General features: G+C 40.4%; 2 protein-coding genes across 4 annotated transcripts; both read right to left on the bottom strand.

Annotated features, from left to right (window-relative positions):
• Positions 1-50,047: 50,047 nt before the first annotated feature.
• LOC120728696 (cytochrome P450 4V2) lies at positions 50,048-56,058 on the bottom strand. Its single transcript, XM_040023762.1, has 11 exons — positions 55,741-56,058; positions 55,526-55,638; positions 54,854-54,939; positions 54,481-54,671; positions 53,871-53,940; positions 53,662-53,788; positions 53,386-53,559; positions 53,077-53,179; positions 51,606-51,740; positions 51,240-51,419; positions 50,048-51,138 (listed from the first exon to the last, which is right to left on the bottom strand). The coding sequence occupies exons 1-11, from the start codon at positions 55,931-55,933 to the stop codon at positions 50,960-50,962; spliced, it is 1,551 nt and encodes a 516-aa protein (XP_039879696.1). The 5' UTR covers positions 55,934-56,058; the 3' UTR covers positions 50,048-50,959.
• A 4,112-nt stretch (positions 56,059-60,170) lies between these two features.
• On the bottom strand, positions 60,171-66,515 carry tlr3 (toll-like receptor 3). Of its 3 annotated transcripts, none has more exons than XM_040023758.1 (5): positions 65,937-66,515; positions 64,559-65,026; positions 62,857-63,051; positions 60,846-62,698; positions 60,171-60,474 (listed from the first exon to the last, which is right to left on the bottom strand). In XM_040023758.1, exons 1-5 carry the CDS (start codon positions 66,108-66,110, stop codon positions 60,243-60,245), a joined length of 2,922 nt encoding a protein of 973 aa, XP_039879692.1. In that variant the 5' UTR covers positions 66,111-66,515; the 3' UTR covers positions 60,171-60,242. The 3 variants fall into 3 exon arrangements, with proteins under 3 accessions (XP_039879692.1, XP_039879694.1, XP_039879693.1); XM_040023760.1 differs by having other exon boundaries at positions 65,960-66,067; XM_040023759.1 differs by lacking the exon at positions 65,937-66,515 and adding an exon at positions 65,710-65,923.
• Between the last annotated feature and the right edge of the window lie 5,574 nt (positions 66,516-72,089).

The following is a 72,089-nucleotide window of genomic DNA, read 5'->3' as shown; positions in this document are numbered from 1 at the left end:
TTTCTGCGCTGCAGTCAACTGTCTCAGTTAAAGGCAGTATGTGAAACATCTGGGACAGGATAACACATTTTACATACTGAATGAGGCATCCCCAAAAGTCAAGGACAAATTAGCAGCTCAAGCACATACAAATACAAACATTGCTCAATTAATAACAAATAAATATTATCCAATGTGAAACTAGCAATAAATTAACTGAGGTCACATTTAGAAAAAAAAACTTTAGTATGAACTCAGGTTAGTTATGAAGAGAATTTGATTTTCAAATAAAAGTGCTCACCATAAGGGAACGTGTAACGCTACCCTTTTCCAAACAGCTGAGGTGGTCTGATTAAGATGGCTCCTGGATGCCTTCAGTGTTTGGGCATTCCAAGCACATCAACTGAGAGGTTAGAGCCAGAACACATTGAAAGGATTATATATACCATCTGGCCTGGGAGCAACTTGGGTTCCCCCTCAGATGTCCCTTTTCTTACCTACTCCACTAACTTTCCTTAGCCAGGTGGCACCGTGACAAGTACCTGAAGAAGTGGCGAAACAACAGGGATGAGTTAATGTTCCTGCCTCTGGATACACACACGTGGATGGTGTTGGCTATCTGGACACCTTTGGGTTGAAATAATAGGAGAACTAGATTTAATGCTAAATATGGATGCATACATAAGGATAAACATTTATAATTGGAAACACCAGAGAGTCCATTAATGATGTTACAGAAGAGCAGTGGCCAGGCTTGACCCCTTGAATACAAACTCCTTAATTATAAGGAAGCACATTTTTTTCCCAACACCTCCATTTATATGATAGGATACATGTATATTTAGAAATTTACACTTTGGAAAGAAGCCAAAAGCTTTTTTAAAATTTTTTATTTTAAATGTAGAAGTGCCACTTCTCAGATATGATCTGAGAGCAATGATCTTTGGCTGATAACCCCGATTCGTGAAAGACAGAAATAGTGAGTGTAAAATAATCCTACCTAAAAGGAAAAAGCAATTCATAGTATCCAATTACAAGTAATCCCATACACAAATCTGATTCGCTCCTCACACGGGTTTCAGACAACAGCCTCGGGCTCACATCTGTGTTCATGTGCAAACAGAACTGAGGCCAAACACAAGCTATCAGCCATCAGCTTTCCGCCACTGAAAGGCTTCACTTACTGTGCAATGTTTGAACACAGAGCCCAGTGATGCGAGCTGCCAACGTTCAAACTCCACTGTGAATGAAATAATGGGGTATGGCGGTATCTTGGGGTTCTGCCCGTAATTCTGAGCCTCTGGGAGCCTCTGGTGCTGATTGCTCCTGCTAAATAATTACTCGCATCTATTGAAAAATGCATGCTAACAGCATTTAAAGCCAACTTTAGTGGAAGCTAAAAGCGCACAATTTAATCATTAAACGATTGAGCACGAAAGGTTCCCATTACTTTGACACTTCCTGGGATGAAAATATTCATAACTTTAATGAGCACTCCTGGAAACCATGTGTACATGTTTTCATAAGCACTAAAAGAAAGCTCTTCCTCAGCTGTGAGGTGGATACAAAACGGGCTTTAAAGCTCAGAGCCGTCTGTTCACCGAAGATGCTTCACAGCATTACTTGCAAAAAACATTTACATCCTTAGTTTGTTCTTCGAATGGCAGATAAACTAGACACCACAGCGATGCAAAATGCTGCAGATATTAACACACACGCGCACAGACAAACACAGACATTGTTTGACTTAAGATGGCATGGATGTTTACACCGACGATTGCCAATTATCCCACTGTGTGTTGACAGTGAAAAGCTAACACCTACACAACAAAGTCCACTGGCTGTGATGTAAGCTGTTCGGTACATGCTGCAAAGAAAGGGATGTAGTGGGAAAATAACATAAAAATGTTTCCATAGGATGCTAATGTGAACGGTGCAAAAATGCAAAATATAAGAGATGAGAAAGCTTATCCTGTGTGTGTGGGAGGAAATATAAAAGCCTACAAAAAGAGCTTTGTCATGATATACAGTTAACTTTCTCCGTCATCATCTGTCTCTGCAAAATGCTTATCATCTGCAAGGGCACATGCAAGTAAAAGATTATTTTCAACTTTCTTAAAAACCCCATGCATATCAGTCAGGAGAAAGTTTTGCCGGCACTCACAGTAACAGGAAGCCACTTGCATATCATTCGGGAGTGCTCTGAATCCAAAAAGAAACTCTGTGATGGGTGATTGACGTACCCAATAATTAGCTAGTTAGAAAAGCAACTTGCTGGCCTCTGTGCAGCGCTCTGCAGGAAATTGTACTGCTGAAGCGTGTCTGTTTAAATCCAGATTTCATGATAAACATTCCAAGCAAGCAGTGTGCACAGAGTTCATAATCTGCAAGGTCAGAAATTAAAGGGGCGCCGCTAGACTGCATGAAGAGGAACTGTTGTTCGCTCGTTTTACTCTGCAGTCACATTAGAGTGGCAAATGAATGACCAGATGGGCAGGTGGCATATCAGAGTGATACTTGACCTGTGACTTTGTAAACAATGTGATTGGTGTGGCAAACGTGACGTGACTGTAGACCTCTTTGCTGTTATAGTGTAGCTGTAGTGCAGTTACCGTCTCCTGAGGCGTCTTCCTGTTGTCTCGATAGACAACAGGAAGGCTGTGAACAGCCAGTATGTTTGGGGCATAGCTCATTAGTTAAAACAGGTCTTCCACTAATTGGTAGGTTCGTGGTTTGATCCCCTCCAGTCTCCACTCTGCGTGCCTAAGTGTCCTTGGGCAGGAGATTGGATGCCATGTTAAATAGAAAGTCCTCGTGTGAATGGGTGAATGGGGCATGTTGTATAATGTGATCAAACAGAGTAGAAAATTGCTGCATAAGAACCAGGGCCTCAATTTATATTTGTGTTATGATTTGGAGATGGCACTGACAAAAAGACAGGTGGCAAGTCTTGGCAAGTTAAAGATTTTAAGATTTTCATTAGGAGTAACACTGAACAAAGGATGTTGAATATGGAGCTGTCAGGCAGGAGGAAAAGTAGAAGACCACACAGACAAGATTCATGGATGTAGTGCAGGAGGACACGTAGAAGGTTGAAAGGAATGACAGGAATACATTGAGAGGGCAACAGATGATAAGCAACCCCTACAAAGTGTGCCAAAGAAGAGTTTTTCCTCAGTATTTGTACTGTTTCCTGCCACTTTTTTTTATTTTAGGTGACTGTATTCATCCCTTTTTTTTAGAGGTTAGTTTCTCATGTTCTTTGTTTCCCACCCTCGTTACTGCCTTGATAGTGTTCACCTGTATTCTATTATTACCGCTCTCTCCATGGTATGTATTTCTTCGGTCTTCCCTCAGTCTGTGTTGTAACATCATGTTTTTTGCCACCTGTTTACAATTAAAATCTTACTCTTCCTTGAATCACATCCTTGCTTTAAAATGTAAGACTTTTTAAAGTGCATAGTAAACTGAGTAGTTTTCAGAATTATGGTAAAGTTTCCAGTTATGGACTGATGCTGCTGGGAAGGTAACGTCATTCATGCTCACATTTAGGTTACATCAAGTGTAGTAATGAAACTCTTTAATCTCTATGAAATGTTCCATTTTAATACTATAACTAGGGGCTGTAGAGCAGCAGATGGACAGTGGTCCATCTAATACTTGTTTAAAAAGAGGATAATGCAGTTGCTTAATCTGCAAATAGAAGAAAACCTCACAGGCACAGCTGCACAGGTGAGCACAGTGTTCCCTCGATGGATCGTAGCGCTCCCCCACGTGTGAAAATGGGATCCTATAATATGAACACAGAGAGTGAGAATACCACTCAAATTCAAACAGAGGCTTTCCTGACATGTTAGTCATGAGATGCCGTAATGCACAGATGCATAATAAAACCTATTAAAAGCAAAGCTGTGGAGAAGTAATGTCCTACATTCTGACTATGTTTTAATAAGGCTCCAGTGTCCGTTTCAGTCCGAGCTCTTTCTGCCACCTGTCTGTTCTCGTGTCATGCCAGCACAAACAGGAAAACCACAAACACCCACAATGGTCACAGCTGTTTATATTTATATCAACACCATATATATCATACATATATATATATATATATCAACACCAGCTGTTTATATTTTTCTTTTCTGCTGGAATATAAACACCTAGAATAAAAATATCTACAGAAAAAGATATTTGTGCTTTTCAAAATTTAAATTGTCAAATTTTTTTTGACAAGATTTAGCTCCAAATCAATTACATTTAAAAATGCAGTACTGTGTAAAAGTTGTTGTGATCATTTATAGCAGTGGTCAGCAGAGATGGGCAGTAATGCGTTACTTGTAACACGTTACTGTAATCCGATTACTTTTTTGAGTAACGAGTAAAGTAAGGGATTACTATTGCAAAAACGGTAATTAGATTACTGTTACTTTCCCGTAGGAACGCTGCGTTACTGCGTTACTAAAACCGTGAATTTCTTGCCAGAATGTCTCATGACAGTGACGTAAGCGAGTGCGACGTTTGAGGCAACAGCTGTGTGCAGATCAACAACGGATAATGTATCGAGTGCGGGAGAGCGTATGAGCGTGCAGCGTGGAAGTACTGACCTTACTTTGAGTTTGATTCCATAAAAAGTGACAAAAACATTAGCGTCCGCTGTTCACTGCGTGGGAAGAAAACTTCTTTTTACAGCGAAAAAAAACCCCTAAACTTCCAAGCAAGCACCGAGTGCGCTACCACGTAATGGGAAATTCACAGAGAAACTGCCGTATCCTTCCACTGACCGCTGCGGCACACCTGCACCAGGGTAAACCTCCGCCTACCCAACTCCTGCTTTACAGGTGAAAATAGAGCAAAAAGACCGCTGAGTCTTTGATTTTATTTATTTTCTGCTGTGTTTTACTTGCATTTATTTGAAAGAGTGAGTGTAAACACAAAAAAAAATATTTTATTTTATGTGCTGGAATATGCAGAAAATAGGTTTAAATGTTAAACAAATCTCTTCCAGTCAGTGAATGTTGCATATAATTTAATTTTTGCTTGATGCATAAAGTTAAAAGATTTAAAACTGATAAAACAAGTTAAAAAAAAGAGACTTTTCCATTTGATTACATTTTGTATGATGGATTATGCAGAAAAAGTAGAATTGGGCTGAAAGATCTATCGCTTTATCACTTATTCAGGTTTTTAAAAAGTAACTAAGTAATTAATTACTTTTGAAAATAAGTAATCACTAAAGTAACGTGATTACTTTTTTGGGGAAGTAATCAGTAATTAGTTACTGATTACTTTTTTCAAGTAACTTGACCAACACTGGTGGTCAGTGTGGAGTATTGCAGCAGACAGGCTACACATCCCCAACTTCTCACTGAGGTCACTTTCTCCATGCCCTGCTCAAGTAGTGTGCAGCATTGTATGTCCTCACAAAATGATGGGCCCATTACTGCCTAACATTGTGTGTGTGTGTGTGTGTGTGTGTGTGTGTGTGAGAGAGAGAGAGAGAGCTGCGATTTCTTTACATCTCTGAGATTTTCACTTTAAACTGTGCAAATTTGGTAATAACACAACAATAACAAAAAACCCACAAAAAGCCCTGTTTTATATCTTATGCTGTGTGGTCAACCATACAGTATCTGACAAGTCATACTCTCGTCAGTCAAGGACAACGGATGATCTTATTACAGGTGTTGCACTCATCTTTTCTGTCCCAGTCAGCAGTGTGTGAGGTTCATATACACTGTAGCTCTGGAATTCTTTCCTCATCCCTTCTGGTTCATGGTGCACTTTACGCTGTGACAGATGTAACGCGTACTTATCCTTCCCAAAGTCATAGACGTTATGAGTCAGCAAACCAATGTCAGTGAGGAGACACTGATTGCAAAGCGTGCTAGCTGTTTTTTAAAAGCATGACAGGTGAACCAAGGTCAAACAGCGGGAGGTAGAAAATGGTGAGGTACGTCAATATTTGTCACGTGTGCACGGCCACATTTGTTCACCCCGACAATCACTTTGGAATCCTTTGCATCCCAGAACGTGAAAGGACACCAGAGACAGTAAAATTCATAGATTTTAAAGGTTTTGATTGACGTGTTAAGACACATGTTGTACAGAATACCCGACTGGCCTATATGACACAGAATAATCTAAACACAATGCCCTGCAAAAGGACAGTGAGCTATGTTTCCAGTGTGCTTAACTACCTTATGATACAGCACCACAAATTACTGCGTGCATAATTGAGACTAATTTAAGACTTGTGCTTCACATTTACTTGAACCAAATAAACTGGTTAATGTATTCAAACAAATTCCAGGCACCATCTATCTCATGGCTTCAGGGCTCTGGCACAGGTCTTGGTGTAGATCTACTTCTGACAGGATGCCCTTGTGTTTGAATGGCTTTAAATGTGTGCGCGTGTTTGTGTTGTCATGCATATGTCTGTATATGTGTCTGTGTAGTTGGGCATGCATGTGGTTGAAATGGGCCAAAGTGAAACCCAGAACAGATAGAACTTGGCTTCAGTTTTCTGCCCTGCTGCGCTGGAATCAGAGCTCTTTGAATTTATAGGGTTTTTTTCATCCTCAGATTGGCATTTGTGAATACACAGGAAGGATTTTATGTGCTATTTAAGAGGCATTGTGCATATAAAGTATTTGGTGGAAACTCATTATTATTTATTTGACATAATAAATAAGAAATTATAATAAAGAACTTCTTGAGTATAAACAGGTAATAATTGTCTTTATACAGCTTTGTGCAACAGAAGAACATATATATATATATATATATTAGGGGTGCAACGATACACAAAATTCACAGTTCGGTTCGGTTCGATACTGTGGTGTCAGGGTTCGATATTTTTTCGATACAAAAAAAATGTTCATGCCTTTTTAATTTGTCATTTATTAAAATTATAAATATATATTTTAATTCAAAAGTACAGTTTTTAAATTTAATGTTGCTGAAACAAAAGTAATTAAAAAAATAAATATATCTGATTGAGAAATCACTCATCTTTGGAAAAGAGAGTTTATTACAGAGAAATGTCTCTTTCCAAAATAAAAGCTATACTATATGCTTCTTCTGGGCTATATTCTCAGCAGCATATTAAACATATCAGGTCCCCATAAGGAGAATCATGTGCTAACTGCTGTCTAAATGACTCGGGTAAAGTTTGTAGCATGTGTGCTTGTTGTTTTTGTCTGCTTCCACTTGTCTTTGTACTAGGATGATGTCGGCGTAAATGTGCAGTCATATTCATTGTGTTCCCACTAGTGCTGTCAGCGTAAATCTCATTGAAATGATGTCAACACTGCAAATCTCCGTTAACGAGCAAACAAACAGACCACTTTTCTCTTTTCTAAAAGCACTTTTCTCCTGAGGGAAGTCTCCCATCTAAATTTTACATTGGTTGGGAAGGGTATCCAGGCCGGCTACTCCTTAGAGGAAACTTGGAAAGGTGTAGAGAGAAGATGAAATAATCTATCACCCTAAATATGAACCGCAAAGTATAAATATAGTTGTAGTTAAATAATTAATCAATTAATTTTGCCTCTGTGCGCCAACACCAAGAATCAAGATGCAACTGGCATTAAAGACTTTCGGCTTTAATTTAAGTTTTATAAAAACAGTCTTCCATTTTCACAGAGTCTAAAGTCATTGGACAAACTAGCGTGGCTGTAAACATTTGTTTTTAAAACCTCAGTGAAAATCTTTTGCAGTCAGTGAATGCCAAGTCTCGAACCCATGGACAAATGCTGTGTTTCGTCCCTTTAGATACTCTGCTAGGCTTTTACTGCAGCTGCCTTAAATTGCTGCTTACATGTGCTTTGGTTTTGTATTTAATCACTGCTTTGGGTCATTGTCCATCTGCACTGTGAAGCACTGTCTGATGAGTTTTGCAGTATTTGGCTGAAATTGAGCAGAGAGTGCAGCTCTTCACAGTTCATCAGGTTTGTATCAACAATCACATATCAATAAGCACTGGTTTCATTGGCACCAATAAATATCCATGCAATAGTATTCCACTATATATTTTGGTTTTTCAGCCTAATGATGGCATCAACAACCCTTTGGACTTCACATTGAGGGTTTTCCTGAACAGCTACCAAGTGCAATTATTTCAACACTGGGAATCAATTCTAGACCTGTTTTCAGTTGAATTTGTCCTGAAACATTGAGTTGAACAGGCCTTAGCTGACCATGAAACTGCTTCTCAGTCAATTTTCCAGTTCATCTATCCATTCTCTTCTGCTTATTATAATCCTTTTCAGGGTCAGGGTCAGGCCTATCCCCGCTGTGTCAGAGGCAGGGTACACCCTGGACAGGTTGCCAGTGTGTCACAGGGCTAACACACAGACACAGACAACCATTCGCACTCACATTCACACCTACAGGCAATTTAGAGTTTCCAATTAACCTAACCCCACTAACTGCATGCCTTTGGACTGAGGGAGGAAGCCAGAGTACCATGACCTTCTTGATGTGAGGCAACAGTGCTAACCACCACGCCACTGTGCTGCAATTTTCCAATTATTTTACAAAAATTGTTTCTTTTGGACCTCACGATATGACGCACATGACAACTTTTCTGCTATCTTAATCTGTTAACTTAAACCTGATGCAGAAATCAGTACATTCACACCTCCACTAACTCCTTTCAGCCATATTATAGAAGGCTGTAGATAATCCAGTGAAAAAGATTGTTCTGTTCTCTAGCAACAAAGCGGTGATATATACATATATAGAGAGATAATCATTAGCTTCTAGTGCAATTAATGAAAACATCATTGAAAAGGCTCAGCACAATAAAAGAGAAAATTAATGGTACATTATACCAGAATCTAAAACAGTGTCTCCATTTTAAATAAACACAATTTATTATTGGTGGCAAAGGTGTCAATTTTCAAAGAATAGGAACAATGGTTACCTGATAGCATCTGAAATGCTTCTAAAGTTTATATTATTTCAGCTTTTATTTTTATATTGTGACGAGTACATCAAAATATTAGGGGAGGGAAATATCAATACAGCATGCTATAGAAAATATTTTGTTTGGTGATCTTGCATCGATATAGGGTCGCCAAATATCTATATTTTATTACATTACAACGCTCTCGAATTACAACGGGCAAGAGGGCTCATCTTATCTGATAGGAGGCAACCTTTCTGCAAACAGCTGCAATCATTCCAGAGAGATTATCGAAGGTTTGCAAATAATTGCTATCTAGTTATTCCAGACAGATTGCCAAAATGTTCCAATTGGTCTGAACGAGTGAGCACAACTCGAGGGGCTCCATTCGCTGCCAGCTGCTTATATTGTGGTTATATATTGGTTAAGGAAGACTGCTGAGTGCAAAAACTTAATAACTGAATGTGAATTTCTGTTAAATGTGAATTTCAATGTAGATCTGTGAGATAATTTCTCACAGTTAATTGCTTTATTATCAGAAACAGTCAACTAGACAAACTGCAGACTAATAGCAGACTCCCTACATCATAATTATGCCAGGTTTTAGTGATGCTTGTAGTTGAAAGCATTTATATATATGCATTAACATCCATGAGCACATGAGCTTTGGATTTTGTATGTTTTACGTATATCTTCTCTCTGATTAGTAGGTTTTTACTACTAAGCAGCATTGTTTAACAGCTTATTATCGTGAAGTTGGTCTTCCACTCCCTTGATGTCACATTCATATATCATCCTGAGGACGGGTGATATTAGGAGGGCCATTCTACTGTGAATTAAGTCCCATAAAAAATCTACCATCTCCACTACAGGAGTGTTTTATTGGTTTCCCATGTCAGAGAGTTTTAAAGTGCTGCTGTATCATCTTGAGAATGGACTCTTGCTGTCTGACTGAGACATTTAGATAAGAGAAGAAAAAGCTGAAAAATAACCTTAGGTGTTACTCAGAAAAAAAGGCTTATGAACAATTTGATTGTCATCATAATCACGGACCTGAAATGATAAACAAAAACCATGTTTCGCTTTCAAAATGATCGAAATCTCCCTGAATGTTCCTCAGAATGGGCAAAGCATTTTTTGATCAGGCCTACTGGCGGATGACCAAGACGAGGCCTTTCAGATGTCACGGGAGGCACATGACTGTGTCATTTCTCTGAAGCTGGCAAACTGATGTGGCACGGGTCAAGCCCTCTTAAAACAGACCATCAGTATGATGAGGGAACTGCCAGTCAGGCATTAAGATAAGAAATCGCTTTAAACTTTTGGTCAGTGGCCCTAAAATAGACTGAGAAGGTCACATGAAAAAAGTACAAAACGATCAAACAAACTATTAACCAAAGTATTAACTGAAGGTCATAGTGCTGAAATTCTTATTTTGAACTTCTAGCACGTACACTCGTGTAACAATTTCAGTGTGAACATAAAAAGCATGGCATCTAATATCTCTGTTAAGAAACACTAAAAACGCCGTGACAGACAGTCACTCGTAACTCACTTAACGAGGCAGGAAACAGATGTCACAACAAGTGCAGCTCGGTGAAGAGTGAATTGAGAAAGATTGATGTGGCGACTGGCAGTATCGCCATGCTGCAGCCGAGAAGATTTGCTTACTTGCACTGCATTTAAAAGAGTAATAGGGTAAAAGACAGACATGAATGCTGAATGCATTGCACACACTCATCCCTTTTTTTTCCATTAAAATGTGTAGATAGATGATGTTAGCTAAATTTGCACTTATTTTTTTTGTAGGTGGTCTTGCCCACTCTTAGAGCAGGCAGAGGTGTTATAACAAAAAGCCTTTTATGCCTCGTATCTCTTTGCTGCATTTCGGGGCAGTTCAGTAACTTTCTTTCCTTGCTTTACCCTGCAGATGCTTTCATGACATGCATGATGTTTAGCAAAATGCCAGGCAAAGACAAAACGGCTGAGAGTTTGGAGTTTTACGTTGCCTGGCTACAAGAAGAGCTGCTGCCTTTCAGAAGATGGAGAGGTCGGCGCTGGGTGCTGAAAGGGAGGAAATGCCACACTGCTCACAGTTACGCTGATGTAACCATAGGGTTGCTGGAGCACACTACCGTCTTTAAAGTTTTAGAGGAATCTTAAGGAAAGCTTACTGTCGCTCTCCATTAGTGAAGTTACAGTTTCCTCACCCCAGGGCCTGCAGTGTTCATCTTGGCAACACGAAGACCAGCAATATGAGCTCTGATTGTAATTAATTAGATAAATTGACTAATAAACAGCACAGCTGAACGTTGCTCACTGCCTCATCCACTTCAGTAAAATGTTCACCTTTCACTCTTCATCAGCCTGTGCCATCTACCGCTGCGCCCCTGCATCTCAACACAGCAGTTTCTTCTTGCTAATGAGCTAACACTGCAGATTATGTATTCCAGCAAGATGTTACTCACTCGCATCCTGCACCTCCGTGTGCAGAAGGGATTACATATCAGTTCACAGGAGGGACAGAGTCAGATTTCCATCTCATCTTTGTGTATTTATCACAGGTGGTGACATATTTTGTACAAATAAAATATAATTCAGCACATTTGGATGTTGTTTTAGAGTTTTTTGCAAAGTGTTTACTTTGCAGCTATACTGTGGTCTTTTGCAACATTTATCCTTAAAGAGCACATGAAACACTCACATATTAAGGCTAATTTACATGATTGAGCCCTGCTTTCAAAAACTGACATAGATGTAACACTGTATGTGTAGCTGGATATAAGAAATAAGTGCTTACAGTTTGAGTTTTGAGAACATGCGTAGCGCCATCTTCTGTTAGTTCATCACCGGGTTGGTTGGGTGGTTGCAGCTAATGGACTTACATTCGTTTATGTTAACTAACTACCGATTACTCAGTGCATAATAAGGACATTAAAACAAAACATCAGTTTAAAGGCATCACATTTGTCCTGCAACAATATGTTTTATGGTAAGAAGTCAAGGATATACTGTCCACTTTCTCTGTCTGACTCTTTAGCAGTAATTGGCTGTTCACTGTTTGGCTAGCTCTAGCTGCTTCAAGTCCTCTACCATAATCCCTGTCCCCAAGAAACCTAGGATCACTGGACTAAATGACTACAGACCCGTGGCTCTGATATCTGTGGTCATGAAGTCATTTGAGCGCCTGGTTCTCTCCCATCTCAAGACCCTCACAGCCCCCCTCCTGGACCCCCTGCAGTTTGCATACAGAGCCAACAGGTCTGTAGATGACGCCATCAACATGGCCCTACACTTCATCCTGCAGCATCTGGACTCCCCAGGAACCTACGCCAGGATCCTGTTTGTGGACTTCAGCTCTGCCTTCAACACCATCCTTCCAGACCATCTCCGAGGCAAGCTTTCCCAGATGAATGTGCCTGATCCCATCTGCCGGTGGATCACTGACTTCCTGACGGACAGGAAGCAGCATGTGAGGCTGGGAAAGAATGTCTCGGACTCCCGGACCATCAGCACCGGCTCCCCTCAGGGCTGTGTTCTTTCTCCTCTGCTCTTCTCCCTGTATACCAACTGCTGCACCTCCACCCACCAGTCTGTCAAGCTAATCAAGTTTGCAGATGACACCACCGTTATTGGGCTCATCTCGGACGGGGATGAGTCTGCCTACAGGAGGGAGGTTGAACGTCTGGTGTCTTGGTGCAGCCACAACAACCTGGTGCTGAATGCCCAGAAGACAGTGGAGATTATTGTGGACTTCAGGAAGCACACAGCCCCACTCCCCCCCATCATCCTGACTGACACCCCCATCACCTCTGTGGACTCATTCCGCTTCCTGGGTACCACCATCACTCAGGACCTGAAGTGGGAGCCCACCATCACCTCCGTCATCAAGAAAGCCCAGCAGAGGATGTACTTCCTGAGGCAGCTGAAGAAATTCAACCTGCCAACACGGACGATGATGCAATTCTACACCGCAATCATCGAGTCCATCCTCACCTCCTCCATCACCGTGTGGTACGCTGGAGCCACTATCAGGGACAAACAGAGACTGCAGCGTGTTGTGCGCTCTGCTGAGAAGGTGATTGGCTGTAGACTCCCATCTCTGCAGGACCTGTACACCTCCAGGACACTGCGGCGTGCAGCTCGGATCTCAGCTGACCCTTCTCACCCTGGATACAGTCTGTTTGACCTGCTCCCCTCAGGCAGGAGGCTCCGGTCCATTCGCACCAGAACCTCTCGCCATAAGAACAGTTTCTCCCCCTCTGCTGTTGAACACATGAACAATAAACGTACGACTGTCCCCACCACTAACACATGACCCTACGCTGTGTTCACTGCATGATTCCATGTTTTGGCACTGATCACCACCTGCACTCATGTATATATCTTTCTACGTAGCACTTTTAATTCTTATTCTCATGTATATATCTCATGTATATCTCATGCATATATCTTTCTACGTAGCACTTTTAATTCTTATTCTTACTTTTATTTTTTTATGTCTATTTAAGCGCAATTTATGACAGCATGTTTGGCACTGAAGCACCGCAGCAATTTCCTAATGTTGTAAACCTGCTCAACATTTGGCAATAAAACCCTTTCTGATTCTGATTCTGATTCTGATTCTGTTAGCCATAATGTTGGAGTTTGCAAAGCACTGAGCCTGAGGAGAGTTACTGGTTCTGCCACTAGTTAGTTAACATAAACTAGTGTGTGTCTATTAACCACAAGCAACCAACCACATGATGTAACGTTAGATAGTGACAGAAGATATACATGCTATGCTATACATTTCTTCAAAACTTTTAAGTACTTATTTCTAAAATCCAGCTTTAGCATTTAGCATTTTATTATTTTCCTTTAATTATTCTGTTCTAACAACAAATTTAGCCAAACTTCTATCATGTTTCTTTAAGAAATAACAAGATTAGTATGCTAAAACCAAGAAGAAACAATAATGCAGTCAGTTTTCTTTTTAGTTTTTTTTGTTGTGTTTATACAGTAGAGGACTTCATTAAATATAAAAGGTCATAGCCATCTTTTTTGGTGGGGTTTGGGGAGAGGGGTTAAGTGAATTGAGCAATTATACAATTATATTTTGACTTTCAGTGACTGGAAGCAATAATTAATACCCCAATACTTGTAGAAAGCCAAAACGACTTTCTTTGTATCACTAACAAAGCTACAGGAAGCTGAAGCTGTTTCTTCACATCCACATGCCATATATCTCTTCCCTGTCAATTTTCTTAAAAAAAAAAAAAAAAAAAAAAAAAGATATTACTGTTTTGTCTTTTGGCTTGGTATACTTTTGGGACTGTCTGTCTAGTCATCTTTGTTTTTAGACAGATATTTCATTTAGAATAAATGTCACTTTGATGACCGTAATCTAAGTCTAGTAGGATTCAAGCTGTTACTTGTTTCAAATGAAAGAAATAACTGCCTGAGCATGAATGGACCTCTGCTGATATCCGAGCGTACAAGCAGATAATGTGGTGGAACATCTGCTACACTTCCAGTGCTTGTGCTGCTCTATATAGCCCGCTGTTCATCACTTAATCACACACAGACACAGAATTCCAATTTTGACATGTTTTAGATTATAAGCGTTGTCGAGCTCAAATATTTCTTCCTTAACGCATAATATCTGAAGTTCAACTCCTAGAAATGATACAGATCTGACTAATCTATAACAGTTGGAGCCACATACAGTGAGCTAAGCAGAGCAGCAGTATCTTTTTCTGTATGAAACAGGGCATAATAATAATTAAAGGTCATAATAAACAAAACAAGTTTAACTCCCATTTTGGTTCAAGTACATCAGTTATTCTTTCCTGAATCTACATGAACTATTTTAATCTTACTGTTTTGGAGCCTCAAACTTCAAATCCAGTGACTAACATCTAAAACCTTTAGCGTGTTTACCTAAATTCATACCTGCACTTGTGAAAATAAGCTCTCCATTGAAAAATGAAACTGTGCAGACAGGTGATCATCGGTTAAATTTTTCTGTCTCTGTGCATACCACATTGTAGAGGTCACTGGATCAGTCGTTGCATTTGAGCTTAAGGGCCCAGCCTAATAATTCCAACAGTTGAATTCCACCTGTCTAAACATGATATCACGCGCCTCTGCTCTGATGCCGAGTCCACACGCAATCACCCTTTTCCCCCATTCCTACACACCAAGGCCTCAGTATGAAGAGTTACCACGCAGGAAATCAGGCATGAGATTCTCAAGGGTAATCTGTATTTGGCTTGGAGGGGTTCAGAGAAGACAAACTCTGAGAAACAATATGAACTAACACTCAAATCATTTAGGTTCAATTTGATTTATATAGTGCCAATTCACCACAATTCCCTCAGGGGACGGTGTAATGTGAGGTAAAGACCCTACAATATTAAAAAGAACCTCAACAATCACATAACCCCACTTTGAGCAAGCACTTGGTGATAGTGGCAAGACAAAACGCCCTTTGAACAGGAAGAAACCTCCAGCAGAACCACTGTCAGGGACGGGCAACTATCCGTCAGGGACGGGCAACTATCCATCATGACCGACTGTGGTTGAGGAATTGAGAAAAGAGACTAGAGAGAAAACACATATAGTGAAAAGATATGAGTGAAAAAAAATGCTCGGTGCATCATTGGAAGCCCCGCCCCCCAGCAGCCCAACAGACTGCACCAAAACAAAGTAATGGTTCAGAGTCAGCTGATCCAGCCCTAAGCATTATCTTAAAAGCAGGGCGAATGTGTGGCTCCCAAATCCAAAGTGGGAGCTGGTTCAATGGTAGAGGGTAGAGGGGCCTGAAGGCTGAAAGATGACATTCTACCTCTAGAAACTCCAGAAGTAGAATGGTTTAAGAGTACTTTGTTAGAAAAAATAAGGTATCATGAGACATGATGGGGCATGATTATTTAAGATTTTATATGTGAGAAGAATTGTAAAGGTACAGTAAGCAGATTTCTTAAAATATATAGTTTTTCGTGATTTTAGAATAACACTGGAGGTCAGTGACACTTAATAATTTTAAATTATCTCTACTGTGGCTCTCCAGACAGTGCTTAATAGAATGACTTCATTGCTATTTTTCTTTTTATGTGGGATTTTATGACAAAAGGATATAAATTGAATATTAACAAGAGTCTGTTTTTGGCTTCACCTCTTCACCGCATTACAAAATCATCTTTTTACTCTTCCTTTACTGGCTTGAGACAGATCTCAGTTTAAGAAAAGTATTCAGTCATTTTGAAGTTGAAGTTTGAAGTTGGCAGCGACCGACACATCTCAAAAATGTTGAGACTGGGCAACTAAATGGAAAGGAACATTTTGCAGGTAATTAGGTTAACTGGAAACAGGTCGGTAACGTAATTGGGTACAAAAAGATTATCGTGGAGTTTCTTTCAAGAATTAAAGACGGACAGAGGTTCACCAATCAGCAAAGTAAAAGACTGCATCTACAAATTGTTGAATCATTTCAGAATATTGTTCCTCAACATAAAACTGTGAATTTGAATATCTTGTCATCTATAGTACAGAATACCACCAAAAGATGAAGAATCTGAATCTTTGTGCACAAAGCAGAAAAATCATTACTGGATACCTTTGATCTTTGAGCCCTGCATTAAAAACAGGCATCATGAAGTTCCCTGCGTGGGCTCAGGAACACTTCCAGACATCACTGTCTGTGAACACAGTTCACCATGCCATCCACAAATCCGTTGGGATTGATAACGCTCCGCAACACCAGGTTAAAGCTATATCATGCAAAAGATATATGCGAACATGATTCCTTTTTTTTAATTAAAAGGTCCGCGTGTCAATGTGCAGTCTTGGAGCAAATATTATAAGTGAGTTGCCCAGGGATACCTACAGGATCACTGGTGTCATTTCCTCCAACGAAACACTTGTTAGCAGCAGGGACGGCATGTGCAAAAGTCACATATTCATGTGTTCTGCGAGCTTCAAGGAACGTGACATATGCAGATGATATCATTTGTGTGGCAGAGACAAAGAGTGGAATTGCTAATATGCTCATTAGAAAACTGGTGTCAAAAATCTCATTAGTTTTTACCATTTCATAATTAGGCAGGGGGTTTATTATTAATCAGACCATTAAGCATGGAAAGACTTAGTCTTGTCCTGTGCCCCCATTCCTACTTTTCGTCTCAATGCTCCCGTTCACATGTGTCTGATTGACATTGCCAGAGGTGTGACTGTATGAAAATGAGACCTCGACTGCTCGACCTTTGCATAAGTAGAATGCTAAAAGGGCACAATGGGCTTTCAGTTACCTGCCTGTTTTAGAGTAAGGAAGCATATGTTGCATAATATTATAAACTAGTCCTTCTCGGTCATCTGAGCCAGAATCTTCTCCCTGCTGTGTTAGTGTGCATGCTCCTTTTCCAGTTATCTGTTCCATCAGTGACTGCTGTTAGCCCAAACTGACCTTTCAAGTACAGGAAATCAGTGTCATTGTTAAACATCCATCGGCTGTACCTGACACGAAATGGTCAGGACCCTTAATTTACTCTCTACACATCAAAATCAATCCTTATTTTGTATCCTTCGGCTGTCGTTACTTTTTCTCTCAGCAAGTTAGTCGAGCATTTTTTGTTGCACTGCCCTTTAAACGCACAAATAATTTTCACACACACTTGTCTTTTCCGCTTCTTATGTCGGCACTGAAGGCAGCGCGCTTGGACTGCTCAATCGATAGTTAACTTCAAGGATCTACTGTCCTGTGGCCTCTCGCTGTAAAGTTTCTGCTGCTATGGTTACAGCTTGTCTCGGGCGAAAGAAATAAATAAATCCTGTCAACTTGACTCCGTGGAGAGGAGCGCCGCTCTGCTCAGTACTTTTCTTTCTAGTCTACAAAGTCTACAACTCTTGCCGCCAGAATATGAAATGAAATGGTAATGTGGCGAGCAGGTGGCTAACATCCAGCAGTGCTTGACTTTGGGGAGCAACACAGTGATCAGTGTGCAAACTTCAGGTAATTATAAGAGCTTTTTTGTTCGGCGGCTTTACATAAAACCTGTAAACATCTGGTAAAAATAAAAGCAAAAACAAAAAAGAGACGGTTTTGAAGTTGTGTTTGCCGCATAAAACACTATTTACTCTCTGAGGAGTAATCAGCATCAAATCTGTTCTTTGTTATTTGTTTATTTTCCCTTTACGAACCCAGTTCAGAAGAAGATAAGTTCAGAAAGTTCAGAAACAAAATGGAAATACAAATAAAATAGAATCTTTGCAGATCTAAACTCAGATCCATACTTTATTCACACAGAAAACATTTCTCTGTTTAAACATTTGATTGAAGAAAAATGTACCAATATAAGAAAAATATATTATCTCCATTTAAAAATGACGGCAGCAACCTTTGTCAAACATGTTGGGATAGGGGGGCAAAGGTTGGAAAATTAAAAGGCACTGAGAAGAAACTGCTAATTTGGTTAAGTGGAAACAGGTCTTCAACATGACTGTTAAAAATAGAATATATTATAAGATTATATTATAAATAGATGTAAATAGATTATAAATAGATGATATGGAGAAATCTCGGTGTGCAAAGGACAATAAATAAATGTTGTCTGTCTTCAGGTGTTTAAATGACCTGGTACTCGGCATGTCTTCAAATTAGCTCGATACACTCTTGGACAATAAAACATGACATTTGCATTGGGTCCAAAATGTCGAATAAGTGTGTGAAAATACTAGGTAGATCTGCAGCAGTCAGGTGTTGCTCTCAAATGCATTTCTATAATTGATCATCAGCAAGTGCAAACATCTCTATCAAACGTTTTGGGAAATCCGGGTCTGGAGTATTTAGATTTGTTTTAATACACATACGATGGAGGAACTACATCAGCAATGATCTGAGTGAACCAATTGCTGTTGCCCACCTATCTGGGAAGACTTATGAGGCAACTTCCAAACAATCTGAAGCAAGAAAGTTTGCTTACATTCAAGATTGACGTCATTCTTCCCAGGAGTCGATATCCCAACATATTCATCCCAAGGTCGGACTGTGCAATGTTCAGAAACAAAGAAAAACACCCTCAGTTAGTATGTTAAATGTTAAAGTTCATGACAATGTATTTAGAAAAAGGATTTGTGTCTCCAACTGGAATCAAGCCATCCCCCTTTTACTTGCTAAATGCATGTGTTAACTGCCAAACCATTAAGTCACCAATTTTTATAACTCCTCAACATTTAAACTATAAGCATAACATCACAATCAACATGCAATGTCCCTGCTGAATTTTTGGAGGACTACACTCAAAGGTGTGAGTCCAACACAGGCTGAAATGATGCAGCATCTATGCAGTCACAGGGCCACGCAAACAGATGCAGAAACATAACCTCAAATTCAGCTTAAGGAAGAAGGAAAAGAAATCGATACACTAAAGGCTTACTGAGTAAGATTTCTCCGCTACACTGTTCCTTTTTCTACTCTGCACAAAACATTCATTGATCCTGCCTCTTCACCATATTTCCACTTCACCAGACAGACCAAAGCCTAAAGCATGAAACAAGCAGAGGTGTCAGGATTGCGCATCGCCACAAAGTCTTTGGGTCGAGTGCCAAAGAGGGTCCTTGTTGTTCACCTATCGACCACAATTATAGATGGTGAAAATGGCACCACATGTTAGAGTACATGAACAGATAAATTCTTTCTAAAGTGTGAAAAAAACATGGATTTCAGAAATCCGACACTGAGAAGTGTTGCGAGTTTTCTCATCTTAGCTTTATTTTCTTGACATGGATTCAAGTTTTATTCAGACTTTCTTTTTAAGTTTGGTAGGAATTTTTGTTGGGATATTTTCGATTTGAACGCTCGGTGGAATTTGCATCTCTAAAAGATCTTTTCAGACAGAGCGTGTTTGATTTCCACTCTCAGCTCTCACAGCTCAGAGGAAGCCTGAAATAAAGTACACCTAAATGAGATGAGGAGCTGTCAGTGTTTAAGCCCCCTCATCACTTGATTGAGGAAACATAATCCGGGTTAGCATTTTGTTGACCATCCTCCTCCTACACGCGTGTACACGTGCACACACACCCATATGCACGCTCACACAATACTCCTACCATCTAGAGCTGTCTGATTAGGATTAGTGATTGAAAGGCCGAGGCGTGGGAACTACTTCCTCTCCCGGTGTTTTCATGCTGAAATCAGGTCTCCTGAGGGAAATGACAGTGCAGTTCAAAGAATGATTGCTTCTGAAACAAAGGCTGTGCAGCTCATGAATGTGCAGCAGGTTGTTCCCTGAGTTACCGCAGGCTGGAGGTGAACGCGTCTACATCTCGAAGAGTTTCAGACAGAAACCGTTTGTCTACACTAATCCTAATTATAGTCGTGCTACATCGGAGTGGGCTGTTGAGTGCAGTATAGGTAACCATTGTTCTTTTCTTTATTTTCATTTACAAAGCCATTTTCAAAAATGTTGAGTGCTGTGTAAAATACAATCATTTGCAAATCCCAGAAACCCATATTTTACTCTCAATAGAACAGAAAACATAGTAAATGTTTTCTAAACATGGCCCTGAGCAACATATGTTAGGGTCATGTTTACTACAATCACGCTGTAGTAATAGATATAGTGTGGGCTTTAGCATCGCCTTACTTACATCGTCTTGTCTGTATGGGTTTGCATGCTGCTCTGAAGCCCGTATATACCTTTCACCACTGATGCTGCCTTTCCAGATGTGTCAGCTGCCAATTACATAGGCACTAATCCACCTCCATACCATCAGAGATTGAACAGAGTGCAGAGAACAAGCTGGATGGTCTTTCCAGAGAACACGGCGTCCGTGTTTCCTAAAAAGAATCTCAAATTCAACTGACCAGAGAACAGTTTTCCACTTTGCCTCAGTCCATTTGAAATGATTTCCACCACAGAATCATGACGTTTTTAAGAGTAAGGGTATCCAATGATTATTTTCAGCCTTATCCTATGCACATTTCTTCAGAAACTCACAGTCTTTTGGTGACATTATGCACTGTGGATGATGAGATATTCATAGTTTTCCACTGAGGAACATTATTTCACCAGATCTAAAAAACTGTTCCACAATTTCTATAGTTTATTTATTTTTGCAGACTGCTGAATCTCTGCCTCTATAAGACGGTCTCTTTGTATCCAGTTAAGTTATTAAACTGTTGCCATTTAAACTAATTAGCTGCAAAATGTTCATCCAGCTTCCAGCTGTTTCTTTTTAGTATCTCTTGTATTTTTAAACTTATAGATACCGTTGAGATGTGTTGAAACCACCAAATTCAAAAGATAATATTTTTCATCAAAAACCTTTTCCTTTTCTATTGGAAATATGATTCGGGTTTATGAGATCTGCAAACCACTGCATGCTGTTTTTGTTGACATTTTACACAGCATCCCAACTTTATCAGAACTCAGTATGTAGAAATAGTCTACTGATATATCCAAAATTATTAAAGTTACATTACCATACAACATGAAGAACCTCCTATGAGATGCTGATTGCTGTGAGTGTTTTTAGCTCGTCACGTCCTCGAGTTATAACAAAGTGATATTGCTCTTTATTATCGAGGGAGTCCTCGAACTGTCTCACTGTCTTTACTGAACTTTCTTTTCTCTTTCTCCTGATAATTTCCATAAGGTTTCATAACATTCTAGCCATTGCTCTGCCACCTCGTTTCAGCCGTAACCTATATACTATATATGTGTCACTCTATAACCACATTAAACACCCTCTACAAATGTCCCCCAGCATGGTTTCTGTTTCTTCCCTCTGCAATCTCTGCTTCTAAGATATGTTTCCTGTGATGCTCCCACTGTTCTTTGCTTGTTGCCATGTGTACCGGTCCAACATGGCAAGCGCAAGCTGCGTTACATCTTCCCACACAGTGTCAGTGAGTAAATGAAATGAAAATTTTCACATACCTTTCTAGATGCATAGCATCTTGTTAATTTGACAGGTCTTTTCCCTTTTTATCTGACTGTTTTGATCTAATTTCAGGTCACTTAGATTTTTTTTTTTTCTCCTTCGGATGAAAAAGAATAGAAATGTGTTCTACTGCTGGCTTTGTTACCCAAAAGTCTTAATAAGAGCAATGGACTGTAGCTCTAGAGTAAAGTAAAGGTAAAGCTGAGATTCTTAAAAACATCAAATATATAATATATATAAAACCAAAGCTACGACAGTTGTGTGGTTTTAGTTCCTTCTTTCTGTTGGCCTTGATATTGATTTTTGCAGAGATGTCTTTCAATTACCGACTCTTGTTTATCTTTGGAAAGTTTTTGTCACGGCGAGTGAGAAGAGCCGTGTGGAAAAGGTAAAGGAGGATCCAAACGCAGGCAGTCGTGAAGGCGTGAAGGTGATTTATTGAACACGAAATATAGATAGGCAAACGGCAAAACAGAGAACTAAACTATACTGGGACAACTAAACTACTGAGCATGAACAAGAACACGAACCTGGACATAAAGGAAGGAAGACGATGGTACATGATGATGACGGCAGGGAACACACAAATGAAACATAGTGGATACACAGACGGACCAGCCACTACAAACACAGAAGACACAACTTAAATACACTCAGAGAAACACAGGGAGATTACACACAGGTGGGGGACACAGCTGGGAGTCATTAATGAGACGAGAGGTAAAACTGAACACACTCATATGAGACGCAGACCTTCACAATAAAACAGGAACAAGAAACCAGGAACAAGAAACCATCACACTAAGACGCAGACTCGACATTGAGAGACAGACAGAAAATGACACATGGAACTAGACCTATACTAAGCAGACACAACCGAAGAACAAATCCTAAACACAAATAAACATCATAATCATCATCATCATTAACACAACAAGAGAACAAGAAAACAATCCCTGATGCAAAATTAAACCAAAACATAATAAACTCAAAATACTGGGTAGAAACTGGCCCAGAACCGTGACAGTACTCCCCCTCCAAGGGCTGGCTCCCGACAGCCCTAAACAAAAAACAAAACCGAGCACCAGACCAGGGCGTGCGGAGGGGGTCCAGAAAGGAGGGTCCGAAACAAAAAACAAGGAGCACAAGAGTCCAGATTAAACCAAAAAGCGCAAGAAAAGAGGTCAACACAAAACAAGACTATTCATGAGTCCACAGTAAAGTCTGGGGGTTGACCCGGAGGTCGACGACACAAAAGACCAAGACAGTTCAGGTGGCCGGCCGTGCGGACGGCAACGGCGGCGACGTGGAAACAGTTCCTGGGGCCGACCATGCACACAGCAACGGCGGCGACGGGCAAACAGTTCCTGGGGCCGACCATGCACACCGCAACGGTGGCGGTGCAGGCAGGAAGTTGAGCGGCTGGTACTCTGGTGCAGTCAGCACAATCTGGAGCTGAACACTCTTAAGACTGTAGAGATGACAGTGGACTTCAGGAGACATCCCTCAACTCTGCTCCCCCTCACCATATCAGACAGCTCTGTGTCAACTGTGAAGACCTTCAAGTTCCTGGGTACAACCATCTCCCAGGACCTGAAGTGGGAGACCAACATCAACTCCATCCTCAAAAAGACCCAGCAGAGGATGTACTTCCTGAGACAACTGGGGAAGTACAGTCTTCCACAGGAGCTGCTGATATACTAAGCAGACACAACCGAAGAACAAATCCTAAACACAAATAAACATCATAATCATCATCATCATTAACACAACAAGAGAACAAGAAAACAATCCCTGATGCAAAATTAAACCAAAACATAATAAACTCAAAATACTGGGTAGAAACTGGCCCAGAACCGTGACAGTTTTTTTTGTTTCTGAGTTTTTAAAAAAGCGAGAGAAAGCCCAAAGAGCAGCTTCAGTATAATGCTTGTAAGCTCCTTTCAGTCTTGGCTTGTCACTTAAAAACAAGCTGAGAAATGAAATGCAATGAAAACTGAGGAGGGGTTGGGGGGTGGAAACTGGGACAGGGACACCGGAGAGAACACATCGAGACACATATGGCACTAGAAAGGAGAAAAAAACCTTCAGAACAAGGGTATTTGTCTGTTCTAAGTCAATCCGTATCAAGAAGATAGCAGAGAAACAGGGAAAGCCTCTCTCAAGTGTGACCTATTGATCACACCTCGCAGCGCATCTCCCGGTCGAGCTTAGATGACCAGTTGAGACAGCGCGAGAGGATAAGAGCTGGGACACATGGAGGATTTTCCTGTGGCAGGTAGCGTGAGTCACTGAGGAAAAAGTGACGGCAGCTATGACTTGTTTTTACGATGGTAACAAGTCACGAGACGCCAAAGGGCTGACGGGTGTTCAGAGGAGAAGAAGCAGTAAATAAATGAATCTGCTGGTACTTGTGCAGGCAGACCAGCAGCAAACTGGCAAACTTTTAAAGGCAGTAACGGTGGACAGAAAGCTGAGGAAGAGAGATTTTCCAGTGTGGCACTGCACATCTGCTGTCAGCCTCATTACTGTTAATGACACGCATATATGCAGCAGTATCTGTGCAGCTATGTTTCACATATGTTCCAGGTTCACAAGTTACCTTTCACTATATGACAGTTAAGGTTACAGAATTCCATCATAAGGCTGCTGAATATTAATTCTGTCTTTTACACTGTGCTCTATGTGCATACTGTATTGACCCTATAGCTTGTCTTTGGTTCATTAAACCAAGTTCTTACTGTTAGGCTCATTTACATCTCCAGAGTTGCACTATTCACTGCCTTCTTCCCTTCCATCGTCTGTGTGTGTGATTTGTAGATTACTTTAAAGCTCTTTATCTGTGGTCTGACTGTGTACTAAATATTATAAAAGCAAGCCCCTAAATACTTGGACACAAATAAAGTCAAGCATCCAGAATTCTTGTACACATGGAAGCTAATTAGAGCCCCATGGCAGACCAGCAACCAGTTCAGGATGTACACTCCCTCTTCCCCTACAGCAGTGGTTCCCAAACTTTTGCTAGGGCCCCCTTTGTTTTACAAGAAAAATGTTCGCGCCCCACCACGACCCACAAACACGTCCTCCAACCACACACACCCATATCTTGTTTTCAAACTCCATTATTTCACACCTCAAACATTTAGTAAACAATTAAATAAATACAAGTAAACTGCAATAAATTACAGGTAGTAATAAAATAAACTACTAACTCTTTCACGCTACGTGCACACCTACACGGGTATTTATGAAAACGCAGCTGTTTCTATGCGTTTGGGCCTTACCTCTGCACGTAAACGGCGTTTGTAATCACCGAAAACTGAGATTTTTTAAAACTCCTTTTTTGCGTTTACGTGTGGGCGAGGAATACGGAGTTCATCACGCAACGTCAAAGGTATGTTCCTTTTTTCACGTCACGCTGTGCTCCACGTTATTGTTTACATGAGATGAATTGCAGAATGGCAGATAGTCAGATTAACAGTATTTTGTCTCTATCTTCAGGTTTTACATGCTTACATATATACATGCAGTTACTGTCTCTCCATTTAGAAAGGCAGAGGCGTGTAGTTGTTTTTTTCCTGTGTGATAATATTCAACATTGCTATCAATACATTTTCGCAAAAAAATGCCTCTCTGTGCAAAATGGGTTTAAAAACATAAACAGCTGTGGGATACTGTTTGTCCATGATTTGAATCGGGGAACAAATCGTGGCAGGATCAGCCCGATATTATTTGTATCCCGCTGTAACTTTACTTTATAAAGAGCTAACATCCCCAAAATGTCAGGAGTAGTCATTCCAAGAAGTGTTTGTGAACTAAAAATCAAGAATGTGGGATACTGTTTGTCCGTGATTTGAACAGCCCAGCACTGCTCCCGATGCTGGGAAAACCAATTCTGTCGCGGAGACCTACCTCGGCACTTGTGCAGGTGAAGCCAAAGGGAAGATATGCTTCACCATATTTTCTAGTCTTTGGCTTGGAAGGAAGTTGGTTTGGAAACATATTTGGCGATGCTTTATCTCCTGCTTTGCGTTTGTGTGGAAGCCCCGTCAAAAAAAACTGTCCACTATGCTAGCAGTGTCCAAGTGTTCTTTCTTTCTTTTTTTTCATACCGCCCCCCCCTTGCAATGGCTCTGCGGCCCCTGTAGGGGGCGGGCCGCACACTTTGGGAACAGCAACTGCAATATACTCCAGTCCTTCCTGGCAACCCAGAAATGGATAAGAGAAGGGAGGGTGGATGGAAACGAGTTACAATATGATAATACTTAGCTAAGAGAGTAAAGGCAGTGATCAAGCACACCAAACACCAAATATCAATGATTCATGTGACTCACACTTAACTGCAATGTTATGCAGTTAAGTCCTATTAAATCATAGTCTTCTATGAGAAAACACTTAAAGACAACTGGCTTTTAAAAAGTGGGTGTGGATTTTATGATAAAATTATGTGAACTACAGACACAAGGGGAAAAAAAGTCCCCACAGTTAGTCATTCGAATTTTGAGCTCTCGTGAGGGTAAAGGACATCCCCAAGAAGTTGCAAAGAATCATCATTAATTGACCTCATATACGGTTTGCCATGTAAGTAGATGATTATTAGCCCTTCACCTAGGCCTCTCATTCTAACATTGCTCATTGCACACATTCAGCATCATTGCTGCTTCTGCGGGGGTGGTTTACAGAGAGACTGCTTCACTTCAGTGCATGTTTGTACTAGAGGAATACTACCACAGCGCAGCACAGTGTTAACACTGTTATGTACAATATTCTGTGTCAGCCCTAGAACTCGTTCAGTTTTACATTATTTTCTGACGTTCCCAAGAATACATTGTTAAGGAATAAATAAACTGCAACCACTAGATGAGTAAGAACATCATTAGTTAGTGGCAACGCTTGAAATAAATAATGTAAATAATTAATGCCAGTTTACATACCACCTACCTTTTAAGGCTGACCTCATGTACTTATATACAAGCACATTAGACTGTATGATGTGGTGATTCCTTTACAGACTCACAGTCCTTTCCACCACACTCGCAAAAACATGCAATGCATACATCATTTGCAATCATTGCACCAAATTTGAGTTATTTTTCAGAAACCTTCCAAATGCATAGGCTGGCTTACATAACATCCCATCAAAAAAACAAAACGAATACAATCTAAGTTCTCATTTAATTAATTTTATTTTTAGCAGAAGGAAAATCCCGCAAAACAAACAGGAGCTTCGACGCAGATAGCGCATGTACATTTCCTATATTGTTCCCAGTGCTTTGTTTAGTTTTGAAACCTGATCACCCCTACACTCACAGCGCCTGCTTTTTATTGTGTGACAAAAACTCCTTTGAAACTGTGACAAACTGCGTTAACTCTGTGTCTTATCTTTCTGTCTGAAACTCTCCCCTTCTTCACTCCTCCAGCAGCTCTTTTGATAGCTCATCTGTCTGTCACACTGCTCATCTCATCTCCTCTCATCTCTTCGGCTGTTCTCTTCTCCTCTCTCCTGTCATGTTCACTCTATGATGGTTGGATCATAAACGCTTGTCTTTTTTTCTTCTTCTTTTTTTTTACCCCAGTTCATTTTATAGACGAATCTGACGACAACTTTGTGTGTTCCCGCCATTGCTGTGCTGACAGGTTATGGTGCTGACAGTGTCTGCTGGTTCCAGCTGACAGCAACAGAAGCAAGTAAAGCTGGACTGACAACATTAGGGAGAGACTGATAAAGGTACCAAACATGGAGCGTGGTGCATGCAGTTATTTTCCAACTTTGAATTTGCAACTAGGTTTTCTGGCAATAGACTGTATATAAAAGATGAACTTTAGATGAACTCAATGCTGTCACCGTTAAATCACACACGAATTTCTAGAATTGGTAAGTGAAAGCACTGAGATTCTCGATGCCACATCGCTCGTGTATTGAAGCCATCTGTGGCCATTTTTAGAGGTTTAGGGTACAATTAATCACAATGAGATGTATTAATTGTTAGGCAGTTCTATTAAATCTGTTCCAATTTACACCAACACTACAAACACAGTTGCGTTAATCAATTCTATTCTATTCTATTTTATTTACACAGCGCCAAATTACAACAATCAGTCACCTCAAGGTGCTTCATAGTGTAAGGTAGACCCTACAATAATAAATACAGAGAGAAACCCCAAAATCATATGGCCGCCTATGAGAAAGCACTTTGGCGACTATGGGAAGGAAAAACTCCCTTTCAACAGGAAGAAAGCCCCTGGTTCACAAATTATCCCTACAACACCCTGCTTTATCCTCCTTGCTGACTCTAAATGGGAAAATAATTTACAAAAATTAATAGCATGCTGTATGTATGTATGTAGGGTGCTCTAAACATGACTAAAGTTGGCAATATTAGCATGAGAGCGAGAGAGGGATTCACTTATATAGTTTGCACTGTTTATTTGTCTGTTTAGTTGGAATAGTTGAGACCTGCACAGACTCTCTCTTATTTCCTGAATGCCACTTTCACAGCTTTACAAACAAAGTAAAGGTAAAAGTAGAAAAATGTACCCTTCTTAGAACTGCTTCCATTAAAATATTTATTTTATGTAAACACGGCCACACCTAATGGCAGTTGGTTAACTTTGGTATTTTCGCAGATTCCTGTAGATTAATTACACTAGTGTACAAAAAGTAGAGTTTTTCTTGCAACTGGTAACTTTTATCCCTGCATCTAGTGTTTTTATATGTTTTCCATTTAAGCTTGGGCGTCAGGTTTTTGAGATACACATCACTGATGTTTTTGCACTTTTGAATGTCAATATGTAGCCGAGTGCTAAAAACCTTTACCTTAATAACGGAGTTTTCCATCTGGACTAAATAAGTTTTCTCTTGGGATGTTACAGTGCCACTGAACACGTTCTTTGCTGTTTTCTTTTGAATGTGACACGTTATTAATTTGTAGTTGGAAGGTACATTCACAAGATGTTACAAGTTTTCACCACAAGGTGGTAGCGTTGCAGAGAACAGTGGTAACCCCGTCCAAATTTTTCAAAGTTCATATACTGATGGTAGTGATCAGTATATGCCGCAGGTATTTTTTACGTTTGTTGTTGTTTTTGTTTGTTTTTCTTTTTGCTTTTTTGCTTTTTTTTAATCTTCTCTGTATGTAATTAAAGTACTGCAACACTCTCTGTTACTGTGTCCTGTGTGGCAAATAATTTCCCAGACTACAAATATATCAATAAAATACGTATAATTTTAACTATTTCCCACCAAAATAAATTGTGTTTATTTCGAAAACAAACCAGAAGACGGTATCAGAGATGCATTAAAGCATATTTCTGTCAGTTTAGCTCAAAAGAAAATGAGGTTAGCTAGACAAAAACAGCTTTCAGATTTGGAGTCGGAAAATGAAATTGGTTCAAGTACAGGTGAAAGAATCCCAGTACCAAAAATGCATGTTGACCAGTGTTATTTCAGGACAACATGTTATCAGATTGCAGAGAACAATAATGCACTATTCCATCTGAAACGGACAAATATGTACTTTTGTAGTTGGCCAATCTCTAAATTTTTGATAATTATTATTACATTAATTATTATAATTAGTATGAGCATTCCAGCTGGAAGGCCATCCACAGTCTTGAATGAAGCCTCGCCTTGAATTAAAGTGAAGTAGGTACCGTGATGATGCCGGCCTGGTACTTGGTGCTCTCTCTCCCTGTCTCTCTCTCCCTTTTTATTTTAATTAGATTTCATAGCACTGGAACAGATTTTAAGCCACCATTTCCATAATACTATAAAACTAAATCTAATTAGGAGTCACACCTTCTGCATTAACTGCCTTTTAACTGAAAAGGTGAGATGAGTGGGAAGCAGCTGATTCTGAGGGTCAATGTATTCCCATCTTAATAACCCGTGTCAAGCATCATATCAGACAGAGTGGCACGAGCTTATCCTCTTCACTTGGCTCGTGAAAAAGCTCAATGAATGCGCTCCTGCCAGTTCCACTCCGTTACACAGTTACCCTTGTTCAAGTGTGTGTATCATAAATCCCAGACGCGACTGTGACATTTATATAGTGACTGCAATTACCGACTCATTATACCACTGCTCCCCAGTGGTGGAAGAAACAATAGGATGACCTGGTCTCTGCTTCCCAGTAGCATCTTAAGCCTAAAATGATCTAAGACTATCAGCTCAGATCATCTCACATTTCAAATGTTTTGGGAAAGAGGGCCCTGACCGGCAAAGGGAGGGCATCTGAAAAACTTGAGGGGTTTGTGTGGTTCACTTTGGTACTTTTATAAAGTAGTCAAAGACTTTGTTGAACTGCAGATGTGTGGGATCAGGAAAACAGGACAAGTTTCACCTGACTTTGAAAAACTCAAAGTTTTTAACATTTGACATTTAACATGATTTATTGCCTGTAAAAACATGCTCAGGCTAAATAAGTTAGTGGAAACTTTAGGAATGACATTTCACTTTTTTAATGTGACTCTTTTAATTTTACCTTTTGAAATGAAAAAAAAAAAAGATGTTGAGTCAAACATTTTTTGACTGCCTTGTTTTCGGTTGCCTGTTGTATTTTTATAACCGTCTATGCAGTCCCTGCTGCACTGATGGAAATTTATGCAAACGCTTGGTGATTTTTACATGATGTGAGAAGTGCACTCATACCAATTTCCATACTGACTGCGGTTATATTTGTGGTATTCATTAGGTTGTGGACAATCTTATGTAGTTCTGATTCTGCAAAATCACATTCCCAGAGGTGAAATTGAAGTCGCATCATAAATACGGATGCTGTGAAAAGCTATTTTGGCGATATGATGCACCCAGATCCACATCATTAATGTAGATCGAGCTCATCGTACTAACATGTGTCTTTTCTAGGTTTTTCTTCTTTTTGTCTTTTTTGACCTGAAGACTTCCTGTATTTGATTCCTTTGCAGTGAAAAATGCAGACATATTTTAATCGATTGCAGTTGCATAGAAAACCTGTTTCTCTCTCATTGGGCCTGGGATTTAGATGTTGTACTCAGTAAGACTTGAAACTAGAACCTTAGGTTGAAAGTGTTTACTGTGGTCATAGATAGATAGAGGAGAATCAAAGACTTGGTTTCCTGCAGATTTTTAGATGACTGAATGTTCCTTCGCAATCAGAGGAGTCGCCCCCTGCTGGACATCAGAATGGATGGGCACTAAAGCATTGGTTTAATCCAGTGCTGTCAGCGTTAATCTCGTTAAAATGACATTAACACCATAAAAGCATTAATGTGGCAAATCTCCGTTAGCGAGTTAACGCGGATTGCCCCGTGCGTGGGCTGCACAACGTTAATGTGTTAGCAGGGTTAGCTCGTTAACGCGTTAGCCCCTCACACGGGCCAATCCACGTTAACTTGCTAACGGAGATTTGCTGCGTTAATGCGGTTATCAGAGTCACAGTCAGAGAGACTTTATTCATCCCCAAGGAGCAATTAAGATAGGTACGATAGCGTTAACGTCATTTTAACAAGATTAACATTTACAGCACTAGTTTAATCTTTATGAACAGGAAGCTAATTTAACAATTTTTTACATTTCGTAATGAGAATAAATTAGCCGGATGCTACCATTTGAAGAAATAGTCAAGAGGTTAGGGTTAGGTTATTCGAATCATAAACATCAACAATGACATTAAAAATGTTGTTGCATTTACATTTAACAATACTTACGTTTCATGTCTTTAATTTGAATTGTTTAATTAGTATATTTCATTACAAAACTATGTTGTTGATAAATGTGATCTAGCTGCAGTAAAAGGCTGGTAAATGAACCGTGAATGCCTTGCTTGTAATAGCGATTAACAGGGCATGGGTTTGAAAATGGAGCATGATGAAAAGGGCGAGAAAAAGGCTCACCAACTTGCCTCTACGCCTCGGGGGTTAAACTGGAGCAACACACCATGACTGAGAAAATGAAAATAAACTTTACACTACTATAGCGTTGTTGAAGCCCTTGATCATTGCACTCCTTTCTCTAAGGCCAGTAAATGTGTTTTGATTCAGTATGCAAATCAGTACGTGCAAGTCTCCGACGAGGGTTGGTGCCTGCCATTTCCAATCCTATTCTTCCTGTCATGTTAGGTGCTCCTGCTTTGCTGGATATCTGTTACTTGTGATCATCAGGTTTTTGATCAGCCAAAAGTTTCTGAATGGAATGATTCCAATAATGGTGTAAGGGGAAAAAGGGTGAAGTAACCCTGTAAACTGGTCAACAGGGAAGAGGACCAGATTTATCTGAGCTGCTAAAGCCTTCGCTTCTGCAGCTTTATCTGCTATGACAATTTAAACACTGAAATGTCATTTTAAACATGATATTATAAAAAAAAAAAAAAGCTCTAACAGAAGAGACAGGAACACCAGAGAGAACGGCTGCCTTATTGCCAACAATTTCATGGTATAAACCTGGGATCTGTGTGTAACAGCTGCCCAGTCAGATGTGTAGAGTAGAGCAGGGCATTTTTAGCCTGACATCCTATATTAATGAAGTGTCAGCCGCTGTGTCACCTGCATAAACGCACACATGCCTCTCAATTTCATGAAGCACTTGTCCTTTCTGCTGCAGGAAAACCTCACACAGGCAGCTTTGCGCAACCAACATCGGAAGGTCCGCTTATGATTCTGCATATTCCTGAATTACATTTACTGACACCTGAAGATCATTACTGTGAGAGTTACACAGTAAAGACACATTCCTGAGATTTGCTTGAGTCAAATTAAAAGCTGTATTTTGAGAGAGATTTCAGTGAGTTGGGTCATTTAAAGGAGCGTTTTAAACAGCCAAAACACATCAAATCTGATTTGTGTTGTTGGAGGGTTGCATGTGTGCGTTTCTGCTGACAAAATGGAAGCTTTTGAACGCTTCTCGGTTTTCACTGTATATTCGAGAATGTGATGACAAGGCTGAAACAAAATGCTCTCCCCTTTCCACAGATGCTGTATCTTAAGATGAAAGCGCGGGGGCTTGCAAGCATCAATTACAAAACGGGATGGAAAAGAAGCAGCATTCAGACTGACAGGGATGTCAGTAAAAATGTACTGTTTGGCAATTCAAGAGAAACTTTGAGTATTAATTTGGCTTACCTGTAGAGTTCAGAAGAATATATAATAGAGTACTGTGCAAAAGTCTTGAGTCACCCCCCATTTCATTTTATTTTGCTTCCAAGGAGTCAGACTTTCTTGTCATTTTTAAAGCAGCCTTAAGCAACACTTCTCCAAACTTTCTGAAGGTCTCTAATTGGACATTTGTTGTGGCAGATCGCTGCCCCTCCCTGAGCATGCTCTGCATGAGGGTTCTTCCTGTTAAAAGGGAGTATTTGCAGAGCCCGCGGGCACATCACTGCAACCCCCTCTGGCCTCTGCTCCGTGGCTGCTGGGTGACCTCTCGTTTGGGGCTCTCCTCAGCTCTTCCCAGGAGGGTGGCACGGTTGCCCCCCTGGTGGTCCTCCTTGGGTCCTCGTATTCTGGGACCTCTGGATGTCTGGGGCCTGGATCTCCTCCATACCTGCTTCATGCCCTGGGGGACGAGGGCTATGGCTCCCCACACTCCCTAGCAGATCGTTACATGGAGAAACCTTTTGAATACAAGCGTGCTGATCCACACAGGTGTACACACGGGTGTACACACAGGTGTACACACGGGTGTTCACAGACGCAAACTACACCTTTCTTGGCTGCTACCTCAAAGCACATTGTGCGCTGTCGATCTTGCGTACTGCACAATAACATGTAATATTTAGACTGTTATCTACTGTTAGCTAGTTTATTGTGATGGTGCTGTATTTATTATGTTGCTCTTTTTTGTTTGTTTTCTCTTCTGTTTTTTCTTATCTCCATACAGGTGATCCAGGTGCTTTGTTTGTTTGTTTGTTTTTTTTCTTCCCCCCCTTTCTCACCATCTCTTCTCCCCTCTATTTTTCTTTCTCTCCCTCTCTTTCTTTCATTCTTTCTCCCTGTCCTATCCCCCAGTCATGTCTGTCCCGTCTGTAACAACCGAAAATCAGATAAAATAAATACATAATTATAATAAAGGTCAATCAAATGGACCAATATGGTAAGGCCATGATGATCCAATTGGTAAAGTAAATCCGCTTGGCATCTTTCTTGGCCTTCAGACAACAATTCTGAAGGCTAAAGATCCAAACGGGACAGGCAAAAAAAAAAAAAAGAAAAGCAAAGAAAAGAAAAGGGGAGTTTTTCCTTCCAACTGTCACCAAAGTGCTTGCTCGTAGGGAAATGTCTGATGGGGTTTCTCTGTATTATCAAGTCTTTACCTTACAATATTAGGCAACTTAAGGCAACTGTTGTTATGATTTGGTGCTATATAAATAAAACTGAATTGAATTGAATCAAAATGCTTTAATGTTTATGGTTGTCTGCACTTTGTTTAAAAGTTAAAAAAAGAACACATTTTAAATTGTATTTTCAGGCACTTTGTGACTGGCAGCTTCTTGCAAAAGCACTTGCTCCCGAAGCTTTAGCTGAATCTACCGAAAACACAACAAGGATTAAAAAACTCTCTACATCAAATAAACTGAGGGGATAAACAGTCTCAGTGGAAGTGTGGCTGCAGAGAAGCCATTCTTAAGGAAGACTGAAAATAATCACCAATAGATCTTATAATGAATCCATATTTGAAATTTTCCCTTTAAATTTCTGTTAGTATGTATGAAGGAAGTCAGGAGAAGGATTACCAGCACCAGAGATTTATAGCACCCGTTGGGGATCTGCCCTGAAATACCATCTGGAAAGGATCTAGTTGGCAGCAACTTCATCTTTTCCACAAAACAGTAATTTCAAATACACTGCCAATGCAGTGAAAGCATACCTGGATTAAAAAATACACACTAAAAGGACCAATATCAGTCATGGATTGGCCTCCCCAGTCTCCAACAATACAGAAGCAGTATGAGGTCATCTTCACTGAGAACCAACCAACATCCAAAGAACAGCTTTGAATGTCCTTCAAGAAGCCTGGAGAAGTTTTCCTGAAGTTTTCTTAAAGAAATTAGAAGAAAGCTTGTCTAAGACAGTCCAGCGTGTGCTGAAGAATAAAGATGGTCATACCAAATATTGACTTTCAAGCATTTGTTTTGCCATATATTATATAGTATTTCAATAAATGCTTCCATAATCTCAGCACCTGAGCAGAATGTCAGTGCACTTTGTAACCTTCAACTTGTTTATTTGTTTAGTAGGTGCAGGAGAACTGGCAGGCCAAACAGTTGTGCTCCTAATTTTTTGGCACTCCAAAATCTCACTTCATCAAAGTACACAGATGATAGCAGCCAGCTGTCTTATTCGCCGTTTGGAATAGGTTGCTTCTCAAGAACTCACTTCAGAGGTAAATAACAGTAGTTGAGGAGCTTCATAAATAGATTTTCTTACATTTTCAGTCCCATTAAGATTGAGTGGGAACATCTGTGTCTGGCAGATGCTAGGTTTTAATTCTGTGTGTGAAACATAAATGTTGTGATGTGTTCTCAGTACGGGATGAGTGGTCGACCTTGAAGCACAAACACTCTGACTGACTGTCGAAATGCGTATCACGTGGATTTCCCTGCGGTCTCTATTGGAATGTGAGATCATGCTCAGTAGTGTCTGCTTCATCATAACTTCGGGCTTGACTTCTCATGCAATAAATCTGTGAATCATGCAGTGAACCCTGAAGTGATCAATGTAGGTCACATCAAGATGGTCAGTATCTTGTCCTGTCCATAAAACAGCACAGAATATAAAGTGCATATGAGCTGACCTAATTAAACAAGTTTTTTTGTTTTCCAGAAAAAAATATACTTATTCAAGAACATTGTACATATTATGTATTTAAATGGTTCTAACCTGTTACTGTAATGCACATTAGTTTTTTTTTTTTTTTTTATCTATCATTCCTTTTATGCCTAAATGGTATCAATATCAACAATGAAGGTAGCAAACATAGTTTTAATTAGCTCTTTATGGCATTATTATCAGATCAAGCTATTGACCTTGAAGGTAAAACCAAAGCTCAAATGTATCATGACATTTGACCTTTTTAATGTAGTACTTTCTACAAGTTGACAATAGACAAGGCTTTTTGTCAATTTTTGACCAATAAATCAGTAAATTGGAGACCTTGAAGACCGTGGTTAATGTAAGCCAAATTTTATGGATTGTTGGCATAACCCTAAACTACACCCCAATATAGTTTTATTTACATAGACTCCCTCAAGTCCACCATCAGGGCAGGGCCTTTCTCTGTGGAATTTGCATATTCTCCCCATTCTCTCCAGGTACTCCAGCTTCCTCCCAAGGTCCAAACATGTGCCCTTTAGGTTAATTTGTGATTCTAACTTGCCCATAGGTGTGAATGTGAGTGTGAATGGTTGTTTTTTTCTCTGTGTTAGCCCTGCATGAGACTGCTGACCTGTCCAGGATGTACCCCACCTTTCGCCCTGTGGTAGTTGCCATAGGCTCCAGCACCCCTGCAGCTCTGATAAGAATTACTGTATAAATACTACAGTTGCAGTTTATCACACCATCCAGCACTGGAACTGCTCCCTCTTTCTTATTCCATCATCCACACTGCTCCGTCTCAGTCTGCAGACCCTTACCTCCTCAGCTCTGCGCCTCAAGCATTCTGCTCTGAATTTCACTCTACTTTCTCAGATTAGTGCTCCTTTGGAACCGGCTCATCCCAGTTCTTCACTCGTTCCTCATTCACCTCTATAACCCATCTGTGACCTGTTCACCCTGCAGTAATTACTCATCTTTTATCTGACTACAGTCTAGTCTAGCATATCTGACTAGCTCTTGCTCACATTATAGCAGCCTTCACATGTATGAGTGTAAAGAAAATGTGTTGCTAGGGAACCATGCAATATGCATCATGGTTGGTTATATATTAATTCAGAATTTGGTTGGTTATGTTTTTCATTGTTGTTTAATGTCTAGCTTTTTTAGCATTTGAACCTTGAAATTAAAACTCCATGTCCCATATCCCTTGTCACAAGAGGATTTTCCTTTCCAGTGAGTTTGATTTTTATCTCAGACAAGCCCCCAATTTATGTCCATTCATGTTACATGAAAAAGGCATCCACATTTGTTGTTTATGCCCAATTCTAAGCCTACTACCAGAATGTTTCAGTGGAACATCTGATCTACGGTCTTCAGACCACAGAACATTTTTCCAATCATTTATTGTCAAGTTTTCATAAGCCCATGTGAATTTTACCAACTGTTTCTCGTTCTTGGTTGACAGTTTCTTTCTTTTTCTTCCCCATTCTATTACTTACTTTGAACTTCAGTATATTATCTAAAATCTGAGCTCCTGCCAAGTGATTAGATATTTCCATTATTGAGCAGTTGAACAGGTGTACCTAATGAAGTGGCTGATGACTGTATATGAGAAACTAACTACAATTTTCAGGAAGTAAGCATTAATTTTACAAGATACTCAATGTAATATTTAACAGAATTTATTCCACTGCTTTTTTTTTCCATTTAAATCACTAAGATTAAGGTACCACAGCACAAACTTTTATTATATACAGGAGGTGTAAAGCATCCTGGGCTGTGCATTTTTACAATAGTGGAGGCTGAGAGTCAAAGCTATTTATCAGCAAGGCAAGATAATCTTAGTGTGCGTGCCTGTCTCCACTGATGGTTTGATTGGTGTCACATTGGATTGTGCAAGTTCCTGAAAGGTTAGAAGTTGTGACGTCAAAGGAGTCAGCAGGATAATCTCAGTTATTATGTTTGAAAGCCCATTTTCACATAATCTTTTGTTCTGCACATATTTATAACTGGGAGACATCAGTCAGATCCATGTCCATGAGCTCATGCGATGTAGTCATTCAAAACTGCAAGGATCATAAAACTGAAAACCGTGTGGAGTCACCCATCACCACAAACAGATGTTTTTTTGCTTAAATGCCGCATGACTCCTGACTGCAGCTTCTAGCTATCAATGTAAAGAGATTACAAATCACTATGAAAAATCTGATACAAATATGTTTCATATGGAAGGGTAAGCTGAAATTTGAAAATATACCCTCACCCAATATACCCTCTGCAGTGTGAGCTGTGCAAAGGAAGATAAGAATAGCTATAGGGGGGGAAAAAATCAAGACTGCAAAGCATTAATGGTGATGAATGAGACTAATATGGCTTCATATACATTCATCACTGTCCATGTAGTCAGAACTAAATTTGATTAATGTCAAAGATACCTCATAAGGTCCACACAATGATAATGACTTTATGAAAACTTAAAATACTTCAAAGGAATAAAAGTGAACATTTTGCAATCAGTAAACACTCAAAAATCCCAAAGCAAAAACATATTAAACATTTTTATTACTTGAAATCTTTACAATAATCCTCCAGGCAGCAGGTACATCATGTACTTGCTTTTGTTTTTTTTAACCAAAACTCTTAAAGAAATTTTAGTGCATTTGCGCAGTACTGATATTTTCAGAAATAGTACCGTCGCTTTCTGATGATGGGTTATTAGGCATAAAAAACTGAATAACGTGTATATATAAAATATAATATATTCAGTAAAATGAAAGTCTTGATTCTCTATATATGACACAAGCAACAACTTTAGGCCTTGTGCAAGGCACTTTATACCCGGTCAGTGGCATCCTATACAGGACTGAGTTAATTCATCACTGTTATGTCTTTACAAATGGCCACATCAAAGTGAGGACGACTCCAGAACAAGGGAAAAGGTCATAGAGACAAAGCCTTGGCATCCTCCTCATTTAGGTTGCGGGCGTTCACTGGTGGCTACATTAAACACTGGCAGGTTTTTTTTTCTTTAACTGTGGCATCTTAAAAAGTCACACTGCAGCATTGTCAAATAACCAGTTAATTCAGCTTTTTAAAAAAAAAAACTATGTGAAAAAATTATTTGGACATGCCTTCCTTTAATTGTGACTTTATTAATATCTTGTGTGAGCCGTTATATCTGTGATAAGCTCCAACAAAAAAGTCCCATTTCTGATTAGATAACAGGGGTCTCTTTTTACCTAATTATATCTATTTTGTATAATAACCGCTGTAGCAGTTTTCTGCCAGGTGAATGCAATTATGTTCAGCTGAATCAAGGTAATGAATATTTTTTATTAGAGCCTTTATTTATTCAGAAAGGTGAACAATGAAAGCAATTTCTTTCTTTCTTTTCCTTTTCTTTTTTTAAGAGTGCTTTCTCCAGAGAGTCAATTCAGCAGTAATCTCCATTACGCAGTTATTTACCAAAGGACTAACAACTGACGGTTAGCAGAGATAAATGCTTGATAATCACACCATGACCTTGTCATTGTAGCTGTTAATGTGCAATAGAAGCGAGTGCCTGACTGATTTGTGAAGCGCTGGAAAGTATCGCCTTTTATGGTTAGGTGGTTGGAGCAAGAGAACTAGGATGAGAAATCGAGATGGACACGAGGTAAAACGGCGTATGTATTTATTTAGGTGGAATATTATTTCACCTGCAGATGAGGAGCCAGATACCTCTACTCATTATCATCTCAGGCCTATTCAACTGTAGTTAATGTAGGTAACTGAAATATGAGTACCCTTAAACTGTTTTGATTTAAAATATAGGATAAGCTGACGCATGATCTCATCTTCTATAAGCCAAGCAGATGGTCTGATTTAGTCCAGCAAATTAAGCATGAGTGACAATTATACACAAATCTGAATCAATCAAAATAAACAGAGCTCATCTGGCCGAATTTGACTCCCAGACTAAATATTTCTCTGCTGTCTTTTGTTGCTGCGTCACACGTCACTCACCAGCCTCTCCATGATGTGCTGTGAAGTTTTCCTTTCCAAACTGACAGTTCAAATAAATGCAAAAGTGAACTTAGATGAATTTATTAATATCAAATTATACTGGGGTAATTTCTCAATGTTCAAATGGAGCCGAATATTTTTTTCCAATGTCCAGCACAGGCCACAAATAAGAAAGTTCAGCAGACAGTGAAGGAGCTGGAGGACAAGAAGTCAAGCGTGACAGCAGTTATTCTAATTCAAGCTTTAATGAAAGGAAAACAAATTGCTTCGCAAGGAAACAAAGCCACTGGTTAAAAAGGACCCTGAAGCAAAATTTTTCATTTCCATCTTTGGAGAATGTGTTTACATTTTGGACAAGAGTGTGTTGAAGAGAGGGGGGTAGTTGATAGTTGAATGGTCACTAAAAGTCTTCAGCATATATGGAGCTAAAGCCGATAAGGATTAAGTCCTGCTTTAACCTTTGTGGCGCTTTAGCCTCGGTCCTCTTGTGCATTTTAGGCTCTGCTAATAATTCTGCTGCTTTGCTTCTCCGCACACTCCTTCACTCTGAAAATGGTAATCGCACGCTGCTTTGGTGTGGAGCAATTTTAGAAGCCACGCCATCCATCTGCTTGCACTTCAAGCCATTCGTTCCTCTTTTTTTTGTGTGTGCGGAAAAACCTCAGGAGCTTGTGACGAAACCAGTCTTGGAGAACTTGATAAGGTGTAAAAAAACAACAACAACAAACAAAAAAAAACCCCCCACTTTTCTTTTCCACTGGATTAGAGAGAACATGCAGAGAGGTCACTTATCAGTGTTTATCCTCTTCGGTGTTCAGCTTGAGCCAAATTGATGACTTGACTGATAATAGCACAACTGAGCTTTTGTTGTAACAATCTCAACACAACCGTGATCATCTTTTTATATATGAAAAACCAGCTTAGAACGTGTTTAACATTACGATGAATATGGAAAATACATGTTTTAATGATAATGAACATTTCTGAGATTCAGAGATGGCATGAAGCAAATCTCTGTATTTGTGTTCCAGCGCCTTAATAAAACAGAGTTTCAGTTGTGTGTGGGTCTATTTCTGTGTGTGTGTGTGTGTGTGTGTATGTGTGTGTTTGACCTAACAAAACGTAAAGCGAACTAAGTTTATTTTAATAGCCAACAATTACACCTGCAGATAAACACAATAGCATTGTTTTACAAAAGGTCAAAAGTAGAGTTGGATCCCTTCTTGTATTAACTGAGCATCAGGATACTCACAAAGAATACACAAAGAATAATCTCAAGACAGTCTCTCAAATAACAAAGCAAAGGGCTTGACTATAAACAGAGCTACATGAGAAACAGTGCCTCACGAGCTGAGTAACTTCCTCTTTATTGTTAGAAGTAGAATAAATAGTATTAGTAGAATAAATGGTAGAATAAAGCTATTCTTGAACACAAACGTTCCTCTCCACCATAAGAGAAATAAGCAAGTACAGAATTTGCTGTATAATACATCAAGAATCCAGTCGTGGTCTCAGAGTGGAAGTAATGTCGCACTACTTGAAGGAAAACAAAGCCAAATGCTTAGGCTGGGCTAAAGGTCAATTCATGCTTTCATATTTACATGTCTGCAAGGAACTGTAAGGGGTTATTTTGCTTTTTCTTTGAGTCCATGCACACGTCTCTGCATGCAGCCTGAAAATATTAAGCACATAGTGGGATTACACTCCAAGCATGCCGACTGCACGGTCACCAAGAACACATAGAGGATTGAGAAAATTTGGCCTTAATCCACATTTTTGTAATTAATTTGTTAAAGAGTTGTAATTAAAGTAGTTGCTGCCAAGCAAGTTTGACTTTTAAATATTAACCACTGTGCTTGAGATAGGGTGTCAACAAAATACAGTTGTGGGCTTTTTCTTAGCACCTGGCACACCTGTCTGCATCTGTAATGAGATGCTATAATTTCTTGGTCAGACTTCCAAAAGTGCTTCCACAGGAGCCCCGTGGATGTTTTGTGTGTTTCCTTGTTAAATGAGAGGGGCAATGCAACAGATCTACTATAGCAGACCTGGACCAAGGTTGTAAATGGAATCTACATTCAAAGTCACCTCACATGTCTGTGAAAACCATGAACTGACCTCCACAAGTACATTTCACAGTGGATAGCCAGGGAAAAGGTCCCAGTCTAGTTATTGGGAAGGAATAAGGAATTCTGGCAGCAACAGAAGAAGAAGGGCCAATAAGAGGGGAAGAACATAACTAAGAATGATACCTCAGCGTATCAAAACTACAGTGAAACATGGCGGGGGGAATATTCAGGTCTGGGGGGTGTTTTACCTTCACTGGTGTTGGTTACCTTTACTGAATTAGCTCCACACTGGCCGTGGTGAAATAGCACTTCATTTTTCAGAGACATACTGCACTGTTGGTAGGGAAACCGACTCCAAACACACTTCAAAGCTTTGCATGAACTACTTGAAGGCCAAAGCGGTTATAGAATTTCCTCCACAGCCACCTGATCTCAACCCCACTCACTATTTGTCGGGAGATTTGAAGCCTGACAAAACCAAACATTCCTGGCATGAAGTTCTTTGGAGCGTTGTCAGATCATGTGAGAGAATATGTGCTGTGGGGGGGAAAGCTGTGGAGTGCAAAAGGATTAATTCCTTGATGAATAATAAAAACTCAGCAAGCTTAAATGATAATAATGATAATGACCAAATACAGTTTTTAGAAAGTCGCTGCTTTCAAAAGCACAGTCTAACACACGGATATGCAGAATTAGAAGAAGAAGAACAGGTAAAAGTCTAGATAGTTAACATTCAGTTGCTCAAACATCCATTTACGTCTAATCCTTCTTTGGACTTCTCATCAGCAGTTTCTGCAAATTGTTTTGACCCCAATCCAACACCTTTGTTTACCCTGAGCTTCCTATAATTGAAACTTAATCATGAGCATGTCCAGAAACTCTTGTGATTAATGAGAAATGAATATAGAGAGATTATTTTGGAGTCAAGGTACAAAAGGGACTGATATACTGAGCTGTGGATGGCTTTTAAGTCTTACCCCCACTGTAGTAAAATTGGAGCCATGACCCACATTTCAAACAATTTAGCAGCGAGATTAAGTACTGGTGTACTTCAAAGGAAGTGAAGAATGCGTGGCCGTTGTGCCTTGAGCATTGTGCACCGGTGCACCTCAAAGTTGGTGGCTACCTACCCCTCACATTTCTGCGCGAACGGTGAGTTAGCGGGCACTGGGGTTTATTTTAACATGGAAGAATGCCTTCTGTGTTGCGACACTGATATCCTTGGCTGATAGTTTTGGTATATTTTCTGAGCTGTCTGATTATTGCTTCTCACTGATCCCCATTTTCAGTTTGGCCTTCTTCTAGACAGCCAATCTGTCGCTTTTACTCAGTCTTATATCTTATTTGCTTTCCCATCAATCAGATTTCACTTGATTCCTTTTCAGCTTTTTCTCCCTTCACGTCCCCCTGCATCTTTCCTCGCTGGACAACACAATCCTTATTTATTGCTTATTATTACTTACTGTCTAATGCGGGCATTTGTTTGATGTGAAAATTGGCGGAATCAAGGATGATTGAGAAGAAAGTGCTGGTGTGGTGTATGTGTGCATTTGTGCAGGCATGTGTGTGTGTGGAAGAGTGACTGAAAGCAACCAATAGAAATTGTAGTGTGTCATGTTGTTCCAGAATGGCGCTCGGTCAGATCTAGGGATGCTGTCACATCCTGTCCTCATCATCGCTGGTCAGACTTTGTGTGCCAGCGAGATCTGCAAGATATTGCAGATGTAAATACTTCACCATCCTAACTATAACTTTTTCTATTGTCCTGAGCAGAGTTAGAGATAAAAGCGAAGCAACTCAGTAGGTAGAATACTTTTTGCTTTTACTAGTGACATGAACCCTTAGTTAAATAACTCTGGACAACTACATGAAAGATGGAAATAACTTCAATCAGTTTGTTCCTGGTGATGTCGTGTCACATTTCTGTTTTGATTAGTGCTTTTTCTTAAAAAATAAAAATGTTGTAGGGTCTCAAAAGACCCCAGTCAAAACGATCCAATTCTTCCATTGCAGTTTTAAGAAATGCAATTATTTCATCAGTTAATATTTGCCATAGATCCTAAATGAAGTGGAGTTATCATCTGAATTTCAGGAGCAGGACCACTCCTCCTTCAGACTATAAATGCCCCCTTCTCCAATACCCGCTGTTCTCATTCCCATGCCCCACCCTTCCCGCCCTTTCTTTCCCTCTCTTCTCCTCTTCTCTCCTCCTCCCTTCTTTCATTCACCTCTCATTAGTACACAGGGGTTCTGCCCAGCCCGTGAGCCGTCGCCACTCCCCTTTGAAGCCTTCTCCAAACCGCAGCACCAGTTCATACTCCCTCATCCCTCTCCGCTTATCGTTCAGAGGATGTGGTCCCAGCTAGTGAAATTAAGTAATCATCATCATTATTATGATCTGGAAGGGGAACTCCCATGATTTAAAGTTATCAGAATGTTGGAGATGCACCAGATCTACCAAAGATGACTGACTCGTGCCCTGGACATACCACACATGAAAAAACAGAGCTGGTGATTCTGCACTGTAAAGCCCAGACTTCACTTCACCCCTACTAGGAGTGAAGTGCTGACGTGACTGTTCAACAGTCAGCTGGAAAATTGGCTTGAAAAAGATGTTTTGCTCCCAAAAAAACAGATAAAAAAGGTAGAAACTGTCTACTCCTCCATTTAATCAGTTAATGTTTGCTATAGATTCTTGATTAAAGTAAGTACTCATCATCATTGTCACATATTAGCATGCCCTGAACATAGCATGAGGCAAATGTTTGTACTGCTTGTGGTTTGTTTTTAGCTGTATTTCTTGGCACAATGGTGGATACTGGTCTCCACCTGGGCTGTTCTTCGTCAAAGATTTGATTCATAGATTTGCAGATGATGTGGTTCTCTTGGCTCGGTGTGCTCATCTCTTCATCAAGAGATGAGCAGCTGAGTGTGAAGCAGTGGGAATGAGAATTAGCACCTCCAAGTCAGAGGCCATGGTTCTCAACTGGCAAATGTTTAAACTCCTCTACTCTGGGTAGTGACTGTAAGAACTGCATAAATTAGCTTCTCTGTCTCAGAGTAGAGCCACTACTCCCCACATCAAAACTGACTGTTTCTACATACGTTTGTGAAAGAATTATTTGCTCTCAGGAGCACTGGTACTGTGACAGGACGCCTCCTGTGCAACAAATGCAAGTTGTGAAATTTTGTCACTGCTAAATATTCCGTAGTCAGCTGTTAGTGATTTTATAACAAAGTGGAAGCAATTGGGATCGTCAGCGCCTTACCCATGAAGTCGTAGGCCACATAGAATCACAGAGCGGGGTCGGCGGATGCTGAGGTGCATTTATTTGCGAGAATGTCTCATGACAGTGACATAAGCGAGTGCGACATTCGTGACAACAGCTGTGTGCAGATCAACAATGGATCATATATCAAGTGTGGGAGAGAGTATGAGCGTGCAGCGTTTAAAGCGTGGAAGTACTGACCTTACTTTGAGTTTGATTCCATAAAAAGTGACAAAAACATTAGTGTCCGCTGTTCACTGTATGGGAAGAAAACTTCTTTTTACAGCGAAAAAAACCCCTAAACTTCCAAGCAAGCAAGTGCGCTACGACATAATGGGAAATTCACAGAGAAACTCGCGGATTCTTCCACTGACCGCTGCGGCACACCTGCACCAGGGTAAACCTCCGCCTATCCTACTCCTGCTTTACAGGTGAAAATAGAGCAAAAAGACCGCTAGTGTTTGATTTTATTTATTTTCTGCTGTGTTTTACTTGCATCTATTTGAAAGAGTGAGTGTAAACACAAAAAATATTTTATTTTATGTGCTGGAATGTGCAGAAAATAGGTTGAAATATTAAACAAATTTCTTCCAGTCAGAGAATGTTTCATATAATTAAATTTTTGCTTGATGCATAAAGTTAAAAGATTAAAACTAAAAAAACAAGTTAAAAAAAGAGACTTTTCCATTTGATTACATTTTGTATGATGGATTATGCAGAAAAAGCAGAACTGGGCTGAAAGATCTATCGCTTTATCACCTCTTCAGGTTGTAAATCGTGTTTTTAAAAAGTAACTAAGTAACTAAGTAATTAATTACTTTTGAAAATAAGTAATCAGTAAAGTAACGGGATTACTTTTTTGGGGGAAGTAATCAGTAATTAGTTACTGATTACTTTTTTCAAGTAACTTGACCAACACTGCCCCCAACAGAGCCAAAATCGACAAGAAAAAACGTCGTGTTTTAGCCAACCCACCTTTTGTCAGTCAGATTTTCCATTTACACCGTTAGTATAGTGAATATCTGCTAAATTTAAGATTAGATGCAAACAGCTTTATATCCCTACAACCTTGGAACCCAACACTGGTGCTGGAGTGAGTGAAGCTTCACTCAACAGTACTCCATTGTTTTTAATGGGTCCTTTAATTAGCATGAAATACTTGAAAGTTAAATTGGTAGTCTGTGGCTCATATGAATGATTTATTGGTAACATACAAGAAAGCACTTAAAATCATAATAATACAAGGATTCATTGTGTATAACCAGACGCCTGTGCTTCAGTAGATCAGGTGCATAACATCACCAGGAATTCAGATATTTAAATTTTATCTTTTATGCATTGCCAATGTCAGATTATGCACATTAACTGTGTTTCTGTTTTCCTTTCAACGTTCAATGATATGGCTTTTAATGCCCTTATTAGTGGTAACTGGTTAGTTCAGATTTTCTTTCAGACTACACCAGCATCATTCTAAGTTTTATCATTTTTCTGAAACTGCCCTTGTATTACTTTTTCATTTAAAGTCTGTCTGTGGCACTCAGATCCAATCCAATTTCTTCCTGTGAGGTCAAGTTAGGTTTGTTGTAGAAAAGAATTAATGATTTTTTTAAAGGATGAGGAATTTTCCATCAAGAAATAAAACAACACAAGAGAGAAAAAATAAAATTAAACATGCACATGTTGGAACTTTTTTCAGCTGCAGTTAATACGCCTTTGGTCTCTTGATGGAAGTATAATGCTGTAAGCTTGATCCTTTAAATCTCTATTTTACCTTTAAATTTCATGTTCTGGCTGTTTCTGTGCGAAACGATACCTTATAAGGATCACAGAACATGACGAAAAATAAGGGAGCTGGCACAAATGTAGCAGAAGCCTAACCAGCAATGCACCACCTGGCAAACATATGTGATCTAAGCCTGCTAGAGTGCCTGTTTGTTCATGATATTACTGTGACTTCATATTGTGAGTCATAGGAAGTGGAAAAATGAAACCTTATTTGGACAGCAGGTCACTCTGTGTTGCTATACTCTAAACTTGAGAAAATCCCGAGGATTTTTAAGCAGGTCAGTTCAGGTCTGCCACATCAAGGAGACGAGAGACTGCTGAGAGATTACGATGCCTTGTGCCATTTGCAAACACGACAGCCATTTGGCAGCTTTGGGGGACACTGCTCGTCTCACACTCAGATTGATCTTGTCATATGTAAATCAATGTCATTTGAGTTTTTAATTTAAATATGTTTCGGAATTTAGATTTTTTTTTTTCTCCATTGTCTTTCTGCATCTGGCTTTCACTGTTGGCTGTTGCTAAGATTGGACACATGGTGCTAATTAAGGATTGTTAAAGGAACATTGCATACATTAATAACGTGTCATTCAAATATAAAGATGCAGAGAATCTGAAACTCACAGGCTGCACACGTGCTGAAGACAGCTGTCAGTCACATCGACATGAAGCTGCTGGGCAGTGATACAGAAAAACATGTAGATACAGTCTGCTGTGTGTGTTTGTCTCTCTCTCCCTCTGTCTGACACACACACACGCACACACACACACACACACACACAGAACCAACTCCTCCTTGTCTTTGTTTTGCACTCTAGAAAAACCATACACTACTGCCACTCTCTGGGCGTTAGTTTGAACTGCACTGTATTCGTGAGCAGTGTGGTCTCTCTGATCTCGGAGTATACAGTACAGATGTGTTTCTCTGTCAAGTAGCAGGATTTCATTACACGTTCAGCAAAACCTGAATTTTGAAGGAAAAGGGGAGAAAAAAAAGCTGTCTTCACATTTCTCCTCTGGTTTCATTTCATTTCGTCAGAGATCCCCATGAGGCACACGCACATCTCGGATAAAGCTTGCTGACATTGAAATGTGATAGGAGTCTTTTATGTTGTTTTTATTGTTAGTTCACAGAGTTTTGCATTGCACCTCAATCCATACTTCGCAGCTTTGTACTCCATCTCAGTGCCTGATCTAAATGCGAGCGACCGAGTACGCAGCATGTGTCGTACCTGACTGTTGATCCAGGGCTTCTGGTTGGGGAACATTCTGACTTGTGTGGTGGGCACAATATTGTCAACACAGGTGCTGATGTACCCAGTCACATAGCAGTTCTCCATAGCGGCTGCAGTTTGAAACACACCCCAGCCTGCAGGATGCTCTCAGACTCTGGGGTCCACAGTTTAACAGGTCTGATGACAGGGTTGGATTGTTTTAGTTTCTGCCTGTAAAATATTCAAAGTAACTGCAATTCACTCCAAAAGCCTTTTCAGTGTTACGTGGGAGGGTGCTGTCAGACTTCTAACCTCAGTATTACAACAACAACAACAACAACAACAAAACTCCTGGCCTTTCTGTCTGTGAGCTGTCTGCAGTTTAACCAGCAATTTAAACTGAAACAATATTTAAACTCAGAAAAAAACCCTACAAATTAGCCATATTTTGTTTCTTTTTGTCTTGTGAATCATCTCACAACCACTCAAATTCATCTTGCAACCCTGTGCACGGCCCAGTTATGAACCTGTGCTATTTTGGCAACTGCACATGTACTTTGAACTGTCTGTTGTCCCTCTTCAGCAAACCTGCCTTTGCACACTTTAGAAACATTTGAACTTTGGCGAACTCAGAGTTAGTATTACGTCTGCAGAGCAGGAAAAAAAAAGTTGTTCACAGAGAAAAAACCACAAAGATTTTACAGCGACAATCTAAAATATTGTTGAAATTATTACGTGACTGCAGTGTGCTGTAAAATAAAAGCAGCCAGGGTGTACATGATGAGGTTACTTCAGCAGATTAATGGGGTCAGTCTTCTTTCCAGGTCTTCTATCATACCAAACTTACTTTGTTTTATACAAAAATGCCCAATAAAGTGAACAGTTGCTCGAGGCTACTGTAAGATTAAATTGATCTTGACAGTCTTTACAGCCAATGTGGTTTCAAACTTCAACAACATCACACTGTATGATGATGTATCACATACTTTTCTATTTATAGTTTTATTACAGTGTTTTGATACTTTAATTTATTGCATATTATGAGCTCAGTTTGAGTAAATGTATGTGTTATTGTTATAAAGGTGTCCTGAAAAGTCATCTCTTATAATCCATCTATACTCGAGCCCCACATAAAGCTCCTCTATCTCAGCCATTTATTAGAGATCCTCAGATAAATGAACTCTTCCTGCTTCATTTAGAGCTCGGGCACCTCAGCTCTGCTCATTGATTAGAGATGTGCTCAATAATTCAAAAAATAGCATTGGGAAAGAAGATGCTATTCATCATCAGTCAAGTCATTTGGGTGTTAGGCAATGACCCTTGCAGGCGCACCTGCTAAATCATTCGATGACATAATGAATGGGGTCATTTGTAACTGTATCATGCTGTGATTACCTATTCTTACAAAGGAGCCTTTTTGACCTCAATTCTGATTTAGTGAGTTTTGGTCTTGATACTCGAGAGCCTGAAAGTACACCGAGGAGAGTTTTAGAAGTTTTAGGAAAAAGTTTTAAGGACAAGTTTTTAGACGTGTGCTCAGAGCTGGAATGACAGAACCAACAACGCTAAACAAAAGATGGATTTAGCCCAGAAGTACCTTAAACCTGACCCATAACCAACAGGAGGGGGGGAATCGCCTAGTTTTATAGCAGTCTATAAGAAAATGACCCAAGGCTAACTTTCTCTTTGACCACAGCAAACACTTTCCTGATTAGGTTTATGGACTCTGGTTATGAATTCACTATGATCTTCATTTTGTACATTTATGGTCACATCAGTGTCCACAAGAACAATACATAAAGGTATACTTTGGAGCAGGCCAGCCTTGTGATTGAGCAGAACTATGATCAGGCAGAGTATCTCAGTTCCACAGTCCACGCTTCCATGACGGTGGCTGTGTCGGCCGTTTCCATGAAGTCTACAGCCTCAGCTTGACTCGAGGCTACAGACGTGGCTGCACGAATGTGGCTTGTGAGCTGATGGATGATGTGGAAATTGACCGTTTCATATGTGCATCTCTCATATGTCCAAATGACTCTTTGAAATGATCCCAGAAAAACACAGTTTAAGCAACACTTTTTATTGGAGAAAGAATAGTAGGTTTTTGGTAAGTAAAGAAAATGAAAGCTACACATAAAGACAGCAACTGTTTTTTTTAAAGGGGGGTCAATCCACAGAAAACACGATGGCTAAAGGTTAAAAATTACTATAGCACTTGAAATACTGCACAGTCAAAAGACAGATCTTGTTTGTACTGTAAGTGTAATTAATATCTTAAAGTGTGATTCAGGACTTCATTACAAGCTGATACAACAAAATATATATACATATATGTGTGTGCATGTACATTTAAAAAGTTACCTTTTTAATCCTCCATACTGTTTATCTACGTTACACAGCCACATACAAAATAACAGAAATGTGTCATACGTGGGTATAAACTCTTGCAGAGTGCATAGTGGATGTGAATCATCCATCCGTCCATTCTCGTACACTTATCCAACTCAGGGTGCAGGGCGGCTGGAGCCTATCCCAGCTGGGAATCAAGATGAATGCTTTCATTTTTTCGTAAAATGGGTGTAACCTAGAAAATTATTATCTGTGACTGACTCCAGTTAAGTAGCTGTTTATCTCATTTTCCACAATTAATCAGTCGCGTGTTTTGAAATCGTCGGTTCATTTTTATTAATGTAACTCACAATATGGTGTAAATCTATACTGTAAATCTTATAGAAATAGTAGTTTGGAAAACTCTTTCTTTATATTTTGCTTTCGAGGATTTTTTAAGCCTCTTCACACTGACCTGTGAATCATTCAGCTCAAAGATGGACCAGTGCTGTGTCTACACACAACACAGCAAACAGCATTTCAGGATTCCTTTGTCATCTGTATTTATGAATATTTATCATTATGAAAATAGGAATTTCCTAAAATTACTAAAATATTTTTTAAAAATGTCACTTTGTTATGTGTCATTAGATAAAAAACATGCAGAGAAAATTCCCCAGGATGCTGCATCAGGTGTTAGTTTGATGACGTTTGAGGCGTCTTCTTTTCTAATTTGATCACGATGCCCTTCTCTGGTCGTAGGATGAGCTCTCCAACCGGGCGGAGGTCTTCGCGTTTCTGACAGGCTTCGACTGTGAAGTTCCGCAAAATAGCCGCCAGCACCACCTTTTCTTCCATGAGTGCGAAACGCTGGCCTAAAGAAAATGACAGTAAAACAAACGAAGACGTGACGCACCTATTTGGAAACCTCACACAGCGAAGCGCGTATGGAGACTATAAATTTAAAAGTCCTTACCTATACAGTTGCGGAGTCCAGCTGAGAAGGGGACGTATGCATAGGCAGGCCTTCCCACCGAATTCTCCGGCAGAAAACGCTCAGGCCTGAACTCTTCGGGCTCGGGGAAGTACCGTGGATCACGGTGAAGAGAGTAGGTGATTATGATCGCGTTTGCGCCTTTAGGAACCTTGAAACCGTCTAAAAGTACGAAGAAAGTATGACACCAAAAACAGGCAAAACCGATTACTCAGATGCATCTGTTACGAGGCCACGACAACAGAGAAAGACTGGCTTCCCTTTTTGTGAAGAGGTATCAGCACCGTCGTGTGTTTGGGATCAATGAGCCATTTTTTTCAGGTGCCAACGATCTAATTTTTAACTCACTGATATAGCAGTCTTCACCGAGGCTACGAGCAAAGAAAGGCACAGAGGGAAACAGCCTCAGAGCCTCCTTGATCACACACTCCAGGTACTTGAGCTTCTTCAGGTCCTCAGTGCTGGTGGGCCGGGAAGATGTACCTTTGAACATTAAACAGCACCACAGCACAGATTAGAGATACAGTGATACTTAACCTGCCTCAGTAGGTAAAAGTGCAACAGTACATCCTAAAATTCACCTGTAAATAGGACAGCATTCAAGATCTGTAACTCTCTATAGAGCAATAATTGTTATCAACCTTGTGACTGTAAATCAACAATCATTAACATAACAAATTAATTATATAACCAGGTGTGGTAAGGTAATCTAATAGCTCAGACACAACAGGATAAAAATAGGATAGTAACCTCTTTGCAAATATGGTGAGGTTACAAGGATTTTGGTAACTTTTTGCACTTTTAACAACCAATTGCACATACTTGCAGTGGCCAGCTATCTCAGAACAACCACTTTTGATTCCAAGTCATTGCACAGGTCACATGGTGGGAGTCGACCTGTCTCCAAATAACTGTGATCCGAATCAGCCCATATGGGCTGGTGAAGGTTTGCAGACATTTGTGGCCAAATTTATAAATGCAGACAGATCACGAGGACATTGCAATCAATCTGGATCAGTCAGTGCAACTCATCTGCGATGCAACTCTTTGCAATCGGTGATTTCACTCAACTGGATACCAGTTGTTTGCGTTCTTGTTATAGTCCTATATAAAAAGCTGCATCTATGTCGGTAGTTAAATCAGAATTTTTTAATTCTTTTTTAGATCTACGCAGTTCTTTCTGTAATCTGAATATAAGTGGTTGATGTCAGTTTCTGTTTAATATTAATTTCTGTGTATGTACATTTGGGTGATTCACTGCAGTAAATTGCTGTACTATCATAAACAGATTGAAAGTTATCGCTAACTTGCCCCCATTCAATCACAATCACAGTGATAGCAGACTGACTCCATGTTATTGCTGTTTTATCACCATCTTAATGCACCACAGTCAATCTGAAGACAGCAACTGACCCTGGTCCCCGTCTTCAAAGCAACCATTTCAAAGACAAAAAGGTTATAAGTTCACTGCACACGACTACAAAAGTCATGCCACGGTCTCCAATCACTGCTTCCCCAGGTGTGACTGTGGCATAGGGTTTACATTGGAAATATAAGTGATGACCATATGGCAAAATTATCCTTCTCTACTTGTGGACAAATTAGCCTGGTTGCCTATGGTTACAAGGCCATCGGTAAAGACAGTTATTATGCTGCACTTTTTGTCTGTGTATTCAGGCAGGTATGTTCACAGCTCTTATCCCTGAAAAAGCTCCCCGTGCCTTACAAAGAACAAATGAGTTTGAACAAAGATGAGTCAAAAAGCCCTCAGGCAGGAACAAAACAACGCCATTAAAGTGGTAGAGCCTGTTATTATTACCGAACACCTCCTGTAGCTCTTGTTGAACTTTCTTGTGCACCTCAGGGTGCGAGCCCAGCAGGTGGAGAGCCCAATTCATAGCGGCGGCTGTAGTATCATGGCCCTGCAAATAAAGAGAGTTAATTAGAGACTTTTTTAACGACCCTTTATTGAAACAGGATATGTGGATTATTCTCCCAGAAGAGGCTCACATCATTATCTCAGAAAGTAAATCCTTTATTGGCACAAAGTGCAGTTTTTTGGGTAATATAAATGTATTAATAAGAGCAGCCTTAATTAAGTATTCCTTTTTATTGCTTAACCACCAACCCGAAACATAAAGGTGTCCACTTCCTCCTGGATGTCCTCATGGCTCATCTTGCTGCCGTCTTCATAGGTGGTGCTCAGGAGCATGTCCAGAAATGCCCGTCGTTTCCTCTTGCTTTGGTCGTTTTCGCTGTCTGACTCGTTGCAGGACATGTTCTCAGCTCTTTCATGGATCACCTGAAAATAAATGGGAAGAGAAGAAGAGATGCTTCTTCTGAACAATTTCATGATTTCTGCATGATCGCGCAACGTGGAAAAGCGACCCGCTCCGTTACTCACTTTGTAGGTAAAGGAGTGGAGGACCTTGAGTGTTTTGTCGTGGTCGCGGCCTTCACTAAAGTAAGTGTAAATGAAGTCAGGCCATAACCAAGGTGACCGCTGTCTGCGACTGACAATGTCGCTCATTCTGAGAATAAAGAGAAAGACAGCAGATTAGATCTTTTTCTTCTACTATAATTTGCATTAGAATGATAAAAGCAGTAACTCACCTGTACACGCTCCTAACATACTCCGAATCAGAGTTACTCTGTGCATAAATTTTCTTTCCCATTGCAGTTTCTGTCAAGAAATTAAGGGTATATAAATATAAAACGCCCTTTTTCTGATTATTTATTTTGTATACCTGCATTTGTTAAGCACAAAAAGGGTCAAAGGTTTATCCAACTCAAAGGGTTGACAACTTAAAGGAAAAACCTTTACAGTTCAACCCCTACAGTAAAGGGATCTGGTGTCTCCGTTATGTCGTTGCAGATATTTCACTGGATTGGATTCACCTTCCACCTTATAGAGAAAAATGAATCTAGAGTTGTTCTGGGAGATCACCGTCATCATTTGACGACTGGACTCGTCTCTTCCAGAATGACATAATGCATGAGGGCTCAAAAAATGCGACCGAGACCCACTCATCATTTCAACCCAATTAGACTGCATGAGTGGATGAATGGTCTCACTGCTAATCCCTACCATTACCAATTCTAATGAGAGAATATGTTTTGGAAGGAGAAAACATGCCATGCTGAATCTGCTCTGTTCTGGATGCGTATCACCTTAACGCAGGGTTTTCCTTTAAGTTGTCCCAGATTTGCACATTCTGCTTACCGCAGATAATGTCGAGAGCACAGAGGGTGATGAGACTGAAGCAGTTGAATGGACCCTTCCCTACGTGGTTTTCCAACTTCTCCACCAGAATCTCGGCCTGCTCGTTCATCACTTCCAAGAAGTCCTCCAGGATGGAGAAGTGAAAGGTGGGCGTCAGCATCTTCCTCCGCTGACGCCACTTGGTCCCAGTGCTGATCAAAGATAAGAAGGCGTTATGCACTTTATATTATTTCATTTGCAATAATAATGCTGTAGATAGGAGCTTCTTTTTGTTTTGTGCATAGTCTTAGCTCAAGTTTTGATATATGAACGATCTAAATCTTTTGATCTTTCCTGATGGACAGATGGGATGTTTGCTATGCCACAGTTATACCTAGTAAGCAGACCAGTTCCCAGCCAAGGATGCAGAAACTTGTATGCAAAAGCTTTCTCCATGTGAATGCTGTTAGCCAGAACCGGCTTAAAGAAAAAGTAGACAGAAACATGTCATGAGTAATATTTGAGGCAAAAAGTTGTTTACTTAAAGAAATCTTCAGTGCACAATCGAGCATGCTATGTTCCAACAGTCCCTGTCGTCACAGGGGGAAAGAAATGATTCACTCAGACTGACCCTGCAAGCATCCACCTTAGTCCATTATCTTATCTAGATGTATGATGAAAACAAGTTACACATACAGTTTAGGTGGGACATATTGTAACTTCTTTAAGGAACATGAGGAATTTGTGCTAAGAGGAGTAACTGGCTTCAGCTTAATGTTTGAGTGGTGGGTGGCAGGAATTCTGTATCCTGCACTGTATAAAAGTGCAAAGACATCCTAAGATGTCATCACAGACTGCTTAGCTGATCTCAAAGACTTCAACGGGATCTCATCCAATCCATCTGTAATGACAGTGCAGCTTCCACTTCAGTGACATGTGTGGTTTGTTTACCTGCTTCGCTGAACGGGGATGGAAATTGTCCATAGGCTTACTCATCACAGGCATATTTACAGTATAAGACGTGCTGCATCCACTCTGTATTTTGGATAGGTGTCAGTCCGCTTACCTCAACCGTCTCAGCGTGATACAGAACCACAAAGGGGACCGGCCCGACCCAGAGTTTAAACAGCGGCTTATCTCGGAACTCCCAGGTAAAATCCTGAATTTGACGAAAGAAGTCTTAAAGAGAAAAATAAAGACGTTGGGTACAAAAATCACGGGAAACTCAATGTGCTTCATCACTTTGAGTACTTTAAATGAACACGTTGCTTGCTTCCTTACCGCCCGCATTGTTTTTGAACTGCAGAGCATTCCCAATGAAGGGGTAAGTGGCTCCCAGCTCAGGGATCGGCTTCATCTCAAACCATTTGTGCAGGTAATCGCTCAGCAGCTTGTAGGTTAAGTAGGTCAGAAAAGCAACAAAGATGCTAACTCCGAGTAAAGTTGTGCTGTAACTGCCAATTAAAACTGCCATTTTTCATGCCGTGTGTGTGCTCAGCCTGTGTGTGCTGAAATGTCGGTGCCAGGCTGTCCTTAAAAGCTCTGTGACATGTTTTTGCCCTGCCTTTTACTCCTCCTCTCCTCTACTGTCCTGTAGTGGGTAAAGGGGACCCCTGGTCTTACATTGCCATCTATTGCCCAGGAGGAGAGGAGGATGTGTGGGGGACTTCATAGAAAGTTTATTAAATTGACATTTATAGCATGGGATAACAGGTAAATGTACATTTTAAAATATGAAAAACGTGCTCTCTGCTGGCACGAATAACCCGTGTTAATTATTTACTGCGTGATCAAGAACTTTGTCCGATTTATTATCTCCGTGTATTTATCCACATTAACAGTTCGTGTCCTACCTGCCTGGTTAATAAGTGACAGTCTTATCTGTGATTGCCTTATGGTTTTTTTTCTTTTTATGTCATCATAGCTCTTCAGCTTTGCACGCTATAATTACCTTTAGCAATGGAAGGAGTGAGCCTGTAATATCTCATTCCTGTTTGAGCCAGGATTTCTGCTGCCCAGGCCACACAGCTACTGAAAGGACTTACACTCCTTTACTAGAGAGCCCTGCTTTAAAATATGTGGTCTGCCAGTCTCCTTAATGTTAATGCATCAACATTAATAAGCATTCATATCTTCCCTGATGCTGGCTTTTGAACTGTGAGCTGATAACAAGGAAGGAAGGTCTCTGTTTTGACAAGGTGGTGCCCGAGGTTTCCAAAAAGGATTTGAAAATCACAGGTTTTACGACAGGAGAGTTTTTAACTTTTCCTCAGTCGATTTAAACTGGAGATTTTGCTAGTAGTGGCTTTGACTCGTGCAGAGAATTCTCTGAATCTTTTAATAATATCATGTGTCTAAGTGATGAATTCTTAGATAAACCCTCCCAAGAAAGCCTGAACCATTGTGGGAATGTGATTTGTTTTCAGTAATTTCCTGACATTGTAGTCTACAAAGACTGTAAAAATGTCTGTCTGTGCTTTTTTAAAATCACTTTTAGAAACGAACATCCTTAAGACAATTTGTTCAGCCTTAAGAATGTTTTGAAAAAGTATTTGTTGGAAAATAAGCATGCCATTTAAATATTGACTGATAATAAGGTAAAAATAATTTTGGTAGTTTTTACGGTAAAACATTTCCGCTGGTAAAAAAAACAAAAAAACAAAAAACTAGGTAAAGACAGTGCACCTTAAAAACATTGCCTGAGTGGCTGGAAATATACTGCAAATTAGAACAACTTCGTAGCTTGCTTTTGACTCCTTAGTACAAAATGTAATACTGAGCTTTAGCCACTAGATGTTCGATGTCAACTTCTTTTTTGTTTGTTTTTTCCATATTACCCTCTGCATTGGCATACAATATAAAATAGGACTAGACTGGAAACAACAATAAAGGAGGATGTGACGAATGAGCAAGCAATAAATCCGTGAATTCCACGATTTTTATATTATTAATAAAACGTTTAATATTTTTATTTAAAATATTTATGCGGTTTTATTGCATTTATTATGCAAAAATACAACTCTTGGAGTCAGTCTCGTGCAATCAGTAGCGGTTTTTGATACGGGCGACACGGGCGGTTGCCCGGGGCGGCATCACGGGCATCGGCAAAAAAAATAAAAATAAAAAATTGCTCGTACTCATGCTGCCCCGACATCAGCCAGCGCACATTGGGAATGGCATAGGCACCGATCGGTTTTCTATCGCCCATTTGCTGGGAGTAAGGACGCCCTCCGTTTGCGAGGTGCGCCTGCTGCTTGCGGCGCAGTGAGGAGAGGGCGGGGCGGCGAGGGATTCACTGGTGGCTGGAGCAGCATCTAATAACCAACTCGCAAAATAAAAACAAACCAACAAACACGAAAACACCAGACATCATGATACAGAGTTATAATTTGCGCCGATGTTTTTTCGAAATTCTATACGTGAAAAGTGAGCGCGAGAGCCCTCAGTGCGCCTGCTTGCTGCTGAAGTCAAAGTAAACTTTATTGTCATCTCCGCTACATACAGTCCAGTATACAGAGAGACGAGACGACGAGGCTCCTGTTACAGCAGTGCAAGTAAACAAACAATAAATATAAGAAGAGTAAGAAAATGAATATACACTTTAGGACTCGGGGTAAAGGGATCAATAACAATTTAAAATTTATAATTTACAGTTTGATGATTTAAAGTACACACAACCCTTCAAAAGGGGAGGGGGGCCGGCTGCTTCCAGATAGAGCACATTTCATTTATAATGTTGTAAATCCAAGCCCATTATGTATTCATGATTTGAATCCTGGGTTGTGTGAAATCCCAGAAATAAACCCTAGACAAAGTGAAGCTGTGAACTAAGGTGTAGGTCTATTAGGTTATGTTGTGGCGATCCTCGAGTTGGGGGATTTGTGTTCATACTGAAGTGCAAAATCAAAACCAATGTAAGATGGGGCAAGGATACCTAGACCCGGGGCTTAGAGTACGCTTGGGGAGTGTGATTGTGTGTACAGTGTCTCTTTATGTCTGTCTCCACGTTGGTTGAGTGTGGAGTAAGTGCATATGAGAGCATGAGGGTGGGAATGGATGTTTGTATCTGTGTGTGCCTGTTTGTCTGTGTCCATATGTCAGGTTGGGTATCAGACGCCACCTCTCTGGGGACATCTCAGGCCCTCCAAGGTCTGGAGGCCTATCTCCCCCCACCACTTCCCCTGCCAGTGACAGACGCCCTCAGACATCAGTGCGTTGGTGGGTCTTTGTGTCCGGGGATGGGCGTCCAGGTACACACCGGCTCACTCCTTGGTAGCTGCTTATCGGGGCCTGGAGCCTGGGGCTCGCTCAGGCCACTTCGGGGGTGGGGTGCCCTCGGCCTGGAGCTCGGTCACTCTGGCGCAGCTGGCTGCCGGTGGAGCTCCCGGGCATGTCACTGTAACCCCCCTGGCTTCTGCTCCGCGGCTGCTGAGTGACACCCCCATCTGGGACTCTCCTCAGCTCTTTCTGGGACAGTGGCGCGGCTGCCCCTCTGTTGGTCTTCCTTGGTCTCTTGTGTTCTGGGGGCCTCTGGATGTCTGGAGTTTTGATCTCCTCCATACCTGCTTCATGCCCTGGAGGACGGGGCTGTGGCCCCCCCACACCCTCTAACAGATCATTACATGAAGGAACCTTTTAAAAACAAGCGTGTTCATGCTCACAGGTGTACACACGGGTGCTCACACACACAAACTACACCCGTTTTACCTTAAAGCACACTGTGCGCTGTCGATCTTACTTGCTGCACAATAATGTTTAATATTTAGTATTTACTGTTATATTCCCATAGATCATCATGATGTTGTTTATTCTATTGCTCTAGTCTTCTTCTGCTTGTTTGCTTTTTTTCTCAACAGGTGATCCAGGAAAAGAGAGGGTAAAAAAAAGGTGATGAAGAAAATTTTCATTGTCTTTTCTCCCTTTTCTTTCCCTCTCCTTCTGTTAACTTTCTTCTGAACTTTTCTTCTTGTCCAGTCTGGCCTGATTACAATAACTTAGAATAAAATAACTAATAAAAGAAAAAATGAAAAAGAAAAAAAACAATGTAAGATGGACAAGAACAGTTCAAAGCCATCAGGTGCTCAGTTTAGAAAAAATAGAAAAGAAGAGGAGGAGAAACGAGCAAAAGATACAGGTAAGCAGATGTGTCATTGAATAATGGCAGGTCATCCTGAAACAATCAGAATCAGAATACTTTATTAATCCCTAAGGAAATAATGAGGATTACAGTTGCTCCAAAAAGAAATGGTAAAAATAGTAACAGTAACAGACTAAACTCCAAACAATACATTATGTTACAGATTTTAATATTAATTAGTCATTGTCAATTGTTGATTCGTCCTGTTCTCATTGTATGACGAATTATGATGGCTGTTTGGTAGCCGTTTGCATACAATGCATACTCTCTCTCTCTTCATGTGTGTGTGGGGTAGAGGGAGTGTTCGCCCGGGTGCCAAACAGGCAATGTTTATACAAAAGGCAACACAATCAGAAATTGGAAGTAACATACAAACACTAGTTTATGTTAATTCTTTTACCCATTAACCCCTGAGGCTCTTTTCCAAACGGAATGATTTCTATCATATTTTAAGCTGCTTGTAGAATAAAATCACTGAGTGTACATTAAAATTAAGTGAATGCGGTCTCTCGCTGTATACATCATTACTGATATACACTGAGTTGTGAAACTCATCATTAAGAATAGACTTGAGGTCTTCAGATCCTGTCTTTATTGTGGAAAGAATCAAGAATGCAATCTGTCATGATTATCAAGGATAAACAAGTCAGTCCTTCAGCCGATTAGTCAAGCCGAGCGCAATGAGAAGCTTCTGGTGAAATGCTGGTATCCTTTCCTTATGGACAGGCCAGTCCAGAATGCAACGTGAACGTAACATTCCTCTGCGGAGGAAGAGTGAGTGAAACAACTTGTGGTCGTGCACATCCTGAAGAAAGACCAGGATGACCGAGTCCCTGCTTTCTTCGATGACTTGTTGAAGTGCATGATAGACTTTAAATCTGGTGACAAGAAAGAGAAGACATTGTGCTATTAAACAATATTATCCGACTAAGATAATTTTGCAACTTTTGCAATAAATAAATGACTGTTTGATCTCAAAATTATAGAGTTAGTGTGTGAACATGTAAAAAACAAGCAATTCGGAGCGCTTAAATCTACAGGTGAATAGGGGCAAGTTCTACATATTGCTTGAAATGAACTACTATTGCTTTAAAAACACTATATGAAAGGTGTAAGTGTACTGATTTTTAATCAAAGGAAGGAGAATTTGATAAAACTGCCTTGCACATCACCATTTTTTTCTTGTACTTAGCTTTCACCTGATACATAAAGTCACAATAAAGCATAATCTAGTGTATGTTTTATTTACCGTCTACACCAGGGATCTTTGAGGAGACTTTCGGTGACGACAAACATGATTTTTCTGGACTTTTTCATATTTGTCACAATGGATTCCACCTGTGACATGCCAGCGACTGAATCTCGATCCTCTAAACAAAACTGGCACTTTTCATTCTCTAAAGGGACCAACCTCCTCTCCACCCAACTGGAGTCTTCCTCCGTACGTATGACATAAGCGTCGTACTCATATTCTCTGCCTTCGTCAACTTTGGCATCACTGAATCCTAATGTGCGATTGATCATTATGTTCCAGTAAAAGTGGATCCTCCAGTCATGAAACCGCACCGTGAGTGCGGTTACAATTAGCAAGATGACGGCTGTGCTGCTCACTATGTAAAGAGTCTGAAATGGGGTCATGTCTTTGCAAGAAAGGGGGTCGAAATCCATGATGGAGTGGTTAAAGTAAGCTCGTGGAGTGTTGCACACATACTCGTCCCTGACATTTGGCACACTCGTCGTATTTGTGGTATTCAACCACGTCACGAACCACAGGATGCTCTCGCATGTGCAGTCGAATGGATTTCTGCCCATGATAAGCTGGGTGAGGTTGCTCATGGGAGTACGAAACACTTCAGGTCTCACGCTTGTGATCAAGTTCTTCTCAAAACGTAATACCTGCAGCGACTTCAGGTCATCGAAAACAGAGTCCTTGAGATTATTTATGAGATTGTTGCTAAGGCTTAGCTCCTTGAGGTGAGTCAAACCTTTCAAAGCCTTCAGTGGGATCTCATCCAGTCCATTATAATCCATCTGTAAGGATTCCAACCTCTGCGCATCTTTGAGAAACAACACCGGCCCACCAAGGTTGGCACTCTTCCACAGTCGGGCCAAGTTGTTGTGCTGGAGTTTCAACACCTTTAGGTTTACAAGCCCCTCTAGCAGATTGTCTTTGATGTTAGCAACATTGTTGTTGCTGAGATCCAAGACAGAGAGGTTGGTCAGGGGTTTGAATGGAGAGTGATCTAGGTTTAGGGCTAAAGCTTTAAGACTTCTCCCCAAAGTCAGGACTCTAAGGTTGGGCACATTAATAAAGGAACTGGAGCTTAGGTCAATTGACTGGAAGTTATTGCTCATGTGAATTTCCTGAACCTGATCTAGGCCTTCGAATTCTCTGCCTGTCAAAGTTTGCTTGATATGGTTGTAATCTAGAAGAAGAACGGTGAGGTTTTGCAAAACAGAGAAGCTTCCGGGATTGATCTGCGCTATATTTGTATTTATAAGATTTAGCCATCTGACTGGTGAATCTGCAAGAGATGCTAAGGTCTTGTTGGTGATGTTTCGGAGTGACGGACAGCTAATCCAGCTTATGTCAAGTTTTTTAAGACTTTTTAAGCCTGCAAAGGTGTGCTCTCCGATTTCCCGGATTGCAGTCCTCTGTAACATCAAACTCTCTAGCATGCCTAATGGCTGGAAAGCAAAATCATCAATAACTGGGGAAGCGGTACGACCTTTCACCAGTGCTTCTGTAAGTGCCAGTTTTTTCAATCTATTGAGCCCCTGAAATGTCCTGTTGGTTAGGTGCTTAATGTTATTGTGCGACAAATTTAGAGTTTGAAGTTTAGATAGCCACTGAAATGAGCCGTCTTCAATTTTACCCATGCCATTACTGGACAGATCCAAGAAGGTTAGATTTGTCTTCTGCAGTCCTGTAAAGACTTTGTTTGTGACCATGACCAGACTCATTTTCCGAAGAGAGAGAGCATCGATGGCTGTCCCAGACAACTCTGAGCACAGTTTGGAAACCATCAGAGTTCCCAAGTTGCCCCCATCCATGATTAAAGTGCGCAGGCCTGAAATGTGCTGAAAGCAGCCGGGCTCCAACTGCAAACAATCAATCACAGAGATTTTTTTAGTGAGACGGAAAAAGGAAACAAAACAGACAACCGAAAGGAATGTGCTACAGTGACTCTACTTTCTACTGCCAGTTCCGATTTTGATGGAATTTCATTTCCCATTTCTGGATTAAACAAGTTTCTTACTGTTTTTAAAAACACAGATGACAGGTTGAGGACTTGCAGAGAGGATGAATGGTCAAGAAATGAAAAGTCATCTTTCTTCAGAGTGGTGAAGTCATTGAATGCCAGGCTGAAGTTCACCAGGCTGGGCAGCTGAGGCTGGGAGCCGAGCTTGGGTGACTGCAGTTTGTTTTTAGAAACATCTAGAAAGGTTAGGTTCTGTGGATTATTAAAGAAGAGGGAGACAAGAAGAAGGGTTATTTAATGCTGTGCAAACAATTGATCCACAGCATATGTCAGACAAAATTTCATAAGCAGCACTTCTCTCAGGTCACAGGATAGTTTGCTCCATCTCTCTACAAAGACAGCTCACATATGCACCATCCATCCATTTCATATTAAATTCCTCGGCTCTTTGTTTTTTTTTTTATTATTGTTTTTTTTTTTTTTTTTTTTGGTGGTAGGTGGAATTTACGTTACTCATGTGTATTACTTTTGCAGGACAGTCCATAGTTATTAGGTTTTAACATTCTTACTTGCCTTTATTTCCATTAAGTACAAATTAAAGAATGGCAGAGGAACTCCAAAGGGTTCTTCTGACATTGTGCAAATTTTTGCACAGAAGTGTGGGTTAGCATTAATGCATGAGAATATCTGCAGCACTCTCATAGGCTGATCAGGTTTCCCACTCTCTAGGGACTGACTGTACTGTACTGTACGGGGGGATAACCCCCCCCCTCAACACCACCATCGTTCCAATCATAAAGAAAGCGTCCCCCATTTTTCACTGGCTCTAGTTTTCCAAAGTTAACACTGCAGGGTGGATGCTTTTTTGGTCAAAATGTCTGGCTTTTTTATCTAGTGGCTGTGAAGAAACCAGGAAACATCAAGTGCAGGTTACAATGTCCGCGTCTTTTGTTGAAGATGCATGCAAAACTGAGAGAACTACAAGTCACCACAAAGATATAAGTGGTGCAGATTTTGTAATTTAATGGAAACAACCATTAAAAAAAGGAAATACGGCTACAATGAAGACTGGCTGAAGCAAGCGGAAAAAGACTGTCAGACTTTGTTGGGGTGGGGGTGAGTCACGCATATGAAATATGTGGCTTGGAAGAAATGCGCTGAGCAACAGATGCATCCCAGCTGAAAAGATGATTGGAAGGCAGAATCCGTGATGAAACAACAGCTAACAACTGCTGTAACAGTTAGTTTAGAAAAAGTTGATATGTGTATTTAAGGAGGCCATCAAATAAGACTGGAAAAAAAACGCAGGAACTTTCACTTCCTGCTAATCATAGGAAGTTCGGAAAATCGAACTGAAATTAATACACAAACCTGTTCCGTTTACATTTGTGGGACTTGATTTTTGAAGCTATATGTGGCAAAATTTCAATATCTCTCTCAGAGGAAGTAGGAAGATCCACATTTCCTCACACACACATACTCTTTACCCCAAATTTAATTTGTTTGGATACCAGCACATCTGTAGATATCAAACAAATGGCAGCAAGCTTTGGGCAGCAGGCTGTATAACCTAAATCCATGACCTAACCTAACCTAAATCCCCAAAACACCGATCACTGATGATTTGTATGATAAAAAGAAAACTAACTGAAACAGAGCTGTCATATTAATAATGAGGAGCAAACGTACAGTTTTTGGCCTTGAAATATAATTGAGTCAAACAATAATTAGTCATCTAAGTGATCCGACACATCAGTACCTGCAGTGACGAGAAGGGTTCTCCCTGCAGCTTTAGTCTATTACTAGCCAAGTTCAACGATGTCAGTCGGGTGCAGTGGCTCATATCTCCAGTCTTCAGCAAATGCACCTGATTGTGTTCCAGGTTCAACATCTGCAGCAGAGGCAGTGTTTGGCACAAACCCGCATCCACCTTGGTGATGCTGTTGTAACCGGCGTCGAGGTGCAGGAGGCCCGGGTACACGCTTAGTGACAGCGGGGTAATCCCTCTCAGTATGTTGTGGGACACATCCAGGCTGGTGATGTTCCTGGGAAGGTCTGAAGGGATCGCACTGAGGCGGAGGCGACTGCAGTCAGCTCGGCCGTCTTCCACATAGCAGGAGGTCTTCTTCTCAGAGGCATCGCAATGGTACAGTCCCGTCAAAACACAACACGTGACGAGGATCCATGACAGGAGACGGGCACGATGGGCGCACATCATTTCAAAGACCTTTAAAGAAGAGAGAAGGGTGGGTTTGCATTCAAATTTGTTGCTGGGATGGTAAGACTAAAGAAAAGGCTGAGAAGCCCTCTGTGGAGCTGGGTGGAACTGAGACATGTTTTTCTTACTTTTTTTTTTTTTTTTTTTTACTTTCCTCTATATTAATAACAATTATAACTCTACACAATTTGTTTATATAAAAATATAATATTTGGTATACTGGGAAAATTACTAAAACAATGTACCAACGATTTCAATTGTGACACTACACTGTAGAACTAGTAAACACTGTTGTGCAAAAGTCTTGGACCATCCCTCACTTCTTTATACAAGTAGTTTACTTCCAAGGAGCCAAACATTCTTGGGCAGTAGTTTGCTAGACTTTGCCTGCAGTACAGGCTGGATAAACCTGAATGGAAAAATAAACAATAAAAGATCACGAGTCATGGATTGACCTCCACTGAGCCCAGACCTCAATATTACGGAAACAGGGTGGGATCATCTCGACAGAGAACAGAACAAAAGGCAGCCAACATCCAAAGAAGAGCTCTGAATGTCCTCCAAGAAGCCTGGAGAACTTTTCCTGAAGACTACCTAAAGATATTAGAAGAAAGCTGCCTAAGAGAGCTCAGGCTATGTTTAAAGCAACGATGATCATACCAAATATTCACGGTCGAGCTCGTTGTTTTTACCTTTTCCACTGTATTTCCGTACATGTTTCAATAAGTCGCGGCAACCTTTTCGTATTTCCTATCAAAATATAAAGAGATGAGCGGTGGATCCAGCCCTTTGCGCAGTTGTGTAACTTTGAAAGCTTTCAAAAATATCCGCCCTCGTAATTACAGGGTGACTACAGCGCTCCCACGCTGACCTTACAAGCACACTAATATTTTGAATGCAGTCCATACAGATTTCTTACCAGATGTGGACATTGCACAATACCTTCGACAGTCAGAGTCCAGACAGAAGATTCCCCCTGCAGCTGCACGGCTTCTATCGCTGAACGCACACAGCCACAGCGGCGCTTATGAGGAAACGAAACTATGGTTTCGCTTCTTCTTCGGTGGTGGGTATCCACTGGAGAGCTAACCATTTCACGCAGGCGGATAGCCACAGATATTGAGATATTAAGTTTGCATAAAATTTATATGCATCATATCCTACACTCCAGAGACACGTCGGGTGATTTGACGTCTAGTTTCCGAACAAAATCTTTTGGACTTGCGTGTAGACCGTAGACAGGATTCAGGAAGGCGTCGTGTAAACGGGTTGAGTCAGTTTACACCCAGCCGCTCGTCTATTATGTTCGTGCCTTCTGAAACATTTGTCGGTGGTTTCATATATTAAACCGGGAACCGTTTCTTTAAACATGTTTAACATCCGCGGTGAGTTAAACAGCGACTGAGATGCGCCTGAGCAAATACACTGCTGTGTAGGAAAAGTGTCGTAAATATGTGCAGGTAACAACAGACAGCTGTAGTTATTTCTTTTTTTCTTTTAGGCATCCTTTAAATTAATAGTTAATTATATTTATTATGTTATAAGTTATTAAAACAAAAAAATTGTTACTTTATATTTATTTAGTTAGTTTGTTCGTTTTTTTTAGGATATGAAACTAGTCAGATGTCATTTAGGTAGCTCAAAGTTTATATGTGGTACTCTAAAACGCACACTTATTATAGTGACAGGACCAGAATAAATACGAGGTTTTTACTATCCAAAAAAAACCCTGCTGTTTCTCTTTTAAGAGGAGTAGCATCTTATAGCTAAGCACTTGTTATAGCAAGTGAACCACACACCTGTGGGATATGGTTTCCCTTACCCTGATGAGGTTTCGATTTGGGGTCACAAACACAAGGCCTGGGTGCCAGAATAAGCTCTGCTAAGAGTCCAATCCAACCCACTGCATAACTTTGGAAAATCTGTAGGACTTAATTTTGAACTTTCAACTGTGTTTTAAAGCTTTTCCTACATGGCCTCCCTCATGGTCATTCATACATGTAATATTCTTTATTTTGGTATCAGCCAGGCTCTGCTCACTCATCTTCAGCTAGTTCAGAATGCAGCTGCCCGACTCTTGACAGGCACTCGTAAACATGAATATATCTGTCCAGTCTTGGCTCGTTTATACTGGCCTCCAGTACGTTGTAGAATCGATTTTAAGATTTTCTTGCTTGTTTTTAAGTCTCTAAATTAGCTATGACGGGTTAGCTCCGTCATACCTCTCAGACCTACTCTCAGGTCAGCTAATAAGTTGCTTGTAGTTGTCCCTAGAAACAAGCTAGGGCCTTTGCGATTGCTGTGTCCAAACTTTGGAACAGTCTGCCTCTTCATATTAGGATCTCTCCAACACTTGACATTTTTAAAACCCATCTGAAAATGCATTTTTACTTAATTGTGACTGGGCTTTGTGTGATTCTTTGTGTGTGTTTGTTCTGCTTTTTACTTTTTTACTATGTACAGCACTTTGGTCAACCTTTGTTATTTAGAGGCATAAACACAGTCATTTAAGACTGTTTTTGTTAAGTTATATTTAAGAGTACACCCTGAACAAATGTACAGAAAGCACACTTTACAGTTTCTCTCTCTCTGCTTTAATTTTATTACATTTATTCACAGAGTATCAAGTTCTCCCTGATTGTTCCGAGGCCTGCAGGAACACTGCAGCGTACAAACTGACATCTCATTACATGACCTGATATGTCCTTATTCAGAACGACAGAGAAGTGAAATCTTGTTGTTGCAAATCTGAACTTGGTGTTAGTAACCACTGGAGGGCAGTAAAACGCTGCTATCAAACCATGAGCTTAAGTAATGCTGTGCTGTTTGTTGGTGGGCGCTTTCAGGGTACAGCACATATTTATAGTGACAGGTCTTTCAACAGAATGACACAACAAATGTCAATGAGCCCGTATTATACAGTTTGTATGCATCTTTGTGTTGGAGATTGCATTACACATACTGGATAATGTGCTAAAAATCTATGGATTTGTTTCTGTTTTGCAGGGTGCTTTAATTGAATATATTATCTGACCCCACATAAACTTTTCTTCTTATTATTCTATTAGAAAATAGAATAATAAGAAGGCCTTTTGGTAGGGACCCAGAACACCACAGTTCAGAACACAATCATATCTACACTATGGACATAAATGAAACATCAATGTTATTTCACTCCTGACTCTTGCAACCGATGACACTGATTATATTTATTTTAGTTCAAATTAATTATTTAATGCAGGGAGTTAAAGATGTATGACTTCCACCAGAAATGTACAGTGCAGGCAATTTCATTTTAAAGTATAAGTCACTATCATTGCAGCTGTAGGCTGCAGCTAAGTGCATTACATAGGCAGTCCAAATACCTATAAATCTGAAGGTAATCACCCTGGCAGGCCTTTGAAAGGTCAGCAGTGATAGAAAATCAGAAATTACTTACAGCTGGTGTAAGTTACATAAAAAAAATTAAATTAAAAGCAATAATGTTAGACTGACAATTATTCTTTAAACTGAATTTCACTTGAGATAAAAACCTTTATTTTTTTTTATGGAAGCATAAAGATACAAGTGCCAGTTGAGCCAAAGCATTTTCATTATCTTAACATCAATTATCATACTGCGGGGGTTGCATGTCCCATCTTTTGCCATACAACACTGCCGTAGTTCAAACCTGCAATGAAGTGCTACTGAAATCGTTTTCACTGAACTTTAAAAATATTTTTTTTCCTGTATTTTCAGCCATCATTTAGTTTTTTAACTGTGGTCTGAAAAAAAAGAGGAAAAAAATGGACCAATCTTAAGAATTTTCACTGTGAGCGTGTTAACATTTAGCCTCAGAGAGCTGCAGCTGTGCACTTTCTGGATTTATAGTATCATAGAACTGCATACATAAGTACTATCTTTTAAATGTGGAGATAGCAGCGTGCGATTAACATCTTAAATCTCTTAAACTGCACAGACCGTGTCAGCGTTCTTCCTGTCTTTTTCATTTTCCATCTCTCCTGCACACTGCTAATCGATTAATTATGCAGAGATGGATGAAGGAAGGTCACTGACCCTGCAGCAACATTTTAACACAGCATGTTTACTCTGTCTATTAACTGGATTAGTGCTATGGATGAGGACAGCTGTGTTGCAAGAAAAGGAGGAAACATTACATTGCTTCAGTTTGGAAAAAGAAAAGCCTTCTTCTCTCTGTAGTCAGACCCGAAGATATGTAAACACACCATTCTCTCACCTCCCTTTTCTCCTTCATCCCCCCCTCAGATTATTGGGCTGCAGAGCAGGTACTTCCTGGAACAGACCTGAGGCCACTGATTGGTTTACCCCACCACTTAAGCTGAGGCAGTTTACAGGGCGTTGTGCCAACTCCTGGATTGCTGAAGACCTGTAAAAACTGAAGACAGCTGGCATGGTCAGCACTGTGGTGGTGCTGGTGGAGGTCAAGCTAGTAATGCAATAAATAAAAGCAGGAAGAATAGATTGAAAGGATTCAGCGGGGGGGGAGGGGCAGGAATAGGGGCAATCAAATGAAGTGAGATCAAAGGCGCATGGAGTGGAAAGGGCTGTGATGAGAACAGGAGCCTCTGCCATAACACCAACTAACTCATGAGATGCACCTTGAACAGCTCGCGAAGAGAAGAAAAGTAACCATCAGGTAACCATCTGATTCTGACCAAGAGGAACAACTTGGCGCTGGAATGAGGGATTAAGAATAAGGAGAAGCACCCCTACTTACCTGTGGACAGTGACAGGCGTTACTGTACTTATTTCACTTACTGTTGCCAGATTGCGGCCGTGTTGTGCGTACGCGTGTGATTGAATGCACTCATGCAAAAGGGATAATTGGTGGGAGGCAACAGCTCCATCAGTGGGAGTATGTGTGCGGCTTGGGTTAATCTCCTCTCCCTCATTTATAGATTGAGTCTCCGGAGTGTTGGAATGCCCTAACACAAAAGGTGAGTTTGCCCTCTTGGCTCTTCGCTGTAGCAGTTGTTAACCTGTGCTATGTAATTATGTCAACAGCTTTAACTCGCAAATAAATCTTCATCATCAGCGTGTCCAAACCCTCACTACACACTGACTGAGTGACACCTGTGCTTTGGACATGCATCCATTTATTTACTCCCAGAATATGACTGTGTGCGTAGTTATAGGGAGTTGCAGTCTTATAGCAGCATACTGCCATTGTTTGGTGGACATGTGTGGACTTAAAAAAGACAAGCAGTGTTACTTTAAGTCTTTGTTAGCCTGACATTTTTAGCAGCGATGGGATAAATTCTCACAATAGGTGAAGTGGAAAACTGGAATGAAGAGATTTTTTGCAGAGAGGAATGGGGAAGAAGGGAACGGCTAATGCACATACAAGGAGATGTGCAGGCGGTAGAAGCAATGTTGTAGCATGTTCCCTCTGCAGAAAAAAAAAAAGACACTGCAGCATATCTCCCCCTCCCCAGTTTGCTGACCAATGATGTTTGGAGGTCAGACTCCCAGCTCTGCTGTCAGCCCCATGACATACAGCTTGTTCAGGAACACACCTTAAAGGAAGCGCAGGGGAGGGGGGGCAAATAATCACAAGCAAAATATATGCACAAATTTATGCCATCTGCTGAGAAGCTAGTGAGCAAAAATGTGCAAATATATGCATTCAGCATACTGTTACCCAAAAAATAAAGCTGCTCAGCACGGATGACTGCATGATGTGTCACCCTGCACAGAAACGGCTGTTTTGTCTTCAGTGCAGGAAAACGAGCAGCCGATGTCAGACGACAGAGATGTGGCCAGATAATTTTTGCACGCACATGGCAACTCAGATTTTTAACAGTTTTGTCCTTATTTTGACTAAAATGAGTGCTGTTGAGGAATAAACAAAATAATTACTGCATGTGAGTGTTTCTCATCAGTGGCTAGTGCTCACTAAGTGCTGACTCGGGTCTGTTCTCACTAGAAGTAGTCCCCGGGGGTGACAGGACATCAATACTGAATTGGAATCAGCAGCATGGATCTACTACCATACTCTTAACTCTTTGCAGTGTGCAGTGCAGCTCAGTGATATTCAGTGTGTAAGAGGCACAGTTTGAATAAAATGCCAGACATATGCATGTATGGATCTGAAGGACCTGAAATCAGCTTCTTGTTTTTAGAAATCTTTTCCTTTTTCTAATTTTCTTTCTTTCACATTTGAATTAATCTCTACTGATTTTCGTTCTTATCCTCAGTTACAGTGTTAGAAAATGTTCTGTTATTTTATGCGTGGCCTAAAATTTGCAATACACCTTCCATCTGGCTCATTTAAGGTGGAACTTCTGTCTGAGTCAAAGTGAGTCATCTCTCTCTCAGTGGCCCATAGAAAACTGCAGATGTGGGCCACATTTAGACCAAACAGCAGTTACTGCTGTCTGGGCAGTGAGTCAGCATCAGAGGTTTGTTTGTCCACGTACTGAACACCTGTAGGTCTAAACAGTAGTTAAACACATTTTGTAGAACTTGTCTTAGGGCTGTAGTTGAGAAGGTAAGCTGGCAGTCATGTGATCATTTCACATCTCTATCACTCTGTGTTACAATAAAATAAAAAAATTAGAGCAGCTTTAAGGAATTAAAAATTGGCTGTGGCTTTCCTTCTAAGCAGACTTACTGATAGTGTGCAGCTTTTTCAGGCTGATCTGAGAAAGCATGTGACGCGATCTACAGCAAACATATTTATTTTTGCCTACAGCACAAACAGTGCCCGAGCTGACCCACGACCCAAGTTTTCCAAGGTTGCGAGCCTCTCTGTGAAGAGCTGAGACCTGAGCTTTCTCTGTGTGATAAATGCTGTTGGACATGTGGCCTTTTCAAAGAGAGATTACACATTTCTAGCGCCAGCCTTAAAGTAAAGGAGGCAGCCACAGCTTTGTTCCAACACCTTAAGCTTTGGCAGTCTTAACAACCCAGCCTGCCTGTTATGGTTAGCAGATGGGACTAAATGCCTTGATTTAAAGAGCCAAGCAGACTGAGTGAGTGCTGAGAGTCAGTGGTTTGCTTTTATGTTAAAAATAGGGCATTATATTTAGAATACATTTTTTTTCCAGTC

Source organism: Simochromis diagramma, unplaced genomic scaffold (genome assembly GCF_900408965.1).
Source record: "Simochromis diagramma unplaced genomic scaffold, fSimDia1.1 OVJJ01000302.1, whole genome shotgun sequence".
Lineage (NCBI taxonomy): Eukaryota > Metazoa > Chordata > Actinopteri > Cichliformes > Cichlidae > Simochromis > Simochromis diagramma.
The sequence above is the reverse complement of the archived record's forward strand: the minus strand, read 5'-3'. Positions and strand labels throughout refer to the sequence as shown.

Excerpts from the sequence above, each read along its gene's own strand:
- LOC120728696 (XM_040023762.1), bottom strand. The coding sequence starts at position 55,933 with ATGGCAGTTTTAATTGGCAGTTACAGCACAACTTTACTCGGAGTTAGC. Across the intron at positions 54,672-54,853 it reads GGAACTGGTCTGCTTACTAG|CACTGGGACCAAGTGGCGTC; the intron begins GTATAACTGTGG and ends ATCTTTGATCAG. Across the intron at positions 53,560-53,661 it reads TCCACTCCTTTACCTACAAA|GTGATCCATGAAAGAGCTGA; the intron begins GTGAGTAACGGA and ends ATTTATTTTCAG.
- tlr3 (XM_040023758.1), bottom strand. The coding sequence starts at position 66,110 with ATGGTTAGCTCTCCAGTGGATACCCACCACCGAAGAAGAAGCGAAACC. Across the intron at positions 65,027-65,936 it reads TTGTGCAATGTCCACATCTG|GTCTTTGAAATGATGTGCGC; the intron begins GTAAGAAATCTG and ends TCTTCTTTAAAG. Across the intron at positions 63,052-64,558 it reads AACCCTTCTCGTCACTGCAG|AACCTAACCTTTCTAGATGT; the intron begins GTACTGATGTGT and ends AATAATCCACAG.